At 33.5% G+C, this 72089-nt stretch overlaps 2 protein-coding genes, 2 long non-coding RNA genes and 1 pseudogene across 4 annotated transcripts in view; 2 read left to right on the forward strand and 3 right to left on the reverse strand.

Moving 5' to 3' along the window:
- The first annotated feature begins 30036 nt into the window (after nucleotides 1-30036).
- LOC136065119 (ankyrin repeat-containing protein ITN1-like) lies at nucleotides 30037-33185 on the forward strand. Its single transcript, XM_065767841.1, has 2 exons — nucleotides 30037-30464; nucleotides 32429-33185. The coding sequence occupies exons 1-2, from the start codon at nucleotides 30096-30098 to the stop codon at nucleotides 32792-32794; spliced, it is 735 nt and encodes a 244-aa protein (XP_065623913.1). The 5' UTR covers nucleotides 30037-30095; the 3' UTR covers nucleotides 32795-33185.
- A 6481-nt stretch (nucleotides 33186-39666) lies between these two features.
- Nucleotides 39667-47711, forward strand: LOC112018266 (protein SUPPRESSOR OF K(+) TRANSPORT GROWTH DEFECT 1-like; annotated as a pseudogene).
- A 10702-nt stretch (nucleotides 47712-58413) lies between these two features.
- LOC136065120 (uncharacterized) lies at nucleotides 58414-59096 on the reverse strand. The gene is made up of 3 exons (XR_010626762.1): nucleotides 59011-59096; nucleotides 58822-58928; nucleotides 58414-58659 (listed from the first exon to the last, which is right to left on the reverse strand). It is a non-coding gene; the product is annotated as an uncharacterized LOC136065120 (long non-coding RNA).
- Nucleotides 59097-60981: 1885 nt separating this feature from the next.
- On the reverse strand, nucleotides 60982-62014 carry LOC136065116 (large ribosomal subunit protein uL22c-like). Its single transcript, XM_065767838.1, has 2 exons — nucleotides 61945-62014; nucleotides 60982-61355 (listed from the first exon to the last, which is right to left on the reverse strand). The coding sequence occupies exons 1-2, from the start codon at nucleotides 62012-62014 to the stop codon at nucleotides 60982-60984; spliced, it is 444 nt and encodes a 147-aa protein (XP_065623910.1).
- Nucleotides 62015-71469: 9455 nt separating this feature from the next.
- The window catches only part of LOC136065117 (uncharacterized), a 3189-nt gene continuing 2569 nt past the window's right edge, over nucleotides 71470-72089 (reverse strand). The window contains exon 2 of the long non-coding RNA XR_010626759.1: nucleotides 71470-71913. This is a non-coding gene — a long non-coding RNA (uncharacterized LOC136065117). The remainder of the gene's footprint in view (nucleotides 71914-72089) is intronic.

Below are 72089 nucleotides of genomic sequence, written 5' to 3' on the forward strand. Positions count from 1 at the left end.
TTTAGTTCTACTTAAACAATATGTAGATCAAAATTATTTTTAGCTTGTAACTATCCCACAAATTAAGGGAGGAGGTGGATATGTGTAGGATTTAACTTCTCCATCTTCCATACAATGTGATAAATGTCTTCTTGTTTATTATCTTCTTGACAAGTGTCTTACACATGACATTTGTTCCCAAGACATATGTCATGGTTACGAAACTTCCACAGGTTATGCCCACCAAGTCACATATGTCCTTCTTTCTACTAATATATGTGGCTTTATGCCAATGAATAATTATAGATTAAATTAACAACCATATCTTGGTCTTAAAATTATTTTTATGGTATAAATTAGGGGTGGCAATTCGTGTTCGCGTGTCTGGTTCGTGTCGGGTTGAGCTGTAAGTATTATGTTATATGAGTCAACCTGAACCCGACCTGTTTAATAAACGGGTCAAGATTCCTCAACCCTAACACACCCTGTGTATTAAATGGGTAACCCGACACGACACGTTTAACCCGTTTAATTAGTAGGTCATATTAGGGTCGACAAAAATGACCTGTTAATAACCTGTTTGAATAATGAATCCTAACTGACCCGAACAACCTATTTAATTAATAGGTTAAACTTAACCTGAATAACCTGTTATCAACTCTAATATATCTAAATTTATAATTCAACCATAAATCAAGTAATAAAAATTCAAATAATAAGGAAAGCAAATATTCTTTTATTCCTTCAAAATAAAATTACTAGTCCAAAAGGTTCCAACCTCCATACAATCAAATTCAATAATATGTCAAAGTTCCGTAATAAAAAACCAAAATTATTACATGGCATCCAAGTGCCATATAAAAAACTTTAAAGACATTACATATTAAGAAATTAAAAAAACCAGAATGATTACATATATAGCATATCAAAATATCCATGATGGCAAAATCTAAGTCCAAACATCCAAGTGTCATATCAAAAAGTACAAGTCATCACTGATTAAGGGACAAGATAATCCATTGAGGGTTCCATTGAAGAGGTATCTTCCTTGTGCTCATCCTTATTGATATTCATGTTCATTATATCTTTAGTAAGCTCTTCCAATTGTGATTGTGCAAGTTCTACATCAAAAAAATTTAATGAAACATTAAAAACTTATCAAAGCATTATAAATAAGAAATTTAGAAACTGTGAATAATCAAGCAATTGAATCAATTAAATAAATAATAGTCATTCGCATAGTAGTAATTACTGGTAATGAACTTGTGATGTCTACCAAGTCTGCCAAAACAAAATCTATAAACAAATGTATTTTGCCAAAACAACATCTATACAACAATTATATCTAGGGGAAACTAAGACCTTGGTTTATTGTTCTATACTACTATTTGATATTTTATGGAAATGAAGGTGTTGGAGCATTTTTAATATTAGATAAATAAAATGAATAAATGTAATAATATAAATGCAAAGATGTGAGAGTGAATATGGAAGATGAGGAGTTAGTGAAAATGTTTAATCCCACATTGAAAAGGAGAGAGACTATTTTATTCTTTTTAATTGTGGTGATTAATGGGCTAAAATGTATTGACTCAGATATTGGGCTAGATACGTGCGCAAGAGGGAGGTGAAGAGTGGAGGTATCAAAATTGGAAATGAATCAGCCTCTTGGATCCTCCTACTTGATAGCCCATTCAGAGCAATTATCATATCCGTTGGTGAGTAAATGGCCCGAATTAATACTCCATTTTTACTATGGAAAATAAAGAGCCATTAACCCACTTAATGGACTATTCGTTTGGGCCTTTTCATTCTTCAGAAACTCCTTATCAGACCATTAATTGTGTAACTCCAGCCCATCAGATTAATATCCAACAATTAATCTTGTAACACCCACTACATCAGAATAATGGACCTAATTAATCAGAATAAATTGGGTAGTAATTTCGTGAGGCCCATTGAGCCTATAAATAGACTCATTCAAACTCAATCCAAGTTACCGAAATTACAATATACACAAAGAAAAAATAGAGAGATTCTTGGCAAGGAAGGGTGTTCTTTCTGGTGGAGTTTTGGGCTTGAACACTTTGTGCAGAGGTTGTTCTAGCCATACAATACTTGTTGGACTGTTGTATCCTGGGGGAGACAAGTCAGAGAAGGTCTGCACTGGTTACAAAGTTTAGCCAACCAAGGGCTTGAATCTCCTTAAAGAGAGCGAGTGCCACACCTCAGTCCAAATAGTATTGTGTAGTTTCTCTTTACATTAATAATATTTAGAAGTATTATCAGTTTCTCTTTGTGTTATTTCTATTACCATTGTATTTGCACCAACAATTTTAAGGAGATTCAAACACATGGAGCGTACACAAGAGAAACCAAATGAGCCTGTGGGCGATCTTAACAAGCCCTTTCGCTTTAAGGGAGCCCACTTCAAGAGGTGGAAAGGGAATGTCCTCTTTTACTTGAGTCTTCTCAAAGTCTCCTACATCCTCACTGACAAGAATCCATCAAAAGTTTCTACCGATGAGATGAGTGATGAAGAATATATTCTCCACCAAGAAAAAATAGATAAGTATACGAAAGATGAGTATAATTGTCGCTCTTATCTATTGAATTGTCTTGCTGATCATTTCTATGATTATTATGATACAACTTACAATTTTGCTAAGAAAATTTGGAAAGCTTTACAAAGCAAGTATGATACTGAGGAGGCAGGTGCAAAGAAGTATGTTGCTAGCAGATTTTTCTGTTACCAAATGGTGGATGGAAAATCGGTGATGGATCAAGCACAAGACTTCCAAATGATCATTGCAGAAGTGAGATCCGAAGGCATAAAGATTGGAGACAATTTGGTGGTAGCTGGCATAATTGACAAACTACCACAATCTTGGAGGGAGTTCCAAAAGACTTTGCGGCACAAACAAAAGGAGACATCCTTGGAGACTTTGATCACACGCATCCGTGTGGTGGAGGAGGTTAGAGGACAAGATGCACTCATGACACAAGAGAGCAATGGTAATTCCACCACTAAGGTAAACCTTATTTCAGCCAATAATCATATGCCCAAAAATCATTTTCCTAGAAATAATCAATTGAAGCCTAAAAAAAGAGCCTTTAAAAATAATAATAGACCTCAAGGAAGGGGAAACCCGAATAAAAATTACAATAAGAACCAAGGACCCCCTTCACAAGATCAATTTAATAGATCCTGTTTTGTCTGTGGCAAGAGTGGGCATATTGCTCGATTTTGCAAATTTCGGAAACGTGAATCTGTCCCGCAGGCTAACGTAACCGAAGAGCCTTTAGTGGCTATGATTACAGACATCAATATGGTGCAATATGTTGAAGGGTGGTGGGCAGATTCTGGTGCTAATAGGCACGTCTGCTATGATAAAAATTGGTTCAAGTTGTACACTCCTTTTGAAGAAGAAAAAACTGTTATGCTTGGTGACTCTAGCAAAACCAAGGTTCTTGGGAGTGGTGAGGTTGAATTGAAATTCACTTCTGGACGCGTGCTAACATTGAAAGATGTTCTTTACACTCCGTCCATGAGGAAGAATTTGATGTCAAGTTTTTTGCTTAACAAGGCTGGCTTCAAGCAAACTATGGAATCTGATAATTATGTAATCACTAAAAAGGGATTATTTGTGGGCAAGGGTTATGCTTGTGATGGAATGTTTAAATTGAATGTTGAGAATAATAAAGCATCTACCAGTTCAGTTTATATGCTTTCTTCTATTAATTTTTGGCATGCTCGTTTGTGTCATATAAATAGTAGATATGTGGGAATCATGAGTAGTTTAGGATTAATTCCAAGACTGTCAAAAGATTTTGAAAAATGTGAAACTTGTAGTCAAGCTAAGATTACAAAAAGGCCTCATAAAAATGTTGTAAGAAATACCGAATTGCTTGAGTTAATTCACTCTGATTTATGTGAATTTGAGGGAATTTTAACTCGTGGAGGAAATAGATATATTATCACTTTTATTGATGATTTCTCAAAATATACAACTATTTATTTGTTGAAAAATAAAAGTGATGCTTTTGAAAAATTTCAAGATTTTTTAAAAGAAGTTGAAAATCAATTCGGTAGAAAAATAAAAAGAATAAGAAGTGATAGAGGCCGTGAGTATGAATCAAGTGCATTCAACTCATTTGTTCAGTCTTTGGGAATTATCCATGAAACTACTGCACCATATTCACCTGCTTCTAATGGTGTGGCTGAAAGAAAAAATAGAACTTTAATTGAGTTAACAAATGCCATGTTAATTGAATCTGGTGCACCTTTACATTTTTGGGGTGAAGCTATTTTAACTGCATGTCATGTTTTGAATAGGGTGCCACATAAAAAGTCACACACCACACCTTTTGAGATGTGGAAAGGACATAAGCCAAATTTGGGATATTTGAGAGTATGGGGTTGTCTTGCTTATGTAAGGCTTACTGACCCTAAAATGCCTAAATTAGGTATAAGAGCTACTACCTGTGCTTTTCTTGGTTATGCGATTAATAGTGCAGCCTATAGATTTTTTGATCTTGAAAACAAAATAATTTTTGAATCTGGTGATGCAATTTTTCATGAAGAAAAATTTCCTTTTAAATTGAAAAATAGTGGGGGTGAAGAAAATATTTTGTCACAACCTAGTTCTTCTACTTCACATTTACAAAATCAAGAAAATTTTGAAATGGAACCTAGAAGGAGTAAAAGAACTAGAGTTGAAAAGGATTTTGGTCCTGATTATTATGTTTTTAACATTGAGGAAAATCCCCAAAATTTAAAAGAGGCTTTAACGTCACCTGATGCTATATTTTGGAAAGAGGCTGTAAATGATGAGATGGAATCTCTAATTTCTAATAGAACTTGGAAATTAGTAGATCTTCCCCCGGGTTGTAAGACCATAGGTTGTAAATGGGTCCTTAGAAAAAAGTTGAAACCGGATGGATCAATAGATAAGTTTAAAGCTAGACTTGTTGCAAAAGGTTTTAAACAAAAAGCTGATCTTGATTTCTTTGATACTTTTTCTCCGGTAACAAGAATTACATCTATTAGATTGTTAATTGCTATTGCTGCAATTTTTGATTTGAAAATTCATCAAATGGATGTAAAAACTGCTTTTCTAAATGGGGACCTAGAGGAAGAGATTTATATGGATCAACCCGAAGGCTTTGTAGAGCCTGGACAAGAAAGCAAGGTATGTAAGCTAACTAAATCCCTATATGGCTTAAAACAAGCACCTAAGCAGTGGCATGAAAAGTTTGATTCTTGCATGATTGAGAATGGTTATAAATCAAATGAATGTGATAAATGTATTTATTCTAAATCATGGAATAATTTACATGTTATTATTAGCCTCTATGTGGATGATATGTTAATTTTTGGCTCAAATATGCATGTTATAAATGAGACAAAAAATATGCTTAAAAGCCATTTTGATATGAAAGATCTTGGTGAGGCTAATTTTATTTTGGGCATGAAAATTACAAAAGCATGTGATGGAATATATCTTGATCAATCACATTATGTTGAGAAAATATTGAGAAAATATAATTTTCATGATCACAAAAGTGTAGCTACTCCTTTTGATTCTAGTGTTCATTTATTTCCTGTGAATAATGATGATGAGATTTTTAATCAAAAGGATTATGCTAGTATCATTGGTAGTTTGCGTTTTGCTACTGATTGTACTAGACCTGACATTGCATATGCAGTAGGAGTGCTTAGCAGATTTACTAGCAAGCCTAGTAAAGATCATTGGCTAGCTATTGAGCGAGTTATGAGATATTTAATTGGTACCAAAAACTATGGCTTATTTTATAAAAAGTACCCTGCTGTGATTGAAGGTTTTAGTGATGCCGATTGGAATACTTTGTCAAGTGATTCTCTCTCTACCACTGGTTATATTTTTACTTTAGGAAGTGGTGCTATTTGTTGGAAATCCAAAAAGCAAACAATAATTGCTAATTCAACAATGGAAGCTGAATTAATAGCATTAGTTTCAGCTAGTGAAGAGGCAAATTGGCTTAGAGATTTGTTATATGAAATTCCACTTTGGGAAAAGCCAATTCCACCTATATTAATTCATTGTGATAGCACTGCTGCAATTGGTAGAGCTAAAAACCGTTACTACAACGGTAAATCCAGACTTATAAGAAGAAAGCACAGTATCGTGCGATCTTATTTGAGTGGTGGCATCATAACTGTGGATTATATTAAATCTAATGATAATCTTGCAGATCCATTTACCAAGGCCTTGGCAAAAGATAGAGTCTGAAATACATCGAGGGGGATGAAATTAAAGTCCATAGAATCATGAGCCATGTATGAGGATACCCAACCCGAGGACCAGAGATCCTGAGAATTGGGTTCAATGGGAAAAACGAATCATACGATGGTCGTAAGAAATGCACAATTTATTTTTCTTAATTATTTATTTTGTAAATAATTTTATAACTGTTCATCCTTATGATGTAAGTGCATTTATCCTGTAATGTGGAGAGGGTGAGTTAAAAAACTCTTAATGAAATTTGTAGCTCGTATGAGTGGGGTGTCAGAATTACAAGAGCACCCTTAACAAAATTTCACCTATGTGAGTGTGGGGGTGGGGCCGCTCCCTATGAAATTTGAACTTAGTCTCAAATACACTCATGAAACCGGGATTAGCACATGGCCTTAAAGTGCTAGCTATAAAAGCTATAAAAGCTCATGTCAACACCTGGGTTATTATGTGTAAGCAGTGACACTTAATTCCCCAAAAGCACTCCTAGTTCAAGTCGGAGACCATTACGACTCTGGAGTTGAGATCGCTGTTTTACTAAGTAAAAGTTCAATGCAAAGCACACCTTCATGATGCATAGTGACCTGTCTTTGCTTGGTAATCTCTCTTTTACTAAAAATTTAATATTAAAATGAGTGGGGGATTGTTGGAGCATTTTTAATATTAAATAAATAAAATGAATAAATGTAATAACATAAATGTAAAGATGTGAAAGTGAATATGGAAGATGAGGAGTTAGTGAAAATGTTTAATCCCACATTGAAAAGGATAATTTTATTCTTTTTAATTGTGGTGATTAATGGGCTAAAATGTATTGACTCAGATATTGGGCTAGATACGTGCGCAAGGGGGAGGTGAAGAGTGGAGGTATCAAAATTGGAAATGAATCAGCCTCTTGGATCCTCCTACTTGACAGCCCATTCAAAACAATTACCATATCCGTTGGTGAGTAAATGGCCCGAATTAATACTCCATTTTTACTATGGAAAATAAAGAGCCATTAACCCACTTAATGGACTATCCGTTTGGGCCTTTTCATTCTTTAGAAACTCCTTATCAGACCATTAATTGTGTAACTCCAGCCCATTAGATTAATATCCAACAATTAATCTTGTAACACCCACTACATCAGAATAATGGACCTAATTAATCAGAATAAATTGGATAGTAATTTCGTGAGGCCCATTGAGCCTATAAATAGACTCATTCAGACTCAATCCACGTTACCGAAATCACGATATACACAAAGAAAAAATAGAGAGATTCTTGGCAAGGAAGGGTGTTCTTTCTGGTGGAGCTTTGGGCTTGAACACTTTGTGCAGAGGTTGTTCTAGCCATACAATACTTGTTGGGCTGTTGTATCCTGGGGGAGACAAGTCAGAGAAGGTCTGCACCGGTTACGAAGTTTAGCCAACCAAGGGCTTGAATCTCCTTAAAGAGAGCGAGTGTCGCGCCTCAGTCCAAATAGTGTTGTGTAATTTCTCTTTATGTTAATAATATTCAGAAGTATTATCAGTTTCTCTTTGTGTTATTTCTATTACCATTGTATTTGCACCAACAGAAGGTATCATGTCATATACTAAATTATAGAAAAACAAAACACAATTAAAACCTATTAGAACCCAACACAAATTTCTAGTAGTTTTCTCTAACTTACTATTATAGTGTTAGACAAGACCAATGAAAGGGGCATTAACAATAACATTTTCCTTTAACATGAACACAGAAGAAAAAGTTGATTAGGCCAATATTCATTCTTTCCTTGATCTGTAAGTTCACTGGAGATTGGGCCACAACGTCAATCAGACCATAAAGTGGGCAGTGGAGTAGAACATTGAAAGGGAAAATGGAGCATTGTACCAAATTTATTATCAAAATGAAATTTGACTTTTAAAGATAATGGTATGGAATGCTGTTTTCACTGACACACAATTAGGTGAATCATCTCGCCACATTAAAACCAACTTAAATCCAAATCAAATGAGTATAAATATGAGACAAAGTTTCCCATTTATATCTATCCTATAATTAGAGTTTTCTTTTTAAAAAATCATTATAAAACTTAAAACTCATTCAACCAACATGTAAATAAAAAATACATTACCTATATCTGCATATAACCAGTTTTTGGTACAAACCAATGCCTCCACAACACCAGGTTTAAGTGCACTCCTGAATTGATCAATGACTTGTCCCCCAACACTAAAAGTGGATTATAAAGCAATAGTAGAAATAGGAATGCTCAAAATATCACAAGCCATGGCAGCAAGTTCTAGATAACAAAATTCATTTCCTTTTCAAAAAGCAAGTATGTCTAGTTTTGCATTCCTATCAACTCTTGGTTCATCCAAGTAGAGTTCTAATTGTGTTTTTTGTGCTTGCCTACGCATATCCATAATATGAAAGGAATCAAATTCCTACATATAAAAACAATATAATAAATGTTAATCTAAGCAGAATATAAATATCATAATATAAATTAAAAAAAAATAACAATAAAAAAATAACATACTTGCATCATAGACAAAAATCCCTCATTAGCATACTATTCTTCAGTTTCTTGAGTAGCTTGACCAACCATTCCGAAAGATGTTGAAGGTGTAGGAACATTACTCACATATTCTCCAAACATAGCAAATAATTTTTCATGAACCTTCAAATGTTGGAGTGAACTAGCATACCCATAAAGCTTTTGATAGCACCAATCAATAAAAGGAAGCTTATACCTAGGGTCCAAGACCACTGCTATGGCTAACACAACACTAAACTCTATCCAATACTTCTCAAATTTCACAAGCATTTGATTTGCCATTTTTCTCATATACTGATCCTCACTATCACTTTCTTTCTTCAAGGTAAAATAAACAATAAAAACTTGTGGAAAATACAAGTTAGCTGTTGGATATTTTGTGCCAAAAAAGACCAATGTAGCATTATAGAAAACAACCAAGAACTTCTTAATTTTTTCTGCCTTTTGCCACTCATCAATAGTAGGACAATGCTTAAAATTATAGTTAGTTAACTCTAGGTGTTGAAAAGCACGTCGATAAGAGAGAGAACTTTGAAGCATTAAAAATGTAGAATTCCATCTAGTAGGCACATCTTGCCTTAAACCTTTCTTACCATCCAAATCCATTTGCTTAACAAATTCATAAAAACTTTTTTTCCTCCCTTGTGAGCTTCTTACATACTTAATGCTTTCACGAATTTTTTGGACAACAACATCAATTTCTTTCAAACCATCTTGTACAACCAAATTGAGAATATAAGCACAACAAAAAAGATGAAAAAATTCACCATTACAAACAAGTGCTTTCTTATTTATCAATTGAGTTCTTAGCATGTCAATAAAAACATCATTGGAAGAAGCATTGTCCAATGTCACAAAAAAAAAAAAAAAAATCTTATTCTCAATACCCCACATAATTAGCAATTTATAGACCTTTTCAAACAAAGACACACCATTATGTAGTGGTGGCATATGACAAAAGTTCAACACTCTTTTCTTTAAGACCCAATTAGCATGAACAAAATGAGCTGTAACACACATATAACCATCAATAGCTATAGAAGTCCACAAATCAGATATCAAACAAACTCTACCATGAGAAGATGTCAACACAGATTTCATCCTTTCTTTTTCCCTCTTATACATCTTAACCAAATCATTCTTAGCAGTTTTTCTAGAGATATTAGGGACATCAACACACAAGTAAGAAAAAATTTCCCGTATACCAACATACTCAACAAACCAAAAAGGTAATTCATGCATTGTAATAGCAACACATAACAACTCCCTAAATTTTGCAGGATAAAATTTAGGTGAACTTACAGACATTGCATTTTGGCCATGTATAAGCTGACCAAAATCCCTAGTGTCTTTTCTTGGACATACCTCCAAATGGCGCTTCAAATTTCAAGTACCATATGCTTCAGCAACAATATATTCCTTTCCATACTTCTTGCATTTACATGTAGGCTTTTCTTCATCTTTTGTAGGAAGCAGCTCAAAGAAGCTCCAAACATATGAAGTCCTCCTCCTTTTGTTGTCTTTGTTATTTGTCTTATTCTTACACTTAGTCTTAGCCTTCTTTGGTAGAGGAAGTTCGGCCACTTCATCAAGTTCATCTTCTAAGTCAATGTCTTCTCCTTCATACTTAATTTCAATAGGTATCATCTCATCACTTTCCATCTAGGCCAATTTAAAGAAAAATTATTGATTAGAAGTTTAGTGATTCTAAGATGACAAAAACAAATAAACTTGAAAAGAAATCATAAAGAGTGACAAATAAATTTAAAATCAACAAAACAAAGAAACAAATCTACTATATCTATCAGTACTAAACAGTCAACATTACAGTGATTAACACAAAATACAAATTTATCTTCAATTATTTTTATTTTAAGATGATTGAAACAAAAAATACTTGAAAAGAGATTAGAGAGCAAGACAGATTATTTTAAAAAAAAAAAAAAAGATAAATATATCTACTTTTATTTATTTATTTATTTATTTATCAGTAAACAGATCTCCCATTAGTACTAAAAATCAACAGCATTGTGATTAACACAAAAAACAAATGGATTTTTTTGCACAGTTTTTCTTTCTGTGTCTATTTTTCTACACAGTTTTTCTGCTGTGTTTTTTTTTTCTATTTGTTTTTCTGCACTGTTTTTCTGTTGTATTTATTTTTCTGCGGTATCAGTTTTCTGCACAGTTTTTCTTCAGTTTTTTTTTCTACAGAAATAGGTCTGATTTCCCCTGTATCTAGTTCTTATGTACTGTTTATTATCTTGTTTATTTTCTGTAGTATATGGTTCTTATGTACTGATTATTATACTTAATGTAATAAAATTTCTATCTTTTCTTTTAAAAAAGAGAAAATAATCAACATGATAGTGATTAACAAAATAAAGGAACAGATCTGCAATTATTTTATTTTAAGATGATAGATACAAAGAAACTTGAAAAGAAATCATAGAGCAAGACCCAATTATTTTAAAACCAACTAAAAAACAAACAAGTCTACTATTAGCACTAAACAATCAACATGATAATGATTGACACAATAAAAAAGATCTACAATTATTGAAAATTTCATTAGTAAGAAAACAAAACAAAAATATATAACATATATACCTTGCTAGTGGATTTAGTGGTTGAAAGCTAAAGATAGAGAACTGGTGAAGCTATGAAGTCGTGAAGGAGAATAGAGAGCAGAGAGGAACTAAAAGGGTCGATTAGGGATTTGAGGGGAAGAGAGAGTAGAGGATTGAGAGACATGGGAAGGCTAGGTTTTTTATTTTATATTGTAGATTCAATGTATTTGTAATTGAAAAATTTGTATCTGTAGAAGTGTAAAAAGGATTGGTTGGAGTTTTGAGGAGAAGAAGAAGAGTCGGAGACAAAGAGTAAAGACTGACGATGAAAACGAAGAGACACAAGACTAAGAGAGGTGTGAGGTTAGGTTCTGACTCAGGAGAAAAGATGATAGATAAGGTTATATACCTAGGTTATAAGGGTTAAATGGTAAAATTACCTTTATAAGCTAATCGGGTCAAACAGGTTAAACATGTTGAACATGAACATGACCCGTTTAATAAACAGGTCAGCTATGTCAACTTGAATATGACCCGAACCCGTTTAGCCTCAATCCATGACCTGTTTATAAATAGGTTAGTCATGTCAGGTTCATGGTTCGTGTTGGATTTTGCCACCCCTAGGTATAAACCAATTTTGGTAAAAATTGATGAAAATATGCTGCTGGCAGGACTTGAACCTGCTCTTAACAAGTGAAATAACATGTCTAGTATGCAAACCATTGGGTTACGCACATCTTGTTGGTCAAGAATGAAAAATTAATAAATATAAACCAATTTAAGTATCAAATATATTAAAAAAAATTAAATGATACATAACGGTTTGACCTCAGTTGAACCTTGGCCCAACCTAAAAAATCTTGAACCTCTCCATTTCTTGGTTCATTAAATAGTCCAGGTTTCAAAACCATGGTTCCACTACCAGAGACAATGCTAAGGGTGAAAGAGTTACATTGATTAGAGTTTGAAGTGCTTGATATCCTGCCTTCCTTTGTTGATAGAGTGGATTCTCGCCTTTTAGAGTTGTACCACTCTTATCTAGGAGATACTTTTCAAGATTTAGCTGCGTACCATCAATAAAATCAAGCAAGGAGTATGATCAAAGAATGGAAGGTATTATTTGATACTTCCAAACACATAGTTAGAGCTATCAAGCTTGATATAAATAAGATTTGAAATGTGGGATAGAAATAAATTTGGTGTTTGTAATTGTGGTTAAGAACTTGTGGAATTGAAGTTATTTGTAGCTGATTAGCAAGGCTGGTTGAATACAATTTGAGACCTTAGACAAAAACTTTAGTTAATTTAGTTAATGTTATGCATTATAAATTTCTTTTCATTTAAATGCATTATTCTTACTTTTCTATATATTTAATTCACTTGAACGATGTTAGGGATATAACAAATTTTGTCGCATAGGCATTATAGACTAAAAGCATCATTAATAAATAAATAAAAATTGTTTCAACCATTTATTTATTATGTTGTTTAAGTGGTACCAAACTACCAGTCTATTTTAGCCACATCATTTTGTAAGTATTTTTTAGTAGAATTTGTAGCAGTTTTAGCATTTTTCATTTACTTAATGGTGATTTGTTAGATTTCTATTAATCTTTTTTTTTTTTTTTGGGATGCTAAAACTACTACAACCTTTATTACAAAAATATTACAAAATGATGTGGAAAAGAATGTAATTGGTAGCACTTCAAAAAAATAATAAATGAATATATAAATTAGTTCTTATAATTGGTAGTAGAATAATTTGTAAGACCCATGCAATAAAATTTGTAGTATTTTCAACATTAATCAATTTTTTTTTTTTTTTTTGCATTCTTAAAAGGAAAAAAAAATACAAAAATTGTTAGGGTCTTATTTTATGAATTGACATATCATATGACAAAACGCACTTTACTTGTAATTATATAGTTCTAAGTGGTTTTAAAAACAATGTGAAGTACTTTGAAGAAGTATAACAAGTGGTATTATTGAAGATATGAAAATTACTTAAGAAACAATACAAGAAAAGCTAAAACAGGTTGTCTCAATACCTAGCTTGACACCTCCAATTTATCAAGCTTTAATGAATTGTAATACATACCTCGACACCTCTCAATCTATTGATGTATGAAGATTCTGAATTTGCATATCTGTTTTTTGGCCATGATGACAAGGCTTTTCCAAGGTTTCATGCTCTAGGTCTCCAGAGGATATAAAAGCAATTTTTATTTTATTTTTTTAATAGCTGTCATCATAGACACAAAGACTACTATTGAGATACACACTTTTGTGAAGCTACTACCACATCTTCTGCATCTTTGGGTTATGTTCCAAGCTTCTTTCAGATTTATAAGTGTGAATTGAAGAACTTTGCATCAAACAACAACAATCAAGTTGTTAGTTAGTTATGGATTGAGATTCGTACAAATGAGAAGTTTCTAAAAGATCAAGTCTAATTGCAGACTAGCGTAAGGGTTCAACTGTAAATTGGTATTTTGGGATAGGCTAGATAGTGGTAAGATTCTTTATAATTATAACCACTTATTCTTAATCAATGGATTCTTCAAGAGTGATGACCTAAATTCACCCGGTGGGGTTTTTGCCTACAAATGTTTCCCATTCATCAACAAATCATCATGTTAATTTATTTTTCACTGTACTCTAGTTTAGATTGGTGATTTTTTTGTGCCTCCACAATATTGCATTTAATTTAAATAATAATCAACTTGGATAATTGAATTAATTAATCAGGGTTAATCTATTTTTAACCCAACAAAATTGAACAACTCACATTTTTAAAAAAAATAAAAAAGTACTTATTCGCCCTGGCATTTGGGTGCAGCTTATTCCCTAAGTTGCCCAGGTCTAGGGTCAGCTAGTGATCAGTTGAAGAAATGGAAACAATTTCTGGTTCTTTCAAGGCAATGGAGATTTGATTCTCTACTCTGCATGGATTTTACAGTTCTATGTATACGGTTAAGCATGTCGATAGCTTCCTCTAGGATCTAACAAACTTCTGACTACTCAAATAAATACATTACAAATCTACATCAACAAAACTAATCTTGGTAGCAATGCGTAACCTACTAACAACAGCCTAACTAACTGTTCTCTATTCTTTTTAAGTAAGCGTATGTGATATATATATATATATATTTTCACTTTGCAGCTCAAGGATCTATTTGGAGTCTCCTTAAATTCCTGGGTATTATACATTTAGTCAATTAATTTCATATCTTACACATTGATCATTGTGGTCAACTTCTTTTTTCGTCATTTTTCTTTTTCTCTCATTTAGTTGACTAAACATTGTTTCGATTATTGACTTAGAAATCAATCAAATATATGAATTGAAGCTTCTTCACCACCAATCCAAAAACCTTTTACTTCACATGTGCGAAGTATTACGAGGTTTGAATTTTCAACAACTAAGAAATGGTAAGGTTATTGAAGCCATGATCAAAGCTGTCAAGCAATGGAGAGTTGAGTTTGTTACCGAAATACTGAAAGCCTATCCTAACTTTATGTGGTGTGTTGAAAAATCCATGAATCGACACATATTTATGGTTGTCGTTCTATGCAGATCTCCTGCACTGAACCTATCATTTACTATGGCAGATCATGATAAAAATAACATATTACACTTCGCAGCGATGTTAGAACCTTCCGCTAGACTTAATACAATTCCAGGAGTAGCTTTTCTTACGCAAAGAGAAGTACAATGGTATAAGTGTTGGGAATTCAACCGAAATTTTAACCTGTGAGAAACAAAATATATATATATATATATATAGAGAGAGAGAGAGAGAGAGAGAGAGAGAGAAAAAAAAAAACACACGTCAAAGAAAACAATCACACGAACAAGACAGTATTTACGTGATTCGGCAATTTGCCTACGTCCACGTAGTTGTAGAGATTTCACTACTATCAGGAAAAAATATAAAGTGCGACTACAGAGTTTCTATCTCTCTCTGAAACACGACAACAGTAACAAAACCCTAATCACAAAAACGGCTTTTATATCTTGCACACAGGATTACAATGGGCTACAAAATGGGTCAAAAAATAAACTAGGCTCCACAAAACCCAACAAATCTCCAATTTGGAGATTAGTTCAATCACCAATATCAGTCATTATCCTCTAAAAGCAATCCCTCATCTCTGCAACTCATCCTCCTGTCCTCAAGCTAGAAGGCCAACTAAAACTGCTTACCAGCTTATCTTCAACAAGGTACCAGATAAAGTAGTATTTTGTCTGTATATGTTTCGATTTTGAATGAAAAGTCAAATTTTTAGCAAGAAAAATTGCACTCTGACTGTCATTGTGTAGAATGCCCATCTCCTGGTTCTTACCCAATTCATCTAAGAAACCATGCAGCCAAATCATCTCCTTTCCAGCTTCAGTTGCTGCAACATACTTAGCTTCTGTAGTAGACAAAGTAATAATTTTTTGTAGATTTGAAGCCCATGATATAGCTGTACCACCTAGAGTAAATACAAACCCAGTAGTACTTTTTCTACTATCAATATCACCAGCAAAATCAGCATCTACATAACCCTGGAGTTTCAAACTTGCACCTATGAAGCAAAGACATGTATCTGATGAACCTTTCAGATATCTCAGAATCCACTTGACTTCCTCCCAATGCTGCTTTCCAGGCCTACTCATGAATCTGCTCACAACTCCCATTGCATGTACAATGTCTGGCCTTGTACACACCATAGCATACATCAAGCTACCAATAGCTGAGGCATAGGGCATCTTGCTCATATGGTCCATTTCTTCTTCTGTCTTCGGTGACTGTTCTTTGCATAATTTGAAATGACTACCAAAGGGTGTACTCACTAGTTTAGCTTCATTCATGTTGAACCTACTGAGAACTTTCTTCACATAATCTGACTGTGAAAGCTTCAATGTAACATTAGTCTTGTCTCTAATGATTCTTATACCAAGGATTTGCTTTGCAGCTAATTGCTTCTTTGGATTATTAATCTCCTTAATGCAAGACCCTGCAATAAGTATATCATCCACATATAATAGTAATATGATGTAAGAATTGTCAAAAAACTTAACATAGCAACAGTGATTAGCTTCACATCTCTTAAACCCAATTCTATGCATAAAACTATCAAATTTCTTGTACCACTGTCTAGGAGCATGTTTTAGGCCATACAAGCTCTTTATCAGTTTGGAGACTAGATTCTCTTGTCCCTGAACAATGATCCCTTCTGGCTGAATCATGTAAAGGTCTTCCTCCAAGTCACCATGAAGGAATGTCATCTTCACATCTAACTACTCAAGATGTAAGTTTTCTACAACCACCATTCCCAGCACCAGTCTAATTGTTGACATCTTTACAACTGGAGAAAATATCTCTGTATAGTCAATGCCTTCCTTCTGTTGGAACCCTTTAACAACTAATCTGGCCTTACAACATTTGCTACCATCATGCTCATTCTTTATTCTATATACCCACTTGTTGTGCAAAGCCTTCTTTCCTACTGGCAATTCAGTCAGTTCCTATGTTTGATTCCCCAACAAGGAATTCATCTCATCCTTCACGGCTAACCCCCACTTGCTTGAATTCTCATCTTGCAAGGCTTCATTATAACACTTTGGCTCACCACCATCAGTCAACAGGAGATAATTTAAAGCGGGTGAATAACGTGGTGGAGGTCTAATGTTCCTGGAAGATCTGCAAACTTCAGCTACAGGTGTACTTTCATCTACCTGTGAATCTATATTCTCCTTATCTTCTTCACACCTTTTCTAGACAGTACTTTCAGTTAATCCATCTAAGTTGACAAACTCATATTTCTTTTAATTTATCTCTGTAACATCTGATACTAGAGTTGACCTGTCCTTGTACATAACCTATTTATTAAATATCACATTTCTACTTTTGATGATTTTCCTATTTTGTTCATCCCAAAACCTATAGCCAAATTTCTCATCACCATAGCCAATGAAAAAACATATTTTAGACTTTGCATCAAGTTTACTATGAGCATCAGAATCAATATGAACATAAGGAACACAACCAAAAACTTTTAAATGTGAAAACTTTACCTCTTTACCGCTCCAAACCTCCTCAAGAAGTCTAAACTCCATGGGAACTAATGGCCCTCAGTTTATCGGATAAGCTATAGTGCTAACAGCATCAATCCAGAAAGTTTTTGGTAGTCCAGCATGCAACCTCATACTCCTAGCACGCTCATTGAGAGTTTTGTTCATGCGCTTAGCCATACCATTCTGCTGTGGTGTCCCATGAATGGTCTTTTCCATCCTAATACCCTGTGCAGCATAATACTCACTAAACCCTTCATCTATGTACTCTCCTCCATTATTAGACCTCAAACATTTTAGTTTTAAATCTGTTTCTGTCTCAACCATGGCCTTCCACTTCTTAAAAGTTTCAAATACATGAGATTTATTTTTCAGAAAATAAACCCATACCTTTCTGCTTGATTCATCAATGAAAGTGATGTAGTACCTTGAACCTCCAAGGGATGCAACCGGAGAAGGTTCTCACAAATCTGTGTGTACTAACTCTAATTTTTCAGCCTTCGGTGTTCTGCTAGTTTTCAAGAAGCTCACCTTTTTTTACTTTCCTAAGATGCAGCTTTCCCACACATGTCAAAATCAACAGACTTCAATTCTGGTAGTTTTCCTTTTGACAACAGTATCTTCATCCCTTTCTCACTCATGTGACCAAGTTTGCAATGCCATAGGCTTGTATCAGTACTTGCATCAGCAACTGCAATTGTGTCTCTTAGACTTGAGGTCATATATAGAGTACCGGTCTTTTTTCCACGAGCCAATACCCTAGCTCCCTTTGTAACCTTCCAAGTACCACCAACAAATAGTATTGCATGTCCTTCATTATCAAGTTGTCCAACAGAAATCAGATTCCTCCTCAGGTCAGGAATATGTCGAACCTTCTCAAGTAACCAAACAAATCCATTGGGCAATAATATCTGAACATCTCTCATACCCACAACATCCAAGGTTGAACTATCAGCCAAATACACCTTACCAAAATCACCTGCAACATAATTCTGTATGATTTCTCGATGTGGAGTGATATGAAACGAAGCTCCTGAGTCCAAAACCCAATCATCAAGTGGACTGTCTACTGCAAGAAGTAATGCATCATGTACCTCTTCTGTTACAACATTAGCAAAATCATCTTCATTCTTCTTTTTAGGGCTTTTGCATTGGTTCCTAAAGTGACCTGTTTTCCTACAATTTCAACATTGTACTTGTTGACTTGATCTAAATTTATTTCTATTTCGATGAGAATTTCTAGATTTTGATCTGCCCCGATTTGAATTTCTGTTATTACCTCTGTCTCTTGTCTCAAAGTTTAGGGTAGAACCAAATCTTGAGGTTTCACCTGCATCTCTTCTGTGAATCTCCTCAGCCAAAATTAAATCTCGAATATCATTATACTTGAGCTTTTCCTTTCCTGTAGAATTACTTACTACCATCCTCATTGCCTCTCAACTGTTTGGCAAAGAAGTCAAGACGATCAGAGCATGAATCTCATCATCAAAATTAATTTCTATAGATGACAATTGATTTGTGATAGTGTTAAATTCATTCAAATGTTGTGCTACTGATGCATTCTCTGCTATCTTCAAATTGAACAGTTTCTTCATCAGATGCACCTTGTTGTTTGTTGACGGCTTTTCATACATACTAGACAAAGCCTTCATTAGATCTGCTGTGGTCTTCTCCTTTACAACATTGTGTGCAACAGACCTGGACATAGTTGACCTGATAACTCCTAGTACTTGTCTGTTAAGAAAAGCCCATTCATCAGCCTTCATTGCCTCATAGAACCAATCTTGATGAGGAATACAAGAAGTAGGAATAGAAGATTTAGACACATGTAAGAGTAATAATTAAAGAACAACGCATGAATGTGCATAAGCATGTGACATGAACAAATATCTTCCATAAATAGGGCACAAACTCATTTCAAACTACAACACTCAAACATAATCAAATACACAATTCTAGAAAATGTATGAGCATACTCCAAAACACTAATGGAATACTATGCATGAAAAAACTATAGTTAATCAACTAACCCCAAGGCCTAAACATGCGAAAATTTTCAAAATCCCTAAAATTTCAAAAACCTAGGTCTAAGATGCATGAGATGCATGAAATATAAGAAAAGAGACAAATTTAGACCACATACCAACAAATTGATGAAGTTTAAAGGCCAAAAGTGAGATTGGAGACTTGATTTTGGTGGTTTGGGTCAAAAAGGATTGAGAGAGGTCAAAGAGAAATCCAAGAGAGAGTGCTTGAAATGAACCAGGTTGTCCCATGAGTTTGTATATAAATTGCAGTCTTGATAGATTAAGGTGGTGTCGAGTTTTAAGATTCAATGGGTCGAGAGGTATAGACATCTAAATGTCTCCATGGATCAACTAGGTGTCCGGTAGGTATCGGCCAGATAGAATGTTGAGAAGTTGGTCTCAATGGATTGAAGAGGTGTCAAAGAGGTATCAAGAAAAATCTAGAAATTGTTTTTGAAGTTCAATGGATCGATCAAGTATCAAGGATGAACTCGATGTATCGAGGAGGTATCAAGAAGCATAAAAATGTGAATTTTCAAGGTGAAAAAGCATGAAGTGTATGAAATTAAGACATGATCAAAACCATGCACCTACCCTAAGCAATCAATACCAAAGAAAAATTTCAAACATCACTCTCAAACAAGCATTGGGCTCTTAATCATAAACCACTAAATAGTCTATCCAATTTTAATTCTAAAATCAAGTCAAGATAGTTTAGTAAGCTTTTACTAACACTTGCATCACTTGTTATTGCCAAATCACACAACTCATGTACAATGTAATAAGAATAGAAAAGGTTTGCGTGAAGTGTGTGAAAACATTTGCATACAAACATATGCTGCACAAATATGTTCGAAATTTTTATGAGAAAATCATTATTACTCACATCACAATCATAAACATTTGATGGGAACTATCACCTTTGAAGTACAATATATAACTCCCACATCTCCTAGAAACACATTTGCAATCATATTTTAAAGCTTTATTTTAATTCTTTTTGCTTTAATTTTTCTTTTTGCATATGTTTCTTTTGTACATATTATACATGGGTATATATAAGAGAAAATAAAAAATACCCATTAATTTTCTCATAGCATGACTTTTATGAGTTGCACACAAGTGTATTGATGAGTTTTGGTAGTGAGATAGTTATTTATGCATCTCTCTTAGAATTTTTTTAGTACTACCAATCAAAATAAGTGACATAGTTATGAATTTTCTAATACCACTTGTTGGATTATAGATTGACCCCAGTTAATTAATTCAATTACCTAAATTGATTAATTAGATCAAATTACATGCAATATTGTAGAGGCACAAACAAATCATCAATTTAAACTAGAGTTCAACTAAAAATAAATTTGACATGGTAATTTGTTTACGAATGAGGAAAACCTTCACAAGGCAAAAACTCCACCGAGTGAACTTCAGGTTACCACTTTTGAAGAATTCACTAATCAAGATCAAGTGGTTACAAGTATAAGGAATTTTACCACTACCCGGCCTATCCCAAAATTCCAACCTACGGTTGAACCGTTACTCTAATCCCCAATTGGACTTGATCTTCTCCTTTGCATGAACCCCTATATGTGACTGACTTCTTTGCACGAATCCCTCTACGTGACTAACTCTACAGCAACCCTTTTGATTGTTGTAGTTAATTTGCAGCAGTTTCAAATAAAAACACCAATAAGATCTTTAATTGTTGGTGCCAAAGACTTTGCTTGATACAATCCAAAGGTGCACAAGAGTCACAACAAGATCTCTTTCTTCTATTTCTAAAACTTACATGTTTAGAAGATGAAGGCTAGGGTTTAAATAGAAAGAACCTTATGAAGCATTAGGGTTAGGGTTTTCTTTCTCTACCACCTTATTTAAATAGGAGCTTAATATACCTTTTAAATGGGCTCTCCTATTCCTATTAGGTTTACATAAACACATAAACAAATAGCCAATTAGAATAAAATGTTACAAGCTATATTCTGAAATCTAGTATCTTGATAGATTGAGAGGTATTGAGTTTTTTTAAATCTTGATAGATTGAAGGTGTCAATCTAGGTATCGAGACTCGTAGATTCAGATTTTCTTGAGTAGTTTCTTGAGTATTCTTCATGTCTTCAATACTACCACTTGTTATACTTCTTCAAAGTACTTCATGATGATCTTGAAACCACTTAGAACTATTCAATTACAAGTAAAATACATTTTGTCATAGGATATGTCAATTACTTAAAAATATGACCCTAACGTACTTGTTAACATTCAGACTTGCAAATATCACATTCTTATAGATTTGCATAACTAATGGATTGCTTGGATGGTGGGGGAGGAGAGGAGAGTAAATGGGAGGGGTATGACTTAATGAACCTTGCTTAAATTTTTTTTTTAAGAGGGGAGGTGGAGGGGTTTTAAGGGATTTGAAGGGGTATCTTATCCCTCCTAACCCCTCTTTTTAATTCCCCCAAATTGGAGAGATTTGGAGGGAGAATGGAGTGGAGGGGGTTAAAAAATATTTCCTTTAAGATGTCAATTTATATTTATTTCTTTTAAAATTAATAAATAAGGTCATTATTGTCAATTTATATGAAATTCTCCTCCCTTATCTCTCCCTACTTAATTTTTAAAACAAAACAAAAAATGAATAAATATCTATTCCCCTTTATGTGAATGTTTTAAAAATGAAATAGGAAGAGGAGAGTGGAGGAGAACTTAAAGGCAAAATTGGCATTTCAATTTTTTTTAATCCTTTATGTACTCCCTTCTCTTGCCAAATCTCTCTAATTTGGGGGAAATAAAATGTGGGGTTAGGAGGGATAAGATACCCCTCCAAATCCCTTCAAACTTCTGCCCCCTCCCCCTCTTAAAAACATCCAAGTAAGATTCATTAAACTATATCCCTTTCATTCACTCTACTCTTCTCTCCTCTCCCTCCATTCAAACAAATTGATAAGGAGCTCGTTCTTTTATATATAAGCATAAACAAAGTATATCACAAATATGTTGTTTGCAGCCTTGAAAAATATAATTGAGATAAATATGTTATTAATAACTAATTTGTAATCTAAAAATAATACTAATAATAATAATAATAATAATAATAATAATTTGTAATCTCATGCATAAATTGCTCCATTTTCAAAGGAATACGAAGGTGATTTTTTTACCTATTTACATACTTACTTTTTAATTCTTGACAATTTTTTTTAATGTGATATAATCAATTTTTTTAATATTCAATATTTATAAATAAACATAAAAATTTAGTTAGTATGAACATATATTGAAAATCATAGTTATAGTACTTTAGAATATGGTAAACTTCTCATTGATGTTTATACTTGAGTTAGTACGTAGTAAGTTTTGGTAAGAGATTCTGTATTAGTTTCAAATTAATTTGAAGTAATTATATTAGGTTCAAATTAATTTGAAGTAGTTTTGAACGGGCTTGAGCTAGATTCAAATTAGTCAGAAGTAGTTTTGAATGGGATGAAATTATTTTTAAATATACTAGAAATTGCAAAAAGTTAGAGTGGATTGTAAATATAATTTGGGGTATCTAACATAAAAGAGTGGATTAGCATTTTTTTTTTTTTTTTTTTGAGCTTCTACTTTAATTGAATATCAAGCTTGTAAAAATTGCATACGCATAAATGCATTTAAGAATAATCACAATTAGATGCATTTAAGAAAATTGTATACGCGCTTCGTGCGTGCGATGAGGCCTTTTTTTTTTTTTTTAGTATCATAATTTTTCATTCATTTCAATTTGAGGTTTACTTACGCATTTAAAACTACGAATACAACTAGGAGTGTCACAAGGCTAGCTTCGTGTTGGGAATTCAACCGAAATTTTAACCTGTGAGAAACAAAATATATATATATATTATATATATATATATATATATATATATATAGAGAGAGAGAGAGAGAGAGAGAGAGAGAAAAAAAAAAACACACGTCAAAGAAAACAATCACACGAACAAGACAGTATTTACGTGATTCGGCAATTTGCCTACGTCCACGTAGTTGTAGAGATTTCACTACTATCAGGAAAAAATATAAAGTGCGACTACAGAGTTTCTATCTCTCTCTGAAACACGACAACAGTAACAAAACCCTAATCACAAAAACGGCTTTTATATCTTGCACACAGGATTACAATGGGCTACAAAATGGGTCAAAAAATAAACTAGGCTCCACAAAACCCAACAAATCTCCAATTTGGAGATTAGTTCAATCACCAATATCAGTCATTATCCTCTAAAAGCAATCCCTCATCTCTGCAACTCATCCTCCTGTCCTCAAGCTAGAAGGCCAACTAAAACTGCTTACCAGCTTATCTTCAACAAGGTACCAGATAAAGTAGTATTTTGTCTGTATATGTTTCGATTTTGAATGAAAAGTCAAATTTTTAGCAAGAAAAATTGCACTCTGACTGTCATTGTGTAGAATGCCCATCTCCTGGTTCTTACCCAATTCATCTAAGAAACCATGCAGCCAAATCATCTCCTTTCCAGCTTCAGTTGCTGCAACATACTTAGCTTCTGTAGTAGACAAAGTAATAATTTTTTGTAGATTTGAAGCCCATGATATAGCTGTACCACCTAGAGTAAATACAAACCCAGTAGTACTTTTTCTACTATCAATATCACCAGCAAAATCAGCATCTACATAACCCTGGAGTTTCAAACTTGCACCTATGAAGCAAAGACATGTATCTGATGAACCTTTCAGATATCTCAGAATCCACTTGACTTCCTCCCAATGCTGCTTTCCAGGCCTACTCATGAATCTGCTCACAACTCCCATTGCATGTACAATGTCTGGCCTTGTACACACCATAGCATACATCAAGCTACCAATAGCTGAGGCATAGGGCATCTTGCTCATATGGTCCATTTCTTCTTCTGTCTTCGGTGACTGTTCTTTGCATAATTTGAAATGACTACCAAAGGGTGTACTCACTAGTTTAGCTTCATTCATGTTGAACCTACTGAGAACTTTCTTCACATAATCTGACTGTGAAAGCTTCAATGTAACATTAGTCTTGTCTCTAATGATTCTTATACCAAGGATTTGCTTTGCAGCTAATTGCTTCTTTGGATTATTAATCTCCTTAATGCAAGACCCTGCAATAAGTATATCATCCACATATAATAGTAATATGATGTAAGAATTGTCAAAAAACTTAACATAGCAACAGTGATTAGCTTCACATCTCTTAAACCCAATTCTATGCATAAAACTATCAAATTTCTTGTACCACTGTCTAGGAGCATGTTTTAGGCCATACAAGCTCTTTATCAGTTTGGAGACTAGATTCTCTTGTCCCTGAACAATGATCCCTTCTGGCTGAATCATGTAAAGGTCTTCCTCCAAGTCACCATGAAGGAATGTCATCTTCACATCTAACTACTCAAGATGTAAGTTTTCTACAACCACCATTCCCAGCACCAGTCTAATTGTTGACATCTTTACAACTGGAGAAAATATCTCTGTATAGTCAATGCCTTCCTTCTGTTGGAACCCTTTAACAACTAATCTGGCCTTACAACATTTGCTACCATCATGCTCATTCTTTATTCTATATACCCACTTGTTGTGCAAAGCCTTCTTTCCTACTGGCAATTCAGTCAGTTCCTATGTTTGATTCCCCAACAAGGAATTCATCTCATCCTTCACGGCTAACCCCCACTTGCTTGAATTCTCATCTTGCAAGGCTTCATTATAACACTTTGGCTCACCACCATCAGTCAACAGGAGATAATTTAAAGCGGGTGAATAACGTGGTGGAGGTCTAATGTTCCTGGAAGATCTGCAAACTTCAGCTACAGGTGTACTTTCATCTACCTGTGAATCTATATTCTCCTTATCTTCTTCACACCTTTTCTAGACAGTACTTTCAGTTAATCCATCTAAGTTGACAAACTCATATTTCTTTTAATTTATCTCTGTAACATCTGATACTAGAGTTGACCTGTCCTTGTACATAACCTATTTATTAAATATCACATTTCTACTTTTGATGATTTTCCTATTTTGTTCATCCCAAAACCTATAGCCAAATTTCTCATCACCATAGCCAATGAAAAAACATATTTTAGACTTTGCATCAAGTTTACTATGAGCATCAGAATCAATATGAACATAAGGAACACAACCAAAAACTTTTAAATGTGAAAACTTTACCTCTTTACCGCTCCAAACCTCCTCAAGAAGTCTAAACTCCATGGGAACTAATGGCCCTCAGTTTATCGGATAAGCTATAGTGCTAACAGCATCAATCCAGAAAGTTTTTGGTAGTCCAGCATGCAACCTCATACTCCTAGCACGCTCATTGAGAGTTTTGTTCATGCGCTTAGCCATACCATTCTGCTGTGGTGTCCCATGAATGGTCTTTTCCATCCTAATACCCTGTGCAGCATAATACTCACTAAACCCTTCATCTATGTACTCTCCTCCATTATTAGACCTCAAACATTTTAGTTTTAAATCTGTTTCTGTCTCAACCATGGCCTTCCACTTCTTAAAAGTTTCAAATACATGAGATTTATTTTTCAGAAAATAAACCCATACCTTTCTGCTTGATTCATCAATGAAAGTGATGTAGTACCTTGAACCTCCAAGGGATGCAACCGGAGAAGGTTCTCACAAATCTGTGTGTACTAACTCTAATTTTTCAGCCTTCGGTGTTCTGCTAGTTTTCAAGAAGCTCACCTTTTTTTACTTTCCTAAGATGCAGCTTTCCCACACATGTCAAAATCAACAGACTTCAATTCTGGTAGTTTTCCTTTTGACAACAGTATCTTCATCCCTTTCTCACTCATGTGACCAAGTTTGCAATGCCATAGGCTTGTATCAGTACTTGCATCAGCAACTGCAATTGTGTCTCTTAGACTTGAGGTCATATATAGAGTACCGGTCTTTTTTCCACGAGCCAATACCCTAGCTCCCTTTGTAACCTTCCAAGTACCACCAACAAATAGTATTGCATGTCCTTCATTATCAAGTTGTCCAACAGAAATCAGATTCCTCCTCAGGTCAGGAATATGTCGAACCTTCTCAAGTAACCAAACAAATCCATTGGGCAATAATATCTGAACATCTCTCATACCCACAACATCCAAGGTTGAACTATCAGCCAAATACACCTTACCAAAATCACCTGCAACATAATTCTGTATGATTTCTCGATGTGGAGTGATATGAAACGAAGCTCCTGAGTCCAAAACCCAATCATCAAGTGGACTGTCTACTGCAAGAAGTAATGCATCATGTACCTCTTCTGTTACAACATTAGCAAAATCATCTTCATTCTTCTTTTTAGGGCTTTTGCATTGGTTCCTAAAGTGACCTGTTTTCCTACAATTTCAACATTGTACTTGTTGACTTGATCTAAATTTATTTCTATTTCGATGAGAATTTCTAGATTTTGATCTGCCCCGATTTGAATTTCTGTTATTACCTCTGTCTCTTGTCTCAAAGTTTAGGGTAGAACCAAATCTTGAGGTTTCACCTGCATCTCTTCTGTGAATCTCCTCAGCCAAAATTAAATCTCGAATATCATTATACTTGAGCTTTTCCTTTCCTGTAGAATTACTTACTACCATCCTCATTGCCTCTCAACTGTTTGGCAAAGAAGTCAAGACGATCAGAGCATGAATCTCATCATCAAAATTAATTTCTATAGATGACAATTGATTTGTGATAGTGTTAAATTCATTCAAATGTTGTGCTACTGATGCATTCTCTGCTATCTTCAAATTGAACAGTTTCTTCATCAGATGCACCTTGTTGTTTGTTGACGGCTTTTCATACATACTAGACAAAGCCTTCATTAGATCTGCTGTGGTCTTCTCCTTTACAACATTGTGTGCAACAGACCTGGACATAGTTGACCTGATAACTCCTAGTACTTGTCTGTTAAGAAAAGCCCATTCATCAGCCTTCATTGCCTCATAGAACCAATCTTGATGAGGAATACAAGAAGTAGGAATAGAAGATTTAGACACATGTAAGAGTAATAATTAAAGAACAACGCATGAATGTGCATAAGCATGTGACATGAACAAATATCTTCCATAAATAGGGCACAAACTCATTTCAAACTACAACACTCAAACATAATCAAATACACAATTCTAGAAAATGTATGAGCATACTCCAAAACACTAATGGAATACTATGCATGAAAAAACTATAGTTAATCAACTAACCCCAAGGCCTAAACATGCGAAAATTTTCAAAATCCCTAAAATTTCAAAAACCTAGGTCTAAGATGCATGAGATGCATGAAATATAAGAAAAGAGACAAATTTAGACCACATACCAACAAATTGATGAAGTTTAAAGGCCAAAAGTGAGATTGGAGACTTGATTTTGGTGGTTTGGGTCAAAAAGGATTGAGAGAGGTCAAAGAGAAATCCAAGAGAGAGTGCTTGAAATGAACCAGGTTGTCCCATGAGTTTGTATATAAATTGCAGTCTTGATAGATTAAGGTGGTGTCGAGTTTTAAGATTCAATGGGTCGAGAGGTATAGACATCTAAATGTCTCCATGGATCAACTAGGTGTCCGGTAGGTATCGGCCAGATAGAATGTTGAGAAGTTGGTCTCAATGGATTGAAGAGGTGTCAAAGAGGTATCAAGAAAAATCTAGAAATTGTTTTTGAAGTTCAATGGATCGATCAAGTATCAAGGATGAACTCGATGTATCGAGGAGGTATCAAGAAGCATAAAAATGTGAATTTTCAAGGTGAAAAAGCATGAAGTGTATGAAATTAAGACATGATCAAAACCATGCACCTACCCTAAGCAATCAATACCAAAGAAAAATTTCAAACATCACTCTCAAACAAGCATTGGGCTCTTAATCATAAACCACTAAATAGTCTATCCAATTTTAATTCTAAAATCAAGTCAAGATAGTTTAGTAAGCTTTTACTAACACTTGCATCACTTGTTATTGCCAAATCACACAACTCATGTACAATGTAATAAGAATAGAAAAGGTTTGCGTGAAGTGTGTGAAAACATTTGCATACAAACATATGCTGCACAAATATGTTCGAAATTTTTATGAGAAAATCATTATTACTCACATCACAATCATAAACATTTGATGGGAACTATCACCTTTGAAGTACAATATATAACTCCCACATCTCCTAGAAACACATTTGCAATCATATTTTAAAGCTTTATTTTAATTCTTTTTGCTTTAATTTTTCTTTTTGCATATGTTTCTTTTGTACATATTATACATGGGTATATATAAGAGAAAATAAAAAATACCCATTAATTTTCTCATAGCATGACTTTTATGAGTTGCACACAAGTGTATTGATGAGTTTTGGTAGTGAGATAGTTATTTATGCATCTCTCTTAGAATTTTTTTAGTACTACCAATCAAAATAAGTGACATAGTTATGAATTTTCTAATACCACTTGTTGGATTATAGATTGACCCCAGTTAATTAATTCAATTACCTAAATTGATTAATTAGATCAAATTACATGCAATATTGTAGAGGCACAAACAAATCATTCATCATAGACATAGGGACTGTTATTGAGATACACACTTTTTGAAGCTGCTGCGACATCTTTTGCATCTTTGGGTTATGTTCCAAGCTTCTTTCAGATCTATAAGCATGAATTGAAGAACTTTGCATCCAACAACAACAATGAAGTTGTTAGTTAGTTATGGATTGAGATTCGTACAAATGAGAAGTTTCTACAAGATCAAGTCTAATTGGAGATTAGTGTAAGGGTTCAATTATAAATTGGTATTTAGGGATAGGCTGGATAGTAGTAAGATTCCTTATAATTATAACCACTTATTCTTGATCAGTGGATTCTTCAAGAGTAATGACCTGAAATTCACCCGGTAGGTTTTTTACCTGCAAAGGTTTCCCATTCATCAACAAATCATTGTGTTAATTTATTTTCCACTGCACTTTAGTTTAGATTGGTGATTTGTTTATGCCTCTACGATATTGCATGTAATTTTGATAATTAATCAACTTAGATAATTGAATTAATTAATCATGGTTAATCTATTTTTAACCCAACAAAATTGAACAACTCACATTTTTTTTAAATAAAAAAGTACTTATTTGCCCTGGCATTTGGGGGCAACGTATTCTCCTAAGTTGCCCAGGTCTAGGGTCGGCTAGTGATCAATTGAAGAAATGGAAACAATTTCTGGTTCTTTCAAGGCAATAGAGATTTGATTCTCTACTCTGCATGGATTTTACAGTTCTATGTATACTGTTAAGCATGTCGATAGCTTCCTCTAGGATCTAACAAACTTCTAACTACTCGAACAAATTTGCATCAGCAAAACTAATCTTGGTAGCAGTGCGTAACCTACTAACAGCAACCTTGACTAACTAAGCGTATTTGATTTTGTTTTTTCTTTTTTCACTTTGCAGGTCGAGGATTTGTTTGGAATCTCCTTAAAATCCTGGGTATGATACATTTAATCAATTAATTTCATATCTTACTCATTGATCATTGTGGTCAACTTTTTTTTTTTTTTTCTCTCATTTAGTTGACTAAACATTGTTTTGATTATTGGCTCAGAAATCGATCAAATATATGAATTAAAGCTTCTTCACCACCAATCCAAAATTCTTTTACTTTGCATGTGCCAAGTATTACAAGGTTTGAATTTTCAACAACTAGAAAAAGGTAAGGTTATTGAAGCCATCATCAAACCTGTCAAGGAAGGGAGAGTTGAGTTTGTTACTGAAATACTGAAAGCATGTCCTGACCTTGTATGGTGTGCTGAAAAATCCACGAAACGAGACATATTTATGCTTGCTGTTCTTCATCGTCAGGATGAAGTATTTCGCCTCCTATGCAAATCTCCTGCAAAGAACCCAAAATTTGCTGTAGTAGATCTCGATAGAAATACCATATTACATATAGCAGCGATGTTCGAACCTTCCGCTAGAAGTAATACGGTTCCAGGAGCAGCTTTTCTTATGCAAAGAGAAGTACAATGGTATAAGGTATAATATATATCCCTCACTTTATAATTTTTTTAAATATAATTTCAATGATGAGTTGTTTTCAGTTCTCTTATGATTAATTATCTGACACTCTTTGGAAACTCTATTCTAAACTACAATGTGAGAATGCATGAGTGAATAGGTGACTTCAATATCCCACCAATAAGATAAAGAAAATGAACGGAAATAAGATAATTAAAAAAGGGGAAAAATCATAAACTGACAAATACGAAATGGAAATGAAATGAAATAGAGTAAAAGGTTGGGTGGTTTCATATTCTAATTCCTATAATAATAATAATAAAAGACATTAAAATGTTAAATTAAAATAATAGTATAATTTAATGTACAAAATATAATAAGCGGTTATCTTTTATGATTAAACTGTCTATTACAATGTTTTTATTGATTTGATATATTAACTCTTGTTTTCTATATAATTTCAAAAATTTTGAACATTTTATTTATAAGATAATTATTAATTTTTTTTATCAATTTGATATTTTGCAAGCAAGGAGATATTATTTGTTTTCATTAATTCAATTGTGAATTTATCAAAAAAATTATTTAAAAAAAGTTATTAAAGTGCATAACAAGTAATTAACAAGAGTTCCACTCCATTAAATTTAAAAGATACAATTTATTTAATAGAATCAACTAATATTAATTAGATGAAGTTATATAAAAAGGTGTACAATTTATACCATATTTCATATTATTAGGTCTTAAATTTATAAAATGGTTTCAATTTAAAGTTTTTGTCCATCTCTATTATTTTGGACAGCAACATAACAGATTGAAACATAAAACAAGTGATTAAACTCTACATTTCACATAAGATTTGTTCATAAGTCAATTTTACAATTATTGAATAGAAAGCTTGGAGAGAGAAAACTATGTAGAGAGAGAGAGAGAGAGAGAGAGAGAGAGAGAGAGAGAGAGAGAGAGTTTCACCTAGAGAGAGAAAATGAGTCAAATACAATTATTGAATAGAAAGCTTGGAGAGAGAAAACTATGTAGAGAGAGAGAGAGAGAGAGAGAGAGAGAGAGAGAGAGAGAGAGAGAGTTTCACCTAGAGAGAGAAAATGAGTCAAAAAATCAAAATTGATTCCTTAGTAAAATACTAATGTTATAAATGGCTTCTCTTTTTCTTTTTCTTTTTTCTGTACTCTATTAGTGCAAAATAACATATATGAATAAAGTATATCAATACAGGCTTCAAATTTAAATGATTTCACAAGTTTATGACTTTAATTAACAAAATTAAAAACTTGGGACCTAACCTAAAAAAGTGTGTAAACTCTAGTCCTTTTTGTGTAATTTCACGTATGAATTACAATAGATAAAACCTATAGAGTGCCATATTATTATAGTTTATCCTATATAGTATATACTAGGCCTCTCTCTCCAAAAAGTTAAAATAAAAAATAAAAATTCCTAGATACTAGGCCAAATAGGCCTAGGAGCCAAAGGCCAAGTTGTAACTGTCATGATTCAAAGTATCACTACACTTTATTATCCTTATATTACAATGTTCTACATGTATATACTTGCATATCTAGGTATTTTATATTTTTGCATTATTTAGTGTACCTGTATAAAAGACAAAAGTATTCTTTCACACTCATTCACATCCACTATTTTATAGGTATATCCATAATTGATGTAAAAATGTCTGCATTTTAACATATAAAAGTGAATGAAAAAAAGAAAGGTGAAATAGAGCATATGAAAATCAAAAACCATATAAAAGTAACCTTTATACTATACACAAAACTCAACATGCTAACTTGCAGGCATTGAATCTATCTCACTTTTTAATCCTATAAATTTTTCATTTATAATAGATAGAATCATTCTTTAAAAAATGGAAAAAGATGCAAAGTTACAAAGTATTTATTTATTTATTTATTTTTAAACATCTTAAGCAATAGTCTTTATAAAGTTTTGTTTAATAAACGCAGGAGGTGGAGAGCATTGTCCCTCCTTCCATATTAAATTCTTCAAATGCAAATGGTAAAAGACCTCGAGAATTTTTTACAAAAAGCCATAAAGAGTTGGTGAAAGAAGGAGAAAAATGGATGAAGGGGACAGCATCTTCTTGTACAGTGGTAGCTGCCCTGATTGTTACCATTATGTTTGCGGCAGCAATTACTATTCCAGGTGGCAACAAACAAGATTCAGGCTTGCCAACCTTCTTAAAAGAGAAGGTTTTTATGGTCTTTATAATATCTGATGCTTTGTCTTTGCTTTCTACCTCAACTTCATTGTTGTTGTTTCTTGGCATCCTCACATCACGTTATGCAGAGGAAGATTTCCTTAAATCCTAACCCAAAAAGATGATAGTAGGCCTTTCCACCCTTATCCTCTCCATAGCAACCATGATGATAACTTTTTGTGCTGCTCTTTTCATTATTCTACCAGGAAAATCACGGGTGGTCATTCCTATCATTTGTCTTGCTAGTGTTCCAGTTACCCTATTCGCATGGATGGAATTTTGCCTTCTTATTGACATGATCATTTCAACTTATGCATCAAGGATCTTAGACAAGAAAGCGAAGTATGGGTCGTAAGTTATTTGTGGTGCAGGGTGATGTTAGAAATTATTATTTTTACTTGGTTTCGAAAGAAAACTGATGAACTTTCCTCCTATGACGGATATTGTTTTTATTTTTATTTTTTTCATTTTAGACCATTTTATCTTAAATCAAATAAATCATAACTCCATTATATATTTTCACTCTTTATATTATCGATTCATTTTCTAATTTAGTTATTTATTTTGAGCAAGGATGGTATGATTCCTAATCTGTTAAGTCTCATCCATGATAATTCAAATGTAGATCTTTACCTTTTGAAGCAAAGGTAGTCTAATTACGATACAAAAGTATCAGTATCCATCACTAGATAATAAGAAAACTGATTGAGAATATAAAGGACAAACTATTCTATACTATATTAATTCATGTCTAAATTCAAAGTTATGGTGACATTCAGCAATTTATTCTGTGTATGAAAATCGAAGATAGTAATTTTTTTTTGACAAACGAGGGAATCAATATCTTCTATCCCACACTCTTTATACCACTTTGTGTTCCACAAATAAAAACCTGACATGTGTCCACTTATTTAAGCAAATCCAAAATCTATGTTTATTCTTATTTTAATTACCTAAAATAAATATATAGCCAGCACATCCCACTGCCGCCACCACCAGTAGCAGCAGCAGAAGCTAGTGACAGCAACAACGCCACCTTCCACGACCGTCCACCACCACCAAGGTTTTGAGCAAATCGGGAAAGGGAGAGTCAAAAAGCGATGGATATAACACAATATTTGGACGAATGGTACAAAGAAAATCGCAACATATCCCCACCACTACCTCCACCAACCTTCTTTGGAGTCAACACCATCAAAGCAGCCATTTACAACCATCCAACCATCGGCTCTGCCAAGGATCTGAAGCCCATCACATGAATACCTCAACTCAAACCATTGGACTTTTCTTCTAGAGATCCTTTGGTTTTGATTGTTGGGTTCACAATGTAATACATGGATTCTTTTGATTTAGATTGAATAGCCTTTACGTTTGATTTGTTTATATTTTACTCTCCATCTTTTATTGTTGATTTTGTTTCTTAATAAATAATGAAGAAAGATGAGAAATAAAGTCAAATTTGTTGGTTTTTTTTTGGTGGTGGAGTGATGGCGGTTGGTGGGATTGGCTTGGATCTCCAATGGTGGTGTAGATCTGGCAATTGTGGCTGCTGTGATAGGTGACGTTCAGGGGGGAGATGGTCGGCGCTGGCCAAGGTTGGTGGTGGTGGTGTGTTTGGTTTCTTAATTTATTTTTAGTAATTAATTAAGAAAAGGCATAGTGAGAGAATTTAATTAAATAAAAAGACAAATGGCAAGTTTGTGGAACATAAAGTGATACAAGAAAAGTGGTATAGAAGATTTTGATTCCAAATGAGGGTGTCTAGATTTTATTGAGTATCTAACTATTCTCTCAAGAATATGCGGTCCTCCCATCCCACACGAATTAGACTATTACATAAAAGAATTCCATGAAATGGTCTCAAGATACTAGTAAGAGATTTTGAATCTAGAATCTCATGATAGATTCATATTCTATTTTAGACCTTAAAAATAATTTAAAATATATACCATTTTATTCCCCTATTCCTTTATATGGATTGATTATATGACAAATGGAGGGCCTACATGCGTTTTTTTTTTTTTTTTATTTTTATTTTTTTTATGTGCAAAAATATGCATGTGTTTCCTAAATTTTCATTCAGATTCTATTTTAATCCATGAAATTTATTTTTATTTCTTATAATCCTCATAATATATATATATATATATATATATATATATATATATATATATATATATATATATATATATATATATATATATATATATAAGAGACATGCCTTTTTTCTTTTTCTTTTTCTTTTTTTGACAAAAAGAAAAAGACATACTTAATTTATAAAGGCAAGACTTGGGTGTTGTTTCTTAGGTTCCCTTCTTAACATTCTGCCACGTGGATTTTTCTAATGAGATGGAAGTGTATTTTTTTTAGTAAAGTAGTCACATAGCTAGATCTTAAAAGATGAGCCTAAGAAACAACACCTAAAGTATTGCACCTAAGTTTTGTCCTCTATCTTTTCATTCCCTTCCCATTATCATATAGCTAACGGAGTGGTGATATAACCTCTTTTTTACTTGGTTTTGACCATAAACGTTTGGGCCAAATATGGCCAAATCAATTTTCATGTGTTACACTTGAATCCCACAAAAAAGACTCTTTAAAAAAGACAAAAAAGCAAAAAATAAAAAATAAAAAATGAACACGATGAAAACCATAAACCACAATAATCTTCTATATATTTGCAATAAAACATAAACATAAAAAATTAAAATTAAAAAGGAAATTAATAATTGGTTGAGAAAACAAATAATTAGAGGAAATTTTGATCTCCAACAACTATCACTCTTTCTCTCTCTTAGTCTTAGGTTGAGAGAGAGATGATTTTGCAGGATCTAAGCAAGTAATATAAGGGAAAAGAACCAAAAAAAAAAAAGAGAGACTAACTTGAGCACTAAAATATTTCAAGAACAAAAATCACATAAGCAAGCATAAAAATAAATATTTTAGGAAGAAAATAATTTTTTTTACAATTTTTTTTTAAAAATATGTCCATGTTTAATTTTACTCCTTATATATATATATATAAAGTTCTATTCTCATACTTGAAATTCCACTTTCGTCGATGTCTCTAAATAAAAAATATATTTTAGGGGTGGAAATAGAACCTAAAGTTCTAAACTATTATTTAGGGACAAAAAGGATAGTTAGGTTTTATTGCTATCTCAAAATATTATTAAACTTTTGTATATATCCCTGAAACTTAACAAGAGTGGTCACTCCACAAATATAAGAGCTTATGAGGTGTGAGGGGTAAATGCCAAGTTTTAAGTCTCCAGGATGGAGATTCACACATAATGGTGAACTAAAAATTGAATCAACTCTAATTCGTCCATGAGAGTCGTCTAGGTCAAGAAGATAGGAATGGTCATCCCTTGTAGGACGGTCGTCCATGGGCATGAAGGTCGTCCATCAGGAAAGCGCCTAGACGACCCCAACACTTGAGAAATTTCCAAAAAGATTTTCCTACAAAAAGACTGGTGAATTGAACCACGTGTCACTATTTTGAAACACAAACAAGACCCTAATTCATCGCTATAACTTTTTGCTAAGTACTAAACTTCCAACAACAATTGTAGAAGATAAGTAACTACTTCAAAAGCACACTATATAAGCATTCATCCACATCAAATGGAGGTAATGTTTTCACAACTCCTAAAAAGTTAGAACTCTAGAATTTAAGAGAGAAACTAACTTGAGCATCAAAGGGTTCTTGGCCGGTCTACTCAGGTCACCTTTGATTGTGTATTTTTCTTTTTAGACCCTCCAAACAATTACTTTTCTGTTGAAGCCCGAAGCATCTAGCCTACTGATTTTCTTTGCATCATCAACATACATTTACACTTAAATTATGTTAGAGTAGAAATTCTATCTTGTATCAACAACAACAACAACAACAACAACAACAACAACAAAAAAGATTGGACAAAAGGACCAAATGTACATTTGTCGACTACGGATTTTCTAGGACAAACCATACCATCGTTTTAGGGCCTTAGCGACATGTGTTTTGATGTATGTGAGACTTGGGATGATGCATGTGCAAGAGTGAGGCGCTTTATTTTATTTTTTCATTTTAGGAGTCGTCATCAACTATAGAATTCCAAGTGCAATTGGTCACCTTTTGCTGCACATCGAGAATTCATAGAGAACTACATCAATGGTGATTTCAGAAAATTTCTATTTTGTAGATAACTTAATAGGAAAGGCAAGTACTTTTGTGGGTGGTAAATAGAAAGTCACCAAATAAAACATGGTCATGGCTCATGGATAGAACATTTGCACTCTCAATATGATGATCAAAAATAAGGAGATTCAAGTATGTGCATATATAGTAGGATTATAGTTATCATGTGAGTAAGAAAACATACCAGGTAAAGATTTTGAGAGGATTTAATGTCTTGGATGTGTCAGTTGGGTCAAATATCATGGGAAAGGATGAAGTGTTAACATGACAAGCGAAATAAAGAATGTTATTTTGATTTCTAGGACTATAACGTAGTTTAATTTTAATCTTATAAAATATGTTTGGCAGTAATATAAGTTATTACATTATTATGAAATATAATTGAAGGCGATTAGGAAGTAAACTAAAAATTGAAATAGATCATGATGGTGTCAAGTGGCTATTCTCTCCTTGCTCCAATTAGCTACTCTTTATTAAAGACTTTAATAAATTATATAATTTTCTTTACTTGGAATTTTTTTTTTTTTTTGAGTAATACTCGTTAGAACATACACAGAAATAGCAATGCTAGTGTTTTAAACTGGGTTTATAATACATAACATAACTAAAATACAACTACAAAAAGGTCTAACCTTTGTAGTTATAGACTGGGATTATAAGCTATAGACACTAGACATACACAACCAATATGAGATAAACATCCCTATATTTTTTTGAGTAAATAGTAATAATTATTAGAACACACACAAAAATAATAATAAATATTTTATTCTACCATTTTTTTTTATTATTATAAATTGTTCTAAGATGGCTTTAGCTTTAGTTACATATGCTAAGGANAAAAAAAAAAAAAACAAAAAACAAAAAACAAAAAACAAAAAACAAAAAAAATGCAAAAACAAAAAAAAAAAACAAAAACAAAACAAAAGAAAAAGAAACACAACTGCTGGAAAGAACAAGCCAATCTAACTTTGCTTCACTCTCAAAAAATGTCTCAAATAATCCAAACACAAAACACAAAACAAAATCCAATTCTTACAATAAAGTTAAATCAGAACAAGAAAATATGAAAAAAAAAAAAAAAAAAAAAAAAAGAACAAGCCGATCTGACCCAGTCTGGTGGTGGGGAGAAGGACGAACGGCAGTGAGGCAACGGACGAGGTAGTGCTGGTGAACGCTTCATCCTCTGCTGTTGTTTCTCCTTCTTCTTTTTCTTATTCCCCTCTCTTCTTTTTCTCCTTCTCTTTCTTTTGTCCATCTCCACTTTCTCTCTTTTAGTTTTTGTGTTATTTTTTTTATTTGTGTTTTTCCAAAGCCCCTCCACGTGATTACATTAGAAAGGTAGAAGAGTTTCAACCATTCATTTTTTTCACCTTCCCAAAGTGACGTGACAACTCTTTTAATTCTTAAGTACTTTTAATTAATATTTACAATTTTTTTTAAAGAAAAATTCTAATATCGTAATTTGTCTTAGCTTTTATTTTGTTGTAATTCTGATGGGATAGAGAGTAGATAGTAGAGAAAAAATAATGGGTTTATATATAAATGATAGGTATTCAAATTTACAATTGTGCCCAAAAAATATAAAATTGTGTGATTCTTAAATTATTTTAATTTAAAACTATTAAATAATCTAAAATTTTTATTTTTTAATATAATATAAGTGTCCTTCTAATTAGTATATTATTATTACTATCACAAGTTTAACTAATCAACATATAAATAAATAAAGAATACCATATCTACCTTTACTTAGTATTTAATATTTCTTATTTGTTTTGGGAAAATTATGATATAAAAAAATACATTTGAAAGATAGATTTCTATATTTAATTTAATTATTTTTGTTAATTTTTATATTTATACTAATTTAATATAATTATTTATATTTAAATAATTATTAAATTAATTATGACGTCATCATGGTTCGACCCCGGTTCGACCTCGGTTCAATCTCAAAAACCTTGAACCTCTCTCTTTTACGGTTCATTAAACGGTCTAAGTTTCAAAACCTTGTTGTAGACTCTGATTCTTTATAAATACATTTTATTGTTTTAAATTTAAGAAAATAAATATTTAATTTTTAAAAAGTTTAATTAATGCCATGAACTTTTCCAATCATTTTAATTCATGGCCCTTAAGTGCCACAATTAATTAAAAGTAACCAAAAATCGCATGAATTGTGGATAAAAGCCAAAAATCCACACATATATTTGATGTGCAATTATAAGAACTATAGTACACTATATGATAAGTGTGAAATTATATAATAATCAATAAATTATTTATTCTCACCTAAATATTTATAATAAATACAAATATTACAATTTTTTTGTTGAAAAATATTAAAATGATTAATATATTTTACTTTAATATACAGAAGTCTAAAGTAAAAAATAAAGACTAAAAAAAAAAAAACTACTACTTAACTAAAATTGGTTTTTTCTTAATTTTTTTTTTTTAGGAACTGGTTTTTTCTTCTTTGGCATAAGTAACTAAAATGGTTTTTTATTTTATTTATAAGAATCTAGTAACTAAAATTAGTTAATTTTTTTTTTAAAGTCCAAAATACTTAAAATTAAAATTTTTCCAAAATCCCATATGGATTGACCAAGTGATTGGGCACTTAGTAATTAAAGGGCCAATGATTTACTCTTATAAACTTCACCTACGAAAAGTAATTAATCCTTAATTGAAAGCTTTGAAGATATACAGTAAAAAACTCAAAAATAAAAATAAAAAAAGAAAAATAATTTCCAATCATTTGTAATTAAAATGTGAAAAGACTTGAAAGCCGAGGCGGCTATTCTATTTCTACGGCATAATTATGATCTAAGTTGTGTAATTTCCACGATTAAACGCTCTCTGTCTCAACGGGAAAGAAGTCCGGACTTGCATCGAACCTATTGTTTGGTTCCCTCTCAGTTTCAGAAATTTCATTTTCATTATCAAAATCCAAAGCACCAGAGAGAAAGTAAAGCTTGAATTTCAGGTCTGTAACCGTAATTTTCTGTTTATCGGAATCTTCTATTACGACCTGTAAAGCTTACCTGTTATGGCTTCTTGAACAACATCACTATCATCATAGAAACAAATTCTGAGAATTGGGTTTTTCATTTTTGTACTTATTGAACCTGATTTCAGGGTTTGATTGCAAATTTGCTTTTGGAAAAAAAAAAAAAAATCTGGAATTGTAAATGGCTTATCATAAATATATGAAGCAATGATATTTGAGTACTGGCCTATTTTATTTTATTTTATTTTATTTTTGATTGATTTGAAGTTGAATTGTTTATTTTATTTTACTTTCAGGTTTGGTTATATTTTGAAGTATCAGAAATATTAATAGAAAATTTGAGGTGTTGCTGAGTATTGGGTTTTTGGTTGCAAGTTCTAAGGGTGTGGATAAGTTGCTTATCTGAGAATTCAAGTTTAAGAATTGTGATAGGAGAGTGGTTTGACTGTGTATAATATCATTACCAAAAAGAAATCACTGGAGTGTCGAACTCTGTATTGGATTTTGGGTTCTAGGGGGAAGGAGGAGTGGTGGTATGAAATTAGTTTGAGTATTCTTTTTTATGGCTTTGATTTCTATGCGTTTATTGTAAGTAAAAGATGTATAGCAATTTTAAGGAGCACGCAATAGAGTATGTGAAGCAGGCAGTTCAGGAGGATGATGCCCGAAATTATAGCAAAGGATTTCCGCTCTATATGAATGCATAAGAGTACTTTAGGACCCATTTGAAGTATGAGAAGAATCCAAAGATTAAGGAAGCGATTACTCAAAAATGTATGGCATATTTGAAGAGGGCAGAGGAGATAAGGGCCATTCTCAATAATGGGGGGAGTGGGCTTGCCCCCAGTGGTGATGCAACAGTTGCTTGCCAACCAAAGACAAAGTCAAAGGGAGGAGTGGGGAAAGATGTGGAGGATCCAAAGCAAGCAAAGCTTAGGGCTGGCCTTGATTCTGTGATAATCAGGGAGAAACCAAACGTGAAGTGGAGTGACGTGGCCGGGCTTGAGAGTGCCAAACAGGCATTGCAAGAGGCTGTAATACTGCCTGTGAAGTTTCCCCAATTTTTTACTGGTTAGTTCCTGAATCATTATTTTTAAGTTTTGGGTTATTTGCTTTTAGTTTTCTTGTTGAATTTTGGCATGCTTTCAATGTGAATAAGCTTGATTTGGTTTATGGTGACACTTGATAGTATGAATATTCAAAAATATGCCACTGGTACCATAAATTCAAGTTAATCAGTTGCCGAGATTGTATGCTCCAATTGTATTACTCAGAATTTCTGACTTTCAAGCTCTGCTTTTGCAATGGAAACTGTACAAATAAATCCCACCAGAAATAACTGAAAATATGTATGGAGAAGACATGTTGTAGTAAAGTTGTACAATAAACAGCTCATGTCAAACAACAAAGCAAAATTCTTATAGTTAATTGGGCTTATGTTCTGTCAGTTAAATTCAAAAAGGCTCAAATATTGGCCTTTGATGGCCCAGAGTATCAGCCTAATTCTGAACATGAAAGAATCAGCTGAGTTTAGAGAAGGTAGAAAGGATATTTTAAGAGTTATTGTTGCCATTGCTTCACTGATTTTTTAGATTTTGGATGGTGTATCTTCCAATTGATCTTCCAATTGTAAAAATACATATCAAGTAATAATATCAACTATAATAAGTTTTAAGACGCATTTGAAAACCTTTTGGCATATCAAGTTTCATTCTAAAGTTTGAGGGGTTTACATTGCTTCAATATGTGAGGCACACTACTTAGCCATGAGCTCAGACTCAGACCATCCCTTGCACCTCGCTGTGAATTAAAAAATGATTATATCTGTCTGCTTGACAGTAGAATTTATGGCAATGGAAGATAAACATTCTATTTGGTATTAATAAAAAGCAAAATGCTATTTGGCACATTTGCTATTTGCCATATGTGCCAATGTATGGATGCTGAAGACTTTCTAAACATAATTTGCATCAAGAACTTGATTTTCCATTCCTAATAAATGGTGGGATTTGAACTGTCTACATTAAGAAGAGTCAAAGAGACATTATCATTTAATGCTTAAATCTAAAAGATTCATGAACTGGCCACATACTTCCAGGCCATTTTCTGCAGTATTTCCTTCTGGAGCCACTAATATAAATATCTTGTCACATATGGTACATCTTGATAATAAAAGAATCATTTGATCTCTTTTTCAGGGAAGAGAAAACCATGGAGGGCTTTTCTATTATATGGTCCACCTGGAACGGGGAAGTCCTATTTAGCAAAGGCAGTGGCAACAGAAGCAGATTCAACTTTCTTTAGGTAAAAATTTGACCAATATATAGCAAGTAACTAGACTACAATAACAGATAAAACAACTATAGATGGCAAGTTATTGGACTAAAATAGCAGACTTTAGAACTAAGGCTATATTTGTTGCCAATGACACGTAATTGTGAGTTGTATATTTGAAATCTATGTGATCATCTATCTTAGTTCTTCTTCTCCTTCTTTGAGTTTTGCTGCATAACTTTTATATATATATATATATATCTAAGAACCATTTGATCTCTTATGCTTATTTTTTATTAATATTTTACAATATCAGTTTCATAGTTTAAATTGTGCAATGCACTGAGATGTAAGCGATGAATGTTTCGAAGTAGAATTACTGAAAAGGAACCTGGTTTTGTGGCCCTTGACCGGCGAATATTCATGATGACTTTACAAGAGAGTTGCAAGATCCGCACTAGTTAATTGGAAGCCTTTAGATTTCCAAGAAATTGATATCCTTCCATTATGTTAGATTACATTTGGATACACGAATCAATTCCTTTAAATGGTGTAGTCATTAGTTTACTTTACGATAATAAATGAGTTCACCTTAATTACTATGAAATATTTTAGGAAAACTCCAATATGCTCATTCAAATGCTATGAAGGACACAACATCTTTTTTGTTTACCAAACTATAGGTCTGGATAAATTTTGATGGTATTGAGAGGATGCTGGATATATAGGTTTCTTATTGATGAAAGATTACCATAATACACTACTAGTCTACTACACTTTTTTTTTTTTTTTTTTTTGATAAGTAACGAAAATTTTATTAAAGTAAGAAAACAGCCAACCCGAGTACATTGGGAATGTACTATGGGGGCACAAATCAAGAACCAAAATTACAACGATCAAGTAAAATAGTAAGGGAAGAACAAGAAAGATGACAAAAAACCACACTCCAATTAAGGAGAGTGTGCAAAAAAAAAAAGACTTAACCTCTAGTGTAGAATGTTCACATCTCTCAAAGTTTCTAGCATTTCTTTCGCGCCAAATACACCATATCAAGCAATGAGGCACGAGTCTCCAAAAATGTATGTTACGATGTTGTCCAAATATACCCTTCCAAGACTCAAACAACTCAATAACCTTGTGAGGCATAACCCAGTGGATTCCAAACAAACAAAACACCAATGACGACAACTCGCAAGCTATGGGGCAATGAAGTAGAAGATGATCCACTGACTCCCCACAACTCTTACACGTATAGCACCAATCAAGAACTAGCACACCACAATCCAGGATAATCTAAAATGTGGTACACCTTTGTTCTAATAGGCAAATTTTCACAATCCAAAAGTTTCCTCCTTTTTTTTCTCCCTTTTCTTTTTGAAAGAGGATAGTTTTAAGTAAAAAAAAAATCTTATATGCTTTATAGAGTTTCTGGAGAGAACCAGGCTAAAAATTATAAGGGTTTAACTTGAGGACAGCTTTGTTGTATTGTAACTTCTAATGAAACAACATGTGTGTTGAGTATATGTGTAACCTCATCATTCCATGTTCTGGGGTAGTTCATGTAATGTGTTCCCATACATCTTCTGTGTTCTAGTATGATCAATTTTCTTGGTAACTTAGTCTAAATGTTTAGATTATATGAGAGATTGCTATATTACTTACTTAGAAATATGACCATGCAAGTATCGTAATACTATTGCTTCCTAGGAGGATATCAACCTTTTCCCCCTAGCAGCTGATCAACCATTTTATTGTTGAATTTCTACACTAGTTCCCATTTTTCCATTTGGTCTTCTATGAGGGGGGAAAAAACATTGAAGGAAATGTATTAAGCTTGGAGATTTCGTTTCTCTTGCAAAGAAATTTGACTAGTAATGTTATTTATGAATAAATAAATAAAATGCAAGAAGCCTACAAACTTGGTTAGGTTTCATTTGTGAATGGTCAACATGTCATTCTTATTCTCATCCATTTTCTGTTGATAAGTTTCGTTTGTGCACTAATGCCCATATCTTAGTGATGATCTTTGCTTTCTATGCTTTCATTAGTGAGCCATAGTTAAACAGGGGCTTGGTTAGGCTTATTTGTAAAGCAGGAAATTTGAACTTCTGTTCCAAATGAGCATATTAGAATGGAAGATTTTGAAGAACTTTGTTAGGCGACCATGATGCGATCTCCACTGAAATTTGCAAGATGCACACAAACCACGCAAGAATGTGTAATGTATACCTTGGAGAGTGAATGTAAGCATATGAGGATGCTCTCTTCATATCTTGTTCCTTTTTCTCAGTCTTTTAATGACTTGGTAGAAAGGCAGCAAAGAAGTTTGCAATCAATGCCAATTACCACATTGTGCTGTCAGCCGTGACTTCTCCTGTTTGTCAAATAGTCTCATAAGAACATTGTTAAAAGGCAACAAGTCGGAATAATGATGTCCACTAAGTGAGATGACAGGGAAAAAAATTATGAAATGTGGATTTAATGGATAAAAAATTCTTGCTTATACCTAACTTATGATATTTGAGTTTCAGCATGCTTGCAGATCTTAATAAAATTTTTTTTATGTAGTTTTTTTTCGTATACTTCATATATGCCTGGGGTTGACTGCTTCTCATGATTTTTATTGTAATTGTCACATCGTTCGAGTGAATTTGAATTTCCAAATGCATGTATGATTTACACTTCCAGTTGTATGCCCATGGATGTAGATTTTTTTTTTCTTTTTTTGTCTTTATATTAATGGAATGTTGCCAACACATGACGAGTGCTAGATGCTGTCAATACACAGTGTTTCGTCATCAGACCTTGTTTCAAAATGGATGGGTGAAAGCGAAAAGCTAGTCTCAAATCTTTTCCAAATGGCTCGTGATAATGCTCCTTCCATTATTTTCATTGACGAAATTGATTCCTTATGTGGCCAGCGAGGTGAAGGCAATGAGAGTGAAACATCACAACGTATCAAAACAGAACTTTTTGTACAGATGCAGGTATTTTGTGTTCACTGGAAGTGGATAAGAGCTTTGTTCCAAGCTTATCTTATACTAATACAACTAACATCCTTATACTTTGGTAGGTGATATGCAATATTAAAAGCTTCCCTATCATCAACTTTTTTTTTGTCCTGCATTTTCTTTTTCTCTTTTACTTTCCATAAGTGGTCCAGTTATTGTTTCAGTTGCTAAGCTATCTGTCTGTTACTTTAGGGAAAGATTATAGAAGTCACATAATTTATATATGTATATGCATTCTGCTTCCTGCCAATACCATTATGTATAGTGTTTAGACTTGATTTTTGGAGCTTAAAATTCTTAGGCCTTTCCTTTTGTCCTTGAACAAAATTTTTGTTAGAATAATGGTTAAATGATTAAATTCACAATTTTCTAATAGTTTTAGCTTTTGTGACAAAAAGTGGTCTTGAGTTCAAGCCTTGTCTCCAATCTACCTCCCAAAAAAAGGGGGAAAGAAAGGGTTACAATCATATGTGTTAAATTTGTTACAAGGACAGAATACTGGTTCTTCTACTTTAGAGATTGGTGCATGGGCCTTATTGGAATGTAGTTAATTTTGTTACGAAGGCAAGCTATACCTACGTCAGTCGACTATCAAGCATTCTCCTAGTTATTGCTGAGTCTCTTAGGCCATGGCCCATATGAAAAGCAGGTTCCATTTCACATTCTCCTCATGCTCACTCAAATTCTGGCCATAGGATCTCTTCCCTGTTCTCACACTAATCCATCTTATGGTAGTGAAACATGCAACTATTGCAATGGCTAGTGATCAAACACCTACCACCAGATAATTCTCCAATTTGAACTCTCAATAGCTGAGTCTGGAGTGTATAGTCTGACCTGGATTGAAGACATAGATCCCTTCCTACTCTGTTCTTGCATTCTTGGTGCATCATCTTTAGCCCACATCTCTTTCGTCTTATTCCCTACTACAATTATCTTTAACCTGCGTCAGTTCTTAACTACATTAAACAGTGGTTGTTGCCTTTGGTTTTTCTACTGTTAATCTTCAAATGGAAATTTTCTTTACCACATTTCAGGGTGTAGGCAGCGATGATCAGAAAGTTCTGGTTCTTGCCACCACGAATACTCCATATGCTTTGGATCAGGTAAGAAAACTCTGATCCATTGGACCTAAGTTATAGAGTTTTATGACCTTCATTGCTTTGGGGTTGAGACTAAGGAAAATTAAATACCGGCCATCCGTAGGTGTTTTGATAAGCGAATTTACATCCCTCTCCCAGATTTGAAGGCAAGGCAGCACATGTTTAAGGTACTGTGGTTTTGGTAGAGCCATGGTAATTGATTCTTTTGGAGCTTATGATTTGCTTAATATCATCAATAGGTTTTTAATTTAATCAGGTCCATCTTGGAGACACTCCTCATAATTTAACTGAAAGTGATTTTGAGCATTTAGCTCACAAAACAGAAGGATTTTCAGGTTCAGACATAGCTGTTTGTGTAAGTGTCCAGTTTACATTAGTTTCTGGTGTCCCTTTTGAGATATTATATGGCTGAAAGCTGTTAGCTACCTCCTCTCTTTTGATAGGTTAAAGACGTTCTATTTGAACCTGTTCGTCAAACCCGTGATGCAAAATTCTTCAAAAAGAACTCTAGCGACATGTGGGTCCCTGGCGAACCTACTGAATGAGGAGCTGTTCAGGTTACCTTGCAGGAACTTGATGCACAAGGCCTAGCTTCAAAGGTAAGTATTGGGTAGGAAACTGTTTTACTTATTATTATTAGTAATGGACACTGCATAAAGCGCTAGACCAGAAATCATTGCCAAAATTAGCACTATAATCATATTTCATGCTAGGTATCAATAACTTAAATAGAATTATTAAAGACTTATTCAATGCTGTGACTTATGTAGTTAGTCAATTTCAGAAAAGTAGGAATGAAGAAAAAAGTGGAAAAGAGAAGGGGGGATGCAGGTGGGGGAGAGATTTAACAAGAGCATGCCTCTATCTTATGTGCCTCAGTCAATTTCATTAATGCACATTCAATGATGATTTTCTCTTCCATCAAAATTACACAATTCTTTGGAGGAAGGTCAGTTTGTGGCATTTCTTTTCTAGCCTCATTCATCCACTTCTTTTAATTTATATAATGACTTGAATGTAACTGGCTCTGGGAATGTATGACTTGCAGATCCAGCCACCACCAATCACAAGAGCAGATTTTGATAAAGTACTTGCAAGACAGAAGCCAACTGTAAGTAAAGCCGATCTTGAGGTGCATGAGAGATTCACGGTGGAGTTTGGGGAAGAAGGCTGATTGCTTGAGTTTGAACACAAGGGCTGATTAACTATTAGAACAGGTAAAACTACTAGTATAGGTAAATGAAATATGTATATATAGTCGTCAATATAGCTTGTAATAGAAAGTTCAGCGTCTTTTTAAGAGAACACCGTGCCATATTGTTTCAATCTCTGTCTGTCTCACCAGAAGAGGAAGAGGTGGAAAGCTCTTAATTGATGCATAGTGTTACTGGTCATAGTCTCCATATTCAATAATGATTGATAATCTTACCAATTTTTTCCCATCTGGGTACGATCTCCTACCGGTTTACCACTAGATATTCATTGGAAACAATATCCTAGCTGCTGCTGGAACCAAATTCGTAATTAACCAATGATGAACATCTAAAATAGACATAGAAAACAAGTTGCTATATGATTGATATTGTTAATGAAAATTAGCAAATGATGACAGCTAAAAAATTTAGCGTTACGAGAGAACTACTGTGATACTATCTTATTGAGTACGCCCCAAGGCACCGCCATTAAAAGCAAGGTAACCTAAGGATAAAACTCTTATGTTTGGAATGGAGGGAGAGAAGGAAAAGGTGTTCTGGAGTCACGGAGTTCACCTTGTGTATAATAAAAGTTGTATCAATAATGAATCTATGTGAAAAAATAAAATAAAATAACATAAAATTTGTCAAATAACACATTGTAACCTTAACATGTGGAAGATATTATCAAGGATAGCACCCCTAGCATAGTCTAGAAAGGTAAAGTTAAAAAAAAAAAAAATAAAAAAAAAAAAATAAAAAAAATAAAAAAACCGTAAAGCTTAACATAAGGATACTAAGAGGCTGTTTGGTTGGCTTGTTTCCATGACTCAATTTTCTGTTTTCATAACTCAATTCTCAAAAATGGTGGGACCCATAGCAAATACTTGTTTGGCTGCATAATTTTTTGTTTTCATAACTCTGTTTTCATTTCTCAATTCTCAACTTTTTGAGTTATGAGTTGTGGAAACTGAAAACAACTTTTGGCTGTTTTCAGTTTTCAATTCTCTGTTTTCAATGGCATACTTGTAAATAAGATTTACAACCTGGTCCCACCGTCAGATTTTTGCTACCTCTTTTTCTTCTTTTCTCTTTTTTTATTTTCTTTTCCTTTTGTCTTTTACAGGTCTGGACACTGCTCCTCTTCTTCTTCTTTTCTTTTCTTTTCTTTACTTCTCCCTTTCTGAGTTTGGTTTTTTTTTCTTCTTTTCTTTTCCATTCTCCTTTCTTTCTTTTTTCTTTTCTTTTCTTTTCACGTTGGTTTTTGGGTTTGGTTTCCTGGGCTTGGGTTCTTCTTCTTTTTTTTTTTTTCTTTTTTTTTTCTTTTTTTCTTCTTTTCTTTCCTTTTCACTGGGTTTCCATTCTTTCTTTTTTTTTTTTCTTCTTCTTCTTTCACTGGGTTTGGTCTTTAGTTCATCCCCTTTTTTTTTTCCTTTTCCTGGGTTCGGTCTCCCCGGTGTTCTTCCCTTTTTTTTTTTTTTTTTTTTTTCTTTTTTCACTGGGTTCGGTGATCTGAGTATTTTTTTCTTCCTTTCTTCTTTCACTGGTTCGGGTTTGTGGGAACTGGGTTTTCTTGGGTTCCTAATATCAACATCAATGGCCTGGGCAGATTTGAGTTTGCTTTTTTTTTTTTCTTTTTTTTTTTTTTTCATGATTGAGAAATCTGAGATGATAGAGGTGAAAAGGGAGAAAAATGAAAAATGAAAAAAGAACGAACTGAAGAACTGAGAAAGAAGAAAGAAAAATGGAGAAAAAAAAATCTAACCAAGTGACAGAGGTGGGGTCCATGAATAGTGTGAAAAATATTGAGTTATTGAAATAGAGTGATGGTGCCAAACAAGTGTATATTTTAGAGTGATGAGTGATGAGTGATGGATGATGAGTGATGAGTGATGAAAATTGAGTGACGGAAATTGAGTGAGCAAAAAAAGGTGGCCAAACAGTGGCTAATCATGTGCATCAATAAAAAAACACTCATGAAGGTTGTTGCTAAGTAGATAACTTTCACAAATAATTTATAAGAACTAAAGGGTAAAAATTCCACAATAGAAGATCTAAATAATTGATTTCAAAGCAACAAGTAACAAAATGGTTGTTTATTGATTGATATGGAAATCCGAAGTACAATAGGTTGGATTGAAAGCTATAAAACTCAGTCTTATTCTCAGTGGTAGCTCCAAGAATTTTTTTTAGGGAGGTCATTAAGAAATTTAAATTAAAAAAAATTAATAAAAAGAGAACTTGAATATATCAAGTTATAGACAAAAAAAAAAAAGAAAAAAAAAGAATTTTTACAATTTCCTTCTACAAGTTTTCAAATTTTGAATTGTTACGCAATAGTTCATTATGAGAATTTATTGCCAATATGGGTAGTTATGACCAATTTATTTTGTTAAGTTTGTCTAAATTTTTATTTTTATGCAGTTAATATTATATATTTGTCATTGTTTTTATAAAAATATTTTAAACTAAATGACTAAAATTAACTCATTGGCTCTATATTAATTATTGATACGTATAACCACACTCATTCATACATAAAATAATTCACTACATGTGTTACTTAACCAATCAAATGCTTGAATAATCACTAACTTTGCAATTTTTTTCTTCAATTTTTCTAACTTTATGACAAAAAATTATTATACCATGATAACTATACACACACATATATATAACAAATCCTCTCTATTTCTAATTATTAAATTATATAAAGTTATATTATATTTATATTATACACACAAACATCTACGTACACGTCATTATTCACACAAATGACATTATAAAAAAATGTAATGCACACAATCAATATTAGACACACTCATACACATATAATAAAAATTTATAATAAATAGTGATACTTACAATTCACAAAAATTTACTATTACTTTAGAGTTAAAAATACTTGTACTAAGGTGCATAAAATTTAAGTCAGGGTGTGCAAAAATATTTTTAAGAAAAAATTAATATATTAAATTAAAAAAATTAAATATATATATATATATATATATGTATATATATATATTTTTGAAGTCAGGGGGTTCATTTGAACCCCTGACCAAAGAGTACCGTCGCACCTGCTTATTCTGCCTCTCTCTCTCTCTCTCTCTCTCTCTCTCTCTCTCTCTTCTCTGAGTCTTCTCTCTCTATTTTCTGAACCCCTTTTCTTACTGCACACCCCCCCCCCTTTTTTAGGCACCTTTCCCTTCCTTCTCCTTCCTTATCTCTCCAGCTGGCTTGCCTCTAGTTGGATTCAGGGGATGCTTGTCCCATCACCCCTCTACTATGCCATTGTTTCATCATGTAACAGGGATTTTGAGAGTGTCTTTACTGTTCAGGCTTATCTATAAGCATTTAATGTGAAAGAGGTTAGGTAGAGAACAACTCATCAATGCAGAGGTGACTCGCTCTATGGTCCTTGTCTCTTTGTGGAGTTTCCCAAGGCAATTTTGATGACGTGTGTTGATTATTGGAAATCTAAAGAATTAGCACACATTATCTCTCCACCTTCGAATCAATTTTAGCCTCCAAAGCAACGACAAGGTACTGAAATCATCTATCTTCAAATCAACTATAGAAGTTCCAGAAACATAAGCCTTGAAGAAAAGAGTTTCAAATGCCAGTCAAACTTTAGCTTTGTCCACGAAGACCTAAATTTGTGCTTTCTTTTCTTCATGATCTTCTTCTTGTGTGTGTGTGTGTGTGTGTGTGTGTGTGTGCGTGCGTGCGCACGCAGTTCAACCACGGTTTGAGCAGTTCCATGCATTTCTCTCATATAGAGGTTCTTAGGGTTAAAAGAACCGCAATGGTAAGAGGTTCACAATTAATCAGGTCGGACCATACGGTCCAGTCTGGGTATGAGAACCATGGTAGAAAATGGAAGTAACTAGTTAGATGATAGAACCAATCTCCAAAGAATCCACGGGATCAATAATAACAAGTGACACAATCATATTCCGTAAATACAACTCTCATTATTTAATGATTTCAACTAACTAAAGTACATAATTGTTTTTTTTTTTTAATATTTTTAACGAAATTTTTTAAGGGTAATTAACTAATTATACTCCCCTCCCTTGAGGTTTGAAGAAAATAAAACTCTCCCCTTCTATTTATATGAGTAAATATTTAAAATTTCTATGAAATTTTCTTTACCAAAGTTTAACCATTATTAGTAAAATCATAATGAAATTTGTTGATAATGATGCAAAATTTATCAAGCACCAAAATACTTGCAACGGCAAATCTCTCCACAACCCGATGACAAACTAAAAAAAAAAAAAGTCATACTAATTTTAAATTACTCTTTAATGAAAATTTTAAACCAATGGATTTTAATTCTGAAATAGAGGAAAATTTTGGAAACCTACCCTTAAGCAAATGATATGTTAGTACACAACATTGTTAAATTAATAGAGTTGATTAAATGGATGTCAACAGGGGAAAATGTTTTTTCCCTTCAAGTTTAAGGTGAAATGTCGTTTGACTCATTTCCTAACACCTTAAAGGAGGGGAGTGTAATTACCTCTAGTTTTTATTATACACATATTGAGCTACAAAATATTTCATTTGCATCTTGTTTTGTTTTTAAAGTATTTTGGTTTCAATTCTACAATATATGATAAGCAAATGGTATAAACAAAAAAGAAGAAAAAAATAAATAAAACTTTACTATCACATATTTTTTATTCCCCCCCCCCCCCCCCCTCTTCCACACACAAATTCTTGACTCTGTCACTAATGTGGATATCAAAAAAATGTGGACATTGTGCATGAAATTATGGACATTGTGTGTATAGAGTATAAATTCATAAGTATGATGGAGAAGAGTTACCATTTTTTTAAAAAGCAAAACAAAGCCATGAAAATTAACTACTCTAAATGAATCTTATATTATATGTCACTTTGTTTACCATCAAAATTATAGATGAAGATGACACATTAATTTCAAGGCAATAAAAATCAAGAGATGTTATTCGCCATATGCCTTTTCTCTTGCCAATGGCCACCCTATGATTGGCACTCCCCGGCTTAGGCTATCAATCATTAAATTCCACCAACAATGGCTAAGAAATGCTCTAGTCGCTTTGTGTGGTAGAATTTCCAATTAGGGTGCCTAGTTATTTACTAGCAAGCCCCGTTTGTTTTTTCTTATCGGTTTTCAAATCCTTCTGATAACCAGTATGCTCTAAATTCACCATTTATGTCAAAACCAATAGGTGGCCTAATGACCCAAATAAATGGCATTCCACTTTCTTCCAAAGCAATAGCAAGTTCCATCATTTCGCAAAGCACCAATTGTATATTCAAAACCGAAACCTCCTAGTGCTAGTTCAGCCATTCTATGCATTGCTCTACCAAAGACCCAGCTTGTTCTCCGATTCATTGGCCGATAACATGTGTACTAGAGATTTAGAGGAAGATGAAATCATGGCTTGAGGGAGTACAAGACCAATAGCCCAAACTGCCAGGTTTATATATTTTCTCAAAACTTCCAGTCCAGAAGGTTCAAGTTCTTCTATTGTATTACAAAATCACCCATAAGAACCAAAAGAAAGTGATAAGTGATAACTATGATTGAACAAACCTTAATGGAATTAATTTAGCCAAGGTTAATTGGCTAAAAGGGTAACTACAAGATTAACCATAACTGTCTTTAATGCCCACAGGCTTGATTGTAATTCCATTTCTAAATTAAATTGTAGATTTTAGTGGAAAATATTAAAATGATTATATAATTAATAAATTAATTTGTAAAAATCCTAATAAAGTCTAATAGATTTTTTTTTTTTATTTCTTTTCTAAGGTTTGTATTTGTAAAAGTAAAAATATGTTTATGAGTATAATAATTTTTTTTGTTTTGTTTATGTTTATGTTTATATTTTGGCAGTGTCGGCTCTATGGTATAAGTAATTGCCGTGGTCGCCTAAGGCCCCGAGTAAAAAAAAGGCCTCAAAATTTTAACTAATAACAATAAATAAAATAATATATTTTATCAAATGAAAAACAAACAAAATAAAAAAAGAGAAATGCTATGTCTACAACATTTGTTATAACACTTTTATAACAAATCATGAGTAGTAAGTTATTAAAGGCTGTTATTGATAGCAAAAAAATAATTTTAGTAGTGGGTTTAAATTAGAACCACTAACAACTTAACACTTAGTATTTGTTGTGAAGAAAATTGTGAATGTAACACTTCTAAAAAAAAGATCAATACACAAAAAAATTGACAACATTTTTCACAATAATTCAGTTAGCAAACTTTTACTAGTTCTCATATAAGTTCACCACTAGCATTACTTTTTTACTTATCACTATCAATTTGACACATCAACAGGTGTTAAAAGTTTTGTCCAATTTCTTGTCTATAAACATTCTAAAAAAATAAATATATGTGGTTCACATTAATTAATAGTAATTTTGCATCTAAACCAAGATAATCAATTTTCACCTTAGGACCCTAAATGCATCAAGCTACCCCTGTACTATGGGAATTCAATCTATGATGTTGAGCATCTACTTAGTTTGTTCTATATGAACATATACCCTTTTACTCTGGGGAATGGTACATAATTCATAATCCAAATAACTCAATGCCTTGGGCCATGCTGTCATGTATGTTATTTATATCTTTTAGATTTTACAATGTGTCGATTTTTTTATTGTTAGATTGTCATTGTATCATAAATTTCACGTTACTAAGGTCTAATGATAATTGTGACCCATTTCATTATCTTGCTTTTTTTCACCTAAGTTGGGTTATCTACGGTTGGGGAACGTAAGAAGGACACATTTAATGCTTGTGATTCAGCTATTTTTCAAAGGGTAAAATAATAATTTTGCTTCTAATAGTTTAGACTTTGGAAGAATATCGTGTGTTTTTATGTATTTGGAATTTGCATTCTTCTTATCCTTATTTATTTATTTTTTTTTAAGGATTAATTTCCATTCAAATCATTTTAGAAAACTCTCATATCAATCCGTCAACTAAGGAAGATCTTTAGTGCGGGAGTACTAATGTCTTATATTTCATAGGCATTAGGAGCTTCGTCCATTTCCTATCAGAGCCAAGTACCATTTTTTTTTCTTGCTAGTGTAAATTTCACTTTTAAACCCTATAGTTTTGGGGCAGTCCAAATAAAAACCCTATAATGTCAAGCATACCAAGTTAAAACTTAAATTTTTAAACATAATAATTTCACTTTTAAATCCTATAGTCAATGGTCCCAATAACATTTTTAGATTGTTTTTAATTATCTATGGAAAGACTAGTTGTTGAAGTTGAAACCAAAACAAAGGAGAACATAAATTGAATCAACTCAAACCGACTTTACTTAGCTCCTAATGGCTCCAAATGTGGCTTTGGTAGCATCTTGTATGTATATGTGTGTGTATATATATTCAATAAATTAATTTATAAAAAGCCTAATAAATTTACATATAGATGGAATTATAATTATTTTATTTATTTATTTTCTAAGGTATGTATTTGTAGAAAGAAAAATATGTTTATGAGGAAACAATATTTTTTTTTTCTTTATGTTTATGTTATTGCTGGTTTTATTTAATGTTATCTTTAGGAAAAAGTTCTAGATGTTATACACTTATAATACTTTTAGTTTTTTTTGAATTATATATGGAAAGAACAGTAGTTATTGAATTTAAAACTAAAACTTAAACAAGGGAAAACATAATTTTTTGAATCATGTAAGGAAAGAACATAAGTTGTTAAATTTAAAACCAAAACAAGGAAAAATATAATTTAATTAACTCAAATGGACTTTACTCAGCCTCTAATGGATCTAAAGCAGGCTGCAGTGGTTGGCCAGCTACAAAGTGAAGTATTAGAACTAAACCAACTGAAGGGTGGGCCAAGAACTAAATATAAAATACTAAAATTAAACAAACTTTAGAACATAACGCCTTAAAAGGAAAAAACAGGGAACCTGTGATGTGCATAGTATTATTAATACAACTATTCAGCTGCCCAACAGATTCTTAATCCATTTTAATTATGCATTTAAAATATCCCAAAAATCCCCTAAAAGTTAATCCTATATATTTAAACATGCATGATTAGGCAAATATAATATATATATATATATATATATATATATATGTATGTATGTATGTATTTATATAAAGTCCAATAAATTTTGAATATTCAAATAGTGTGTAAAACACCTATGAACATTTAGACCCCCAATTAACAAATTACCAACACAAGCTTATAATCAAACAATATATGTGCGGAATATGAAGATAAGCTAAAACAAAGTTGGTAAAACAATATAAACCGAAATTAATCACAACCACAGCAGTAATTAAAAGGCAAAGATTAAGGGAAGAGAAATGCAAACACAAAGAAATCGTAGCGATGTGTTATTAAAGAGGAAACCAAAGTCATCGGCAAAAAACCTCATCGCCGCCTTCTAAGCGATCAATAATCCACTAGAGAATAAAGCTGGGATACATGAATAGCAGAAAAGTCTCCAAGCCTAATCTACCCAGTGCACCTAAGCCCTCCAAACTTTTTACTCCAACAAGGTTACGCCGAACCTTGTCTTCTCTAACTTATCAGATCCCGCAATCGCTCATTGCATCAACCAAAATGAATTGGTCCCTTCTTAACTGCTTCCCAAGCACTAAAAAGTCTACTCACAAATATGGATATGGTGAGATAAAGATTTGGCTAATGTACCTCTCAAGGATGTAACAATGGAGAGAATGAGAGTAGAGGAATTTGGAGAGTCAGAGGATTTGGTTAATGTACCTCTCTAGGGTTTCTATCTCAAAATTCTCTTTGAAAACTCTCTACTTTTGTGGGAATAAGGGTATTTATAATAGAGTGTGCATGGAATGCGAAGAGTCAATTAAAACCAAATAGGGTGATCTGGAGACTCGAGCTTACGACTAGAACGAGTCATGAGCTAACTGCCTTGCCAGACTGGAGGTTTTATCCTATAGTGCAATAGCTGGCGTGACCCTTCAGCTCCCCCTGCATGCTTCACACGTGTACCTATTTGGCGACTCGCCAGTCGCGAGGCTCTTCTTGAGTGCACACTCTTGAGCTTTTCTTCATACTTTCTCACACACTACCCTTACATGATTCCCACTTAAATATAGGGTTTCTAAATGCTAAATTACAAGCAAATTTGGCACGGAATAAAGCCAACAGAATGATTAAATAAATTCAACCTTACAAATTTAAATATTGATAGAATTATTTTTGAGGTAATTACACTTGTAAGAACCCAAAGAACAACCCAAGCCCACTTAGAATAGTAGCACCCAGTACTATAAGCTCAATACAATAAATTTGTAAGAGAGCGGGAATTTCCAAGTCAATTGCAATGCTAAGTAAATCACAAACTTGAGGATAAAATGACAAAAGCAATTAATATGAACGAATGAAGCAGTGGTTTAGTGTAAAGTCTTCCTTGGGTAGGTCCGAGGATGGATTGTTCATTAATAGTCAAAACTGAGTTCTTATAGTAAGATCTTAAGTTTACTTTCTCTCAGTTCATAAAATGTCCATCCCTTCTTCTAGGGGTTCCTTTCCTTATATAGTCTTTTCTGTTGCATCTTAGCCCTCCACCTGTATGTCCAAGGGGAATCACTGAGATGCTTGTCCCATCAAGACCCTTCTGGAGGTGGTAAAGAGAGCTGTGCGTTGTGGAGTCACTATTCAAGTGTATTTTCCTCATAAATGCGACCAGTTCAGTTGGTGCAGAACATCAAATGTGGAAGTAATGGCCACCTTCCCAGATATTTCCCTTTTCTGTTGCTTGCACGACTCTGGTGCCCTCCATCGTGCTCTACTTTCTGGTGTAGGGAACTGAGTAAGGTACTCCCAAGGTGGATTTACTCCTCGGGTTCCTCAGACGATGGTCTTGCTTGCCTCCTTTCCTCAGACCTCTTATTCTAAGTTTAATTTGGACCTAAGTGGTCTTAACGTCTTTCCTCTTCGGTCTTAACCCACATGTCAAACTTGGGTTGACACATGAATGGACCTTTCATCATCCTCAGGCAATGTCCATGGGCCTTAGAATGTCCTTGGATTACTTACTCCCACAACACTCTCTTCCCTTCAAGTTTGAAGAAATTAACACTCAATTTTATTTATATTAGTAACAAAATATTTTAAGTTTTCATAAGAATTTTTTTACAAAAGCTTAACCATGGTTAGTAAAGAATATAATTGGTAAATTTAAAATAAAAATGTAATATTTATAAGTACCAAAACACCTGCAATGGCAAATCTCTCCATAATCCGTTAAAAAAAATAAAAAAAATAAAAAAAAGCCCAAAAGTCATACTTAAAATTTTATACTTTAGAACAAAGAATTTTAGTTTTTAAATGGAGGATAATTTTGGAGACATAGCCTTAAGCAAAGGATGATTTCGTACACAACATTTTTAATATTAATTTAACAAAATTTGATCAATCGGATGTAAAAAGGGGAAGTGTTTTTTCTTTTCAAGTTTGGGGTGAAGTGTCATCTCCCCAAACTCAAGGAAAGGGAGTAAAATTACCCCTATTTTTAATTATGTATGTTTTTAAATATTTTTCCCTTCAATTTTGGGGTGGAATGTTATCTCTCCAAACTTCAATGTCTCAAGGATTAAAAAAATATTTACTTCAAATTCTTCAACGCTTTAGTAAAAATCAAACTAAATTATATATTGAATAATTGAATAGGCTACATGTAATTAATGTCTTCCAAATTATAGTATTTAATGTACTAAAGAAAAAGATAATAAATGCATCATATAATGCAGACATGAAACTTTTGAGTATAGAGCATTTCATTTCCCCCTTCAAAGAGCATGCAACATAATAGACGTTCACAGACTACATATATATATATATATATATATACATACATATACACACACACGCACATAATATATTAATGACTAAAAACTCAATGTGAACGACTAGTGCTTCACTTGAAGATCTGGAGCTGACAAAGGCTCTTGCCTCTTGCAGGTACTCATCGAACAAAATTTAGGTGGCAGTATGAGAATAGTCTGACACCTTGAGAGCAGTAGCCTGAATATCTTGCTTGACCTTGAAGACAGTGGATCAGTAATCGTTCTCTTGTCAAAATTCCTATCTGGGGCGACCCCTGCTGTATCTTGGTGGATTAGTCTTGGCAACATCAACAACTATCATCCAGCCATTAATAATCTGCAAGAACCAGGAACAAAATAGAGAGATTACCCTTTCTATTACTCATGTTATATTTGTTTTATCTACAATTATGAACCAAAGCTTAAGGAAAACAAAGCTGCGCTTGAACATTAAGCACAAGGAAAATACAAGGAAGATTTGTAATGGAAGAAAACTTACCTTGCCATTCATCTCTTTGAGTGCTGCACTAGCAGCCTCCTCTGTAGTGTACTCTATAAATGCATAACCTTTGGACCTTTTGGAAATTGTGTCCATTATAATTTTAACTGTTGAGGAAGCAGTGCATCAGCACGGGTATAACCTTACTAATAAAACACGTCATTTATGAGCATGGAAATGCAAGCATACCTTCAACAAGCTCACCAAAGCCTTCAAATGCAGCACGTAAGGTTTTCTCAGATGTGTAAAATGACAGCCCTGTTTTTAAATCAAGATTGTAAATCACTGTCATTTGTGGATATAAAAAGAGGGAGTAATAAAGTTGCTGGACCGGAAAACTTTTGGATTTCAGAATGGAAACTACAAGGAATACATTATAATCTAATAAGAGGAAACCATGGCAAGGTCCAGGGAATCTCCAAAGACTAAATAGAACCAAATGTTAATCAGGTAAAACTCAAAAAAGCATAATTAGACAACCATTATAGTAGAACAAGCATGCACATTTCATAAATAAGAATCTTGAATTATTTCTTAAAAGTGGGCTTCGAAAATATGAAATTTACAGGCAAAGAATTCAAACTCACAGTATTGCAACATACATGTAACGAATAGTTTCTTTGTTTTCATAGGGGTTGTTTGACTTGCTTCTGAAGGATCTGGCAGATCTGTGGAACTCTGTAGATTATTACCTGAAAATGCAGCTTGTTTAATCTCCAATGGAAAGAATTGTTGCAATGGTAAACTAAAGATATAATCTGAATGACGTTGAAATGATTCATTGGGAATTGGCCTCTTATTAAAAACAAATCAAGATTAAAAATTTCAATAGTTTATTCTAAACTGAAAATTTTAATGGTTTCTATAGGACTAGGTCCTTAACAAAAAATATAACCTAATGTGCTTGGTATGTTCACCTCACTGGTGAATGTATCAGAACAGGTGAAAACACTGATATGAGCCAGGCAGCAAGCAATGTCACAAGGTTGGCTGCAAGTTTTGCATGTTTGATACTGGAATAGATTAGATAGATTAAATTTATTTTACCAAATTTTTCTGTGGTTTTATCAAATAATAATGAAGAGTAGTTCCTTGGACCCGGGAGATAAAGTAGAAAATAGATTGGTTATCATTCCCATTAGTCTTTTCAATGAGTTAGGAGAGGTGTTGGCTATTTATGTAGGTTTTGTATTCGATAAAGGAATCTCAGAATAATTCTGACTCAAATGTCTCCCCACCACCTCACTCTTATTTTAGGAGGCTGGCCAGCCTCAAAGTAGATTGTTTCGCCTACTGTTCTTATAGCACTTGATAGAACCGGAGTCCATCACACTGTATGAGGTTTTTTTTTTTAGAAATTCCAAAATGTTCAAAATGTTCAAAATTTGTAAAAATGAATAATAATAATAAAAAAAAAAACAGTTCTTCTGAAGTTCCAAAAGAATCTACAACAGTAGCATGTCTTTCAACATTACAAGCCGAACATCTCAGGTTGAACTGGTATTAAAAGTCGAGTTGCATGCCTTTCAAGGGCAAAGCCAATTTTAAAACGAGTCATACAAAATAGTACCAACATAAAATGAAAAGGGAGGGCTATATTATTTAATATACACGTTAGCAAACTCTTTCCCTTTTGGTTCAACAATTTTGAGCAATTTTTGTTGAATCACATTTTGGTTATGCAATTTTGTAAAATAATTCAGGAGATATGATAGGTTTAAAAACATGGATTACAGTTCTTCTGAAGTTCCAAAAGAATCTACAACAGTAGCATGTCTTTCAACATTACAAGCCGAACATCTCAGGTTGAACTGGTATTAAAAGTCGAGTTGCATGCCTTTCAAGGGCAAAGCCAATTTTAAAACGAGTCATACAAAATAGTACCAACATAAAATGAAAAGGGAGGGCTATATTATTTAATATACACGTTAGCAAACTCTTTCCCTTTTGGTTCAACAATTTTGAGCAATTTTTGTTGAATCACATTTTGGTTATGCAATTTTGTAAAATAATTCAGGAGATATGATAGGTTTAAAAACATGGATTGCAGTTCTTCTAAAGTTCCAAAAGAATCTACAACAGTTGCATGTCTTTCAACATTACAAGCCGAACATCTCAGGTTGAACTGGTATTAAAAGTTGAGTTGCATGCCTTTCATAATCACAAAGATGTATCTTTCAATACAACAGTAATATGACAAGAGCGCCTTCTTATAGGATGAACTCTCCCACGAGCTTGAGGTCTAGCTTTTTTCCTAGTAGGACCCTCATTGACTTCAGCTTTACTAACTATTAAACTTGCTTCATTCAAACCCATGTTTTTACTAGCATTTGCTGCTGCAGAATAAACCAATTTGAGAATGGGATCACATGCTCGGTAAGGCATGAGTTCCAGTATCATAAGTGATTCCTCATAGGAACGCCCGCGAATCTGATCAATTGCTCTTCGTGCTTTGTTAGCAGACATAGGTATGTATCGACCAATTGCACGTGCTTCTGCATAAGAATCCTGCTTTCCCTTCTTTGTCACAATGCCTGTAGTATTTCATAAGCATATGAAACCTTTTATTTTACAAGTACATGACAATTTGAGACTAACTTCTCTGTTCTATTTCCATTAGATTATCCAACTAGACTTATCATACACAACAGCATGAATACTTAATAGTAATATATGGGCATACTGAAAAATATGAATCATGATTTCTCCAACATTCTCAGACATGTTCTGCATATAAATAAGCGAACAGCATTAAATACCTCTTCTATTAAATAAAATCAAACTTCTCACAGGAAAGCTTCTAAGCGATTAGTCCATCTAAGCAAGTGAATACAGATTAATACTAAATTGGCTCAGGAAACCGTTAGACGAAAGCAGTCAATAAATTACACATCAGGGATAAGTTGAGCTAAATTAATTAAGCCTTCTACATTTCTCCATTTTCATTCAAATGTGTTATGAGGAGTTGGAATTTACACCTTCAGCCTCATCATAATATACCTCAGAAATCACCTTTTTGAGTGGCTTTCATCAAGCATCATTCCTTAACCACAAACCTGGACTTCGTATTCAGCAATTTAAAAAATAATAATAATGGAATCACCTCTTGGCTGCATTAATTACAGAATGAGGGTACTTCCTTAGTTGCAGATTGATCATCTAATATCTCCAATGCTAAGAACCTAGGAGTCATTTTCCTTTTAGTAAATGATGAAGTACAACCAAAGAGAGGCATGTGAAGATTTTTCCTTCTCAATTTCGGTCACTACTAGCTTATAAAGCTAAACCAAGTGCTTATTATTTCCAAAAAATCATAGGTTTTGGCATACGAACAAACAGGTGGACAGGCAAAGAGTAGTATGTTAACATGTAGATCCAAAAAGCAATTTGCATTTTCCCTATTCTTCAATTTATACTATTCCATCAATCCCCATTATTATGGCAAAGTTATCAATCTTTTAGCAGTTGGCAATGGAATCATCCACCCCTAGGCTACAAAATATCACTCTTCTAGCCACTACCCAGATAGGATATTGTCTAACAACCTTCTTGGACTGACCATTCCATCCCAACTTCCACTGCAGCATGATACTGATACTCCCCTCATCACATTCACACCTCCTCTATAGGCTCATCACAATCAAAATGGTTTTGTTATGAATGCCTATCTACAATCACTTGGGACCACTTTCATTGGGTGGGTTTTTTTTTTTTTTTTTTTTTTCTTCTTTCACTGGGTTCCTATTTCTGGGTACTAGGAAAAAAAATAAGCTACATCGAGTGACAGGTATGGGGCCCACAAACAGTGTGAAAAATATTGAGTGATGGCAAGTGAGTGATGGTGTCAAATAGGTGTGGTATTTTAAAGTGATGAGTGATAAGTGATGGAAATTGAGTGACGGAAATTGAGTGATGAAAAAAAAACCATCCAAACAGCCCCTTAATGACTCGAATTCATCCAATTCTAATTCTGAGGAAAGTTGTGATGAAGAAGGGAATTACGCCACTTTTATGACTATATCTCATGTTGAGTCTTCAGAGGACTTGAATTTGCTTGTACAAGAGCTTGGGGAGCATAGTGATGAGAAATCAATAGGAATTGTAGAAGAATCGAATGTTGAAGAAGATGAAAGTACAAAGGGTCTTCAAGAAAACTACAATTCTCTCCTTGAGAAATCAAGAGAATATGCACGTGTGGCCAAGGCAGCCATGAAAAAGATGAAGAAGGCAGAGGAGGACTATAGAAGTCTCCTAGTGCGACATAAGGAGGCCAAGTGTGAGATAGAGAAGCTGAACGGAGAGTTAACCGAAGCTTATTCAAAAATCAAATTCCTTGAGCATGAGGTTCAAGCCAATGCTAAAGTAGAGAGAGTCTCCTCCAAGAAGCTTGATGAAGTACTTGCTCATCAAAAGCCTTTCTCTGACAAAAGCAGATTGGGATACACTGGTGAGTGCAGTTCGGCTGCCAATATATTCAAGGAAATGAAGTTTGTGAAGGCTAAAGAACCGATGGTAGATATCATGAATGCTGAGAAAGTGAAGCCGAAGAAGAAGAAGAATGTGACTGACTACAGGTTTAAGACTAAGCCTCCTAAACAATCAATGATCAAACCTAATGGTAATGGGAAATCACTCCCAAAGTCACAAAGAGGTCTGAGAACTCAACACTTCTGCCATCACTGTGGAATTCAAGGTCACACTGAACCCAATTGTCATAAGTTGAATGCATTAAAGAATTCAGGTGCTCAAAGGTCGAGAGGTCCAAGACATGACAAAGGGTATTGGAATGCTGAACAATCAAAAGGTCAAGAAGGTGATCCCAAAATGAGGGATGCGATGAGGATGATTGATGTATTCACCACCTGTTTGGTAAGGTTCAACAAAAGATTTGGAAGCCACAACACTCGTACCCAATCCTATAAGGATATCACCCTAAACGCACGTGATGTGTGGGTGAAGAGGGGTACCCATGCATAAGCATTACAACACGTCCATGCATTAATACTTCCTACGTTTTTGTGACTTTGCTTGGTTGTGTGCTTTTGGTTATGATGCTAGCTTGATTTGAGTATTTGTTTTTATTTAATTGCTTTTGTTTTTAAATGTTTTCACATTGTTTTATTTTTTTTATCAATCTTTTCTTGCTTTTATGTCAAAAATCCAAAAACACATAAAAAATAGAAAATCCAAAAAGTTTGATTGACATTATTATGTTTTGTCACAAGCATGTTTTGCCTTGTACCTTTGTACTTATGGCTTTGTGCATTTTCAAGTGTAGCTTGTTCTTTATGCACTCATATCATTGTGGGAAAAATCTAGGCATCTATGTGACTGTTGTAAATAGATCTCCAAACTTGTCATGAATGATTAGTCAATGGTTGTGTTGATCTTGAAACTTGCATAGACTTGTGCCTATATATCTTCCCATACATTTATTTTTTAATTTAAAAGAGCTCAACAAATGTAAATCTCCAAATGAAAAGAGATAATGAGCTTCAAAAGCATGTCGCACACACTAGTATTTGACTAGGAAAAAGGGAAAGCAACCTAAAATAAAATGTATGATGCCCCAAAAGCCAAAGGCTTGCTCATCAAATTGAAATATCAAAAATTTCAGGCATCAATCTCACAATGAGATGTAATGATTCAAAAAGATCAAATGATACGATGAATATGGAGCCAAATGAAAAGCTTCAAAGTTATGTTGTCCAGTTTTTGTGGGAGGTCATATATGCATATTTCTATAATTGAAATAGGTCACTCTTCCTAGTGCTAATTGTGTATGCCTTGGTTGAATTGATCATTGAAGCTTCACATTGGACTAAGGACTATCTCATTTTTGGTACCCTCACATCACACATGTATATGTTCAATGAATGCCTTATTCATTTGTGTGATTGTATTTGATTAAATGTGTTTCACATACTCAATTTTTGTTAATCAAACACCAAAAGATTTTTGAGTGTTTTAGTTGTTTTTGGAAAGTATTTTGTTTTTACAAAAATTGTCAAAATTTTCAAAAACAGTTTTGCCTTGTTTTGGCAACTTGGTCCAGGTTAAGCCAGTTGCATGTTCTAGTCGAGAGCATTACTCAGAAGGTCTTCGCTACTTACTGGCGAGACAAAGTTCCAGTCGCGAAAAAGACTTAGAAATTTTTCAAAAATCTGGATTTTTAGAGCTCTCACGACTCATGTTGGCGACTTGTTCACGAGTAGAAGCTTCAGTCGTGAGGTTACTTAGAAGTTTTCGCGGCTTCCTTCGCGACTTACTCGAGGGTGGACCTTCCAGTCACGAAAAACACTTACACAATTTTTCAAAATTTTGTCTCTCAGGTGTTTGGCGACTTGCACATGACTTGACTCAATCGCGAAAATCGCGTGTTTTGCAGAAATAGGTCAGTTTTTAAAACCTTTTGAGTTTTCTCTCAAACTTTTGTGACTATTCATTGTCTTCCTCGTTTGAACCTCTCTCAAACTCACCGTGCTTCTCACAAAAACCTCCATTCTTTTCACCATTTCAACTTCAAACTCCAAGAAAAATGTATGGGTTTTCTTATTCTCACTTAGTATTTCATGTTCTTTGCCTTGGATTTCTTGTTTTGTGGGTTGTTTTTCGGTTTTGAGTTATATGATGATTCGGTCATGGGTTGGGTTATTTTTTTTGGGTTTGATTGAATGGGTTATGTTGGTCTTGTTTTTTTTTTTTAGGATGCTAGATATTGTTGTTGTCATGACTGTTTTTCATCCTTAAGTATGTTTACAGATCTGATCTATGTTGAACATACCATACCCATTGAGATATGTCTTATAGACATATGCTTATTTTTAGGGATTTTTGTAATTTACACTGTTTGTGGGTGTATTTGGTTCACAGTTTACTTATTCCATATCTACATATGTGTTTGGTTGGGTACCCTAAGTTGTTCATGTTGTGTTCCTGTGCACTTTGTCACACTATGTTATGCTTAAGAGTTGGTGATGAAACTGTACTATGCTCTTCTGTTTTGGGATATCTCATGTCACATTGATTCTGAACTGAGTAAAGACTAAATGTTTGGTATAAGTCTCTATTCTTTTCAATGCTACTAACCTGTAACTAATTTTTGAGTTTCCATCTATTGTGCTCTGTTTTTGTGGGCTTTGCTGCTATGGTTTTGCAGATGACTCCTACAAAGAAGAAAATTACTGCCAAAAAGGGCGACAAGAGGTAGAAGATGGACAATACAAAGTTCAGGACTCCTCAACATTTGAGAGATACATTTGGTTCTACATGCAAGCAACCATCATTCAAGAAAGATTTGTAGACTTGGTGGATTTGAAGAACACTTTCATTCCAAGTTGTTTTCAAGGCAGAGGTTGGGATAAGTTGTTGAGTGACTTGCCTGGAGTATGTGAGCCTCTAATCAAGGAGTTTTATGCTAATGCTTTGTAAAGAAAGCATGAGATAAATTGTTGGATACGAGGACATGAGTTCACCATAGATATGGATGACATAGATGAGGCGCTGGGGTTTGAAGACTTGGATGATCATGACTTCACCCATTACAAGGACGGGATGCTATCCATAGAAATTGTCCAATCTCATATTGGTGGAGTTAGAGAAGGGAGATACCTCAACACTACTACCTTCCCAGCTAACATGAGGTGTCTTACAACCATCATGATGTTCAAGCTGTACCCAGTGAGGAAGCTGACCACCATCAACAATGCTAGAGGCATCTCCCTCATGGAGCTCAAGGAGAACACCTACATAGAGCTCAAGGAGAACACCTACATAGACATCAGTGCTCATATCTTCTACACCATTGTTGATGAGACTAGAACAACCTCCAAGGCCAAGCTGATTTTTCCCTACCTTCTTATGAGGCTTTTTAGATTGAAAGGTGTGGAAATCCCTTAAGATATCAGCCTCATGCCTACTCCATCAGCCATCAACACTCTAGCCATTACGAGGATAAGAATTCGTCTCCCAAGTGATGAAGAGTAAGGTGATCAAGAAGAAGGTGAACCAATGGAGACTTAAACAGAGGTTGCAGGACAAACCTCAAGCTCAAGAGGCCAAGAGGAGCAAAGCATCATCTTCATCAGTTGTGCCTCTAGATGCATTCCAGATCAACCTTGAGAGGATTGATGGGCTCAGAGATGTCTAGAATGAACAATCTGATAGGCTAGCTGCACTCCAAGATCAGATGACCCTTCTCTCAGCAAAATTTGATAGTTTCACCACACAGCAGTGACCCTTTGCCATTCCGATCAAAAAGGGAGAGATTTGTTTTGAAGGGTAGCTCTTGAGGGGGAGCATGCATTTACTTTGTGCTTATGTTATTTATGTGTTTTGATGTTATGTGGTGGAGTTGGTATTATGTTTTGGATAATGTTTTAATTATGGGTTTGCTACACACTTTGTTAAACACTATGGTTAATTTCTTGGTTTTTAAACTCATGGTTGGTTTATATGATTAGGTTTTAAAACTTGTGTTATTATGGTTTAATGTTTATAAGTTTATATTATGTTAATTTGTACCCATGCTTTGTAGCCTAGTACTTGTTGTTAAATGTTATGCATTTTCTTTAAGTACATCACTCTTGTGCCTTTGTTGGATTTTTATCCTTAATGCAATTTCCTTGCATTGTTGCATTGGTTGAGTGTTGGACATGCAAATGATACTTTGCAATTGAGCTTATTAGCTTGCATATCCTAATGTTCATTCCATATGTGAATGAGCATTGTAGTCACTATTTATAGTGATTGTTTGTTTTTGGTCAAGTCATGGTCTATTGCTTAATTCCATTTTGCTTGATCACATTGTGCTTGCTCCATATGCATTACAAGTTTTCTACATACAATAATCATATTGTATTGTTGTTTTTCAAGAGATACTTGTTCTTATGGTTCAAGAGCTACACAGATTCTAGAGTTAGGTCTGAGTAAGTTTTGTTTAACTGTTCCCAACTCACATGTTAAGTCTAGAGTTTGTTTTAGGGTTTTGTCACAAAATAGCCAAAAAGGGAGGTTGTAAGGTTGAATTTAATCAACCATTCTAATGGCTTTATTCCGTGCCAAATTTGCTTGTATTTTAGCATTTACAAACTCTTATTTAGGTGGGAATCTTGTAAGGGTAGTGTGTGAGAGAGTGTGAAGAAAAGCTCAAGTTTATGCACTCAGCAAATGGCTCGCGACTAGATCTCGCGGCTTGCAAGTTGCCAAAAGTGGCACACGTGTGGAGCATGCAAAGGAGCTAAACAGTCATGCCAGCTAGAGCACTACGGGACAAAAAGTCCAGACTAGCCATTCAGTTAGTTTGCGGCTTGAACTCACAACTCAATCAAGTCACAAGGCCAACTCGCCAGTCCACTCTGTTTTGAAAAAACTAACTCTTCGCATTCCATTCTCACCCCAGTATAAATACCCCTTATACCCACGAAATGTAGAGAGCTTCCAGAGAGAATTTTGAGAAAGAAACCCTAGAGAAAAACAAGATTGACTCATCCACAATCTTCATCTTTGTTTCTTCAAATTCCTCTACTCTCACCTTCTCCATTGTTACATCCTTGAGAGGTACACTTAGCCAAATCATTTTCTCACCATACCCATATCTGTGAAAAGGTTTTTTGGTGCTTAGGAAGCAGTTAGAAAGGGACCAATGGATATTGGTTGATCCTATAAGCTATAGCGGAATCTAGTAAGCTAAAGAGGACAAAGGTTCGGCGTAACCTTGTTGGAGCAAGAAGCTTAGAGGACTTACGTACACTGGGTAGATTTGGCTTAAAGGATCTTCTGCTGTTCATATATCCCAACTTCATTCTTTAGTGGATTATTGACCGCTTGAAGGGCGGCGGAGAGGTTTTACGTCGAGGACTTCAGTTTCCTCTTCGATAACACACCGCTATGTTGTCTTTGTGTTTGCATTTCTCTTCCCTTAATCTTTGCCACTTAATTTCTACTATGGATGTGATTTTATTTGGTTTAGATTATGTTATCAATTCTGATTTAAATTATTTACATTTTTCACAAGTACATTGTTTGTTAATAAGCTTGAATTGGTAATTTGTAATTTGGGGGGTCTAAACGTTCAAAAGTGTTTTACACACATTTTGAACATTCAAAATTAAAAGACAAATATTAGTGAATGTTGTTATTTTTAGCTGTTTGTGCTACATCTAGAGTTTCATATCTAAGATTCTAAGGTACTACAATACTACTTGTAGCAATTAAAGCTCACAGTATAAGTATATTACATAAGGCCAAAACTTATATTATCTTCAAGCTACCCTTAGCCTTACAGAGTCCCTAACAAAAATTTTTTTTATTGAATTTGATTTCAAAGGACTTATTCAAAATTATTTGAATTAAACCTCACAAATTAGAAAGAAAAAATAAATAACATTACAACATTGTAGTTGATTAATATACAAATAAACTACAAATTTACTATGATAAATCACTATTAGTAATTTAGAAAAAAAATTAAAAAAATTAAAGTTGTTACCCATTTAACCTAATACTTTTTATATTCTAAAGTTGTCAAACACCTATTAACAAATAGCTATTGATATAAAATATTCAGTAATTCCTTCAATATTGCAAGTTGTTCATGCCGTAAAAAAATTGAGAGAATAACACAGCAAGCATCTTAAATTCTTTCTTGCTTGGATCCTACAAAACAATATGTGTATATATATATATATATATAGGGACAGCCAATCAAAGAGACAACCAATAATTATATTGTTGGTGGCAAAGTAAAGATTGAAAAACACTAAAGAAGCAAGTGGTTTGGCTAACATACCAGCTAGTTAATTTATAACAAAAGACATAAAAATCTTACAATCAAATAGAATCCATCTTAAAAGTAAATAAATACATGTGATACAATCAGATAAATAAAAGGTTTATCAAGATGATCAAGTTTGGCAATGAAGAAGATGCAATAGCTATTGTTGAGGGTATCTCTATCCTAAACTTGTGGTAAGGATGAAGATGCAACAACTACTAACTATGTAGATCTATCATAATCTTATTTTGATTCAACTACAGCAAAAATGACAATAATTACTATTAAAAATTATATAAAAGAACAATCTTTTATGATATAGCACATCAAGGGGAATAAATAATAAATAAACCTATGAACTAAACAAATTTCAGACACATATAAATAGAAGTAGAACACCCACTAAAGTGTTTCATTTCCTTAGACAATGTGGCTCAAGTCATAGCAAGCCCTAAAAAGAAAAATTATGAGGATAAAAAAGACACATGACACTTCACAAAAAAGTTGGGTATTAATGATAATATTTACTCCCTCTGTCCCAATTTGTTATTTATTTCAAACATTACTCCAAAATAAAGGAGAAAGAATATGTATACCTTTCCAAATGGGCTCCAAAGGAAATCGTAAAATGACAGCTTTATTTTTTTCCCATGTATGCCACATTCCATATGATACATATGTTAGGAAACCCATTCTTTATAGAGATACTTTAATTAATGTTAGCTCCTGAGGAGTTTCTCTTTCTCTCATACTGTAAGGGAAGGTAATGTTGTTGCACATGCTTTAGCCTAAAGAACAAGACTTTCTTTTCCTTTACTAGTTTGGATGGAGACTATTCCATCAGACATTGATGCTTTTCTTTTTGCTAATTTTCTTGCTTCTTAATCAAATTTCAAGCATGGTCTTTTACCTAAAAAAAAAACACTAAATGCATAAATAAACAGAAAAATTTGTGTCTTTGATCGGTGCAAAACTGCAAGTGCACAGTATCATAGTTTTATAGTAAAGTGATGAGAAGAGTATCGTCCTCAAGGATTGGTAACTTACTTTTGACAAATACCAAAATTATGCTAATCTCGATTTTATCTAGAGAAGTCACTAAGGTTGTTATAATTGGAATTTAAAATAAAATCAAATTAAAGAAAATAAGCAGAGGAAAAAAAAATATGTTGTTCAAAGATCAAATTAATGGGAAGAAAACTTCTAGGAAATCGATTTCACCTAATTCCTCACTATGCTTTACTCATCTAGCTAATTTAATTTAATTCTCTCTGTTTGTTAGCAATCTCAACAAAAACATCCAAAAGCCTCTTTCGATAGTCAATTGGAACCTATCTTGTTCATCAATTTACACAAGAGTATGCAATTTAATAAAGCAAGAAAGCATTAAGACCAATGATTTTAATACTACACAGGTTCATACAAGTCTTTCGATCTCTATATTTACCTATGCCGAAATATTCAAGATCTATCCTATAATTCCCTCTTTCGACGGCAAATCATAAGATCAAAATCATCTAATTAATGGCCTGTTAATTAGAAGCAGTAAGCTCACAATAAATTAGACAAACATGAAGAGAATTAATTCAATTTAACATGGAAAAGCAAGCATAGTTCGGAATTAGATTACATCGTTTTCCTAGAATAAAGAAAATTTAGTTCATGCTAAAAATTAAATTCAACATAAACGAATTCACCATAATTTTTCTGAGAAGACTTGAAAGGAAAATTAACGCTAAAAAATCTGCTTCAGCGTTCGCAGCTTCTTCTCGTCTCTTTCTACTTCAGCCTCTCTTCCAGCGTCAGCCTCTGTTTCAGCGTTTTTTTCCTCTGTTTCAGCCCCTCTGTTTCAACGTTTTTCTCCTTTTTCAGCCCCTCTGTTTCAGCCTTTTTCTTTGGTTCAGCTTTCAGCGTTTTTTTCCCTTTTCTTCTTTCAGTTTCAGCGCTCTCTGTCCAGCAAAGAACGTATTTTTTCTCTCCTCAGTTCAGCGCCTCTTTTCAGTTCAGCGCCTCCCTTTTCTCTAAACGTGTTGCCCTTTTTCAGCCCAAAAACGTCCCTCTTTTTAGCCCAAAACGTTGCTCTGTTTCAGCCCAAAAATCTTCCTCTTTTCAGCCCAAAACGTGGCTCTTTTTCAGCCTCTTTCTCCAACGTTTTTTTTTTTTTTTTCTGTTTCAGCCCTCTTTAGTGTTCAGCTGCCTCTCTTTTCAGTTCAGTCGTGCTGCCCTTTTCAGCCCAAAACATTCCTCTGTTCAGCCCAATATTCTCTCTAGCTGCTTCATGTCTCTTTTATTTGGTTAAATCTTTATTTCTTTCAAATCTGCAATAAAATTTAAATAACAATAATGAAGTCTAAAATCAACAAAAATAAATAAAATTAGACTAAAGTTTAAAGTTGAGAAGTGATAAATTATGCCAAATTATGCAAGTCATCAGTCTTGTGGCTTCTTTTGTTATTCTTTTACTAATAAAATGATAAACTTAACTTAATAGAGA

The sequence above is a fragment of the Quercus suber genome, unplaced genomic scaffold, assembly GCF_002906115.3.
Source record: "Quercus suber isolate HL8 unplaced genomic scaffold, Cork oak 2.0 scaffold_854, whole genome shotgun sequence".
Classification (NCBI taxonomy): domain Eukaryota; kingdom Viridiplantae; phylum Streptophyta; class Magnoliopsida; order Fagales; family Fagaceae; genus Quercus; species Quercus suber.

Coding starts and splice junctions, on each gene's coding strand:
- LOC136065119 (XM_065767841.1), top strand. CDS start 30,096: ATGTGCCAAGTATTACAAGGTTTGAATTTTCAACAACTAGAAAAAGGT. Junction 30,465..32,428: donor GAGAAGTACAATGGTATAAG/GTATAATATATA, acceptor TAATAAACGCAG/GAGGTGGAGAGCATTGTCCC.
- LOC136065116 (XM_065767838.1), bottom strand. CDS start 62,014: ATGACTCCTAGGTTCTTAGCATTGGAGATATTAGATGATCAATCTGCA. Junction 61,356..61,944: donor TAAGGAAGTACCCTCATTCT/GTAATTAATGCA, acceptor GAAATACTACAG/GCATTGTGACAAAGAAGGGA.